The sequence below is a fragment of the Pipra filicauda genome, unplaced genomic scaffold (assembly GCF_003945595.2).
Source record: "Pipra filicauda isolate LSUMZ 115617 unplaced genomic scaffold, ASM394559v2 scaffold306_size1276767_pilon, whole genome shotgun sequence".
NCBI lineage: Eukaryota > Metazoa > Chordata > Aves > Passeriformes > Pipridae > Pipra > Pipra filicauda.
In genome coordinates this window covers 1,148,074-1,218,362 of record NW_024104428.1, presented here as the reverse complement: position 1 = coordinate 1,218,362, position 70,289 = coordinate 1,148,074, and the positions used below count along the sequence as shown (strand labels likewise).

At 47.1% G+C, this 70,289-nt stretch overlaps 2 protein-coding genes across 2 annotated transcripts; both read left to right on the top strand.

The window, feature by feature from the left end:
• The first annotated feature begins 26,895 nt into the window (after positions 1-26,895).
• LOC113986978 lies at positions 26,896-38,373 on the top strand. The gene is made up of 6 exons (XM_027719193.2): positions 26,896-27,021; positions 27,862-28,140; positions 30,113-30,361; positions 33,575-33,712; positions 34,326-34,445; positions 35,803-38,373. Exons 1-6 carry the CDS (start codon positions 26,961-26,963, stop codon positions 35,961-35,963), a joined length of 1,008 nt encoding a protein of 335 aa, XP_027574994.1. The 5' UTR covers positions 26,896-26,960; the 3' UTR covers positions 35,964-38,373.
• Positions 38,374-48,982: 10,609 nt separating this feature from the next.
• On the top strand, positions 48,983-62,239 carry CD2 (CD2 molecule). The gene is made up of 5 exons (XM_027719173.2): positions 48,983-49,087; positions 51,893-52,189; positions 54,514-54,756; positions 58,066-58,185; positions 60,230-62,239. The coding sequence occupies exons 1-5, from the start codon at positions 49,027-49,029 to the stop codon at positions 60,436-60,438; spliced, it is 930 nt and encodes a 309-aa protein (XP_027574974.1). The 5' UTR covers positions 48,983-49,026; the 3' UTR covers positions 60,439-62,239.
• Positions 62,240-70,289: the final 8,050 nt, after the last annotated feature.

Below are 70,289 nucleotides of genomic sequence, written 5' to 3'. Positions count from 1 at the left end.
CACTGCCATGTTCATTACAGGGAGTTCTTCCTGCTAGAGATATTAACATCTTTGTTATTACTGCCAGTTCTCTCCTCCCCCGTACCAAGCGGTCGCCTGAGCTAGAAATTCCTTTTAAGGACAGACTCCCAGTAGTAGTGTTCTCCTCATCAAAGTGGGGAAGATCTCTTCAGAGGTCAGTTCCTTCTGCTTTCTCAGAATCCTGCCTCCCTCATATTCCTTAGAAAGTCATTATTAAAGTTGTCAAAACCCCTCATAAAAATATCACAGAAATTCTAGAAATCAGTTTCATGATTACCTCTTTGTAATCATGAACAACTCTTAACCATAGCGTTCAAATTAAAAAGTTTTATGCAAGAAAAAATGTTTAACATTTGATATAAAATCCAAGTTTGACATAGCCTCTTTTTCAAATGTCATCCTTTTTCTGCTCATCACCTGACAATTGAAAGACCACAATTAAAAAAGTCATCCTACATACTTTTAAAAGCCTTATAAAAACGTTCATAAAGTGCCACCCACAAAAGCACCTAAACAAGAATTTGAGAGAAATACGTAATTAGGATGTTAATTTACTTAATTGCTGCTGAGGACTAAGCCATCAGACGGCAGTGTAATTTAACAATGATACAACCCAGCAACCCCATTCCATAGATGTGGCCCCAAAACAGCATCAGCTGGGCCCACAACACGTAAACAGAGGCACCCAGCACAGTGCTGTGGGGGTTTCAAATAAATAAATCCTAACACCATCTAAAACCAAGTCTAGCAGCAAGTGGGAGATGTAGGTTCTGTGGGAAGCAGTCATCCCAGGCTGTGGCCTTACTGTGAGGGAAAACCCAGCTGGTTTGTACAGAAAAAATGGCACAAACTATAGGTGGGGTTGACTGGGATAAAAAACACTCCCCACTAGAAACAGCAGAAAGAGGGACTGATCCTTGGAATGTCTCTGTGTTCTCCTTGAATGGCCTTGAACACACCATACCATGTAAGTACCTTTCTGTTCCTCACCTCCAAAAGAGGGGTTCAGGACAACCACCAACACCACAATGAACACGCACGAGTTCTTCACTTGAGCATCTGGGCAGTGCTCACTGCTCACAAATGGATTTATCCAGAAGCACAGGGGACAGGCCCCGAGGGTTCTCTCCCCCAGAATTCACACCCCGTACGAGATGTCCAGGGAGCAGCTTTACACCTTCATAGAATTGTAGAATCAGCTGGGTTGGAAGGGACCTCCAAGATCATCAAGTCCAACCCTTAATCCAACACCGCTGTGGTTCCCAGCCCATGGCACTGATGCCACATCCAGTCTCTTCTTAAAAACCTCCAGGGACGGAGAATCCACCGCTTCCCTGGGCAGCCCATTCCAATGCCTGATTACCCTCTCTGTAAAGAAATTCTTTCTAATATCCAACCTAAACCTCCCCTGGCACAGCTTAAGACCATGCCCTCTTGTCTTGCTGATAGTTGCCTGGGAGAAGAGACCAACCCCCAGCTGGCTACCACCTTCTTTCAGGGAGTTGTAGGGAGTGATGAGGTCTCCCCTGAGCCTCCTCCAGGCTGAACAGCCCCAGCTCCCTCAGCCTCTCCTCACAGGACTTGTGCTCCAGTCCCTTCACCAGCCTTGTTGCTCTCCTCTGGACCTGCTCCAGGACCTCAATGTCCTTCCTGAACTGAGGGGACCAAACTGGACACAGCACTCGAGGTGTATGGCTTGAGCCCGGTGTGGATGTGCCGGTGCTGGACGAGGTGGGAGCTCTGGCTGAAGCCCTTGCCACACTCAGGGCAGATGGTGGGACGCTCCACATGAGGGACTCGCCGTGATGCTGCTGCTGCTGCCACCACCCTTCTCTCCCGCCTTTTCACCAGAACAAGTCAGCTCAACCTCCTCTTCCTCCTCATATCCGCCTTGCTGAGCCTCTGGGGAACCATGCTGACTTCCATGGCTGTCCCCAAACCGTTCCTCTCCTCCTCTGGTCCCCACTGCCAGCACATCCTGCAGATATGCGCTTGCAAGGAGATCTCACCGCCTGGAAAAAAAGTTTGACTCAGTGACTCCTGCTGGGAAGTGGCACAGCAGAGAATGGACAAGCTGTTATCCTGGGGAGCCTGGTCTGCACTGTGGAGGAGAAGCAGTAAAGGGAAGACCGGGAGCAAATGGAAACCCAACTTCAGCAAAGGCTCCATGACCTTGCCATGCATCAGAGCAGAGGTGCCATGCACAGCAGAGCCAAGGGCAATGCTACTGGAGTCTCCTTGTCCCCAAGAACTCTTCACACGTTGTCTTCTTAATATTCTCTCTTCCTAAACACACCCTTAACCACAGGCTGGCAAAGGCAAGCAGGCTGCCTGCCCCCAGGGGGAAACAGCAAGTCTCAATGTGAGCTGCACGAAATAAAGTGGCTTAAATAGCACTGAGGCATCTCAAAGAGCATTTCACTTGCTCTGTGTTTATAAACTTGCATAACTTGTTCCTCACCCATGTGTGTCTCCTCCAAGGCCTCATGGTCTTGTTCTTCTTCTTGGTCCATCTCTGCAGTTTACATCAGGTTCATCAATCAGGAACCTTTCTTACAGGAGCAAACAAAAGCAATATTAGTTGAATATTCAGCAGGAGATTGTCATATGTCTTAAAATCTACTGCCCCTGCTGAATATTGGGATCCAGCAGAGTGGTTCCATAAAAGAATGGAGTCAACTAAGCACCAAACATTTATGGACATCCTGTGCACTACTGAGGTATCTGGTGTCAGATATTTTCCTTAAAGGGGATTCAGGGCTGCCCCTTTTCTAATAACTGATACACATTAGGACATGGACCAGATGTGTTGGACTCACAATTGGTTGACAGCAATCACAGATGCAAGTGTAAGCAAAGAGAAAAGCCCAGCCATACTTCTTTAATAACGACAACCAAAAGACTTATTATTCTCCTAAGAGTATTTTAAATACGAAATTACTTTTTAGACACCAGAACCTGATTTTCTTACTTGCTACCTCACCTCTTCTTTCTCCTCTAAGATTTTCAGGCTTGGGCAGAAAGACTCAACAAAAAAGCAATTTGATGTCTTGTCTACTGTGGCTGGATTCTCTCAGTTGCCAGCCTGGCATCCCTGCTGAGCTCCAACAACCACCATGAATGCAACTCTTGGGCAGGGTGCTCTTACAAATGCCATCAGCACCCAAGACAAGAATTTTTCCATCACTATTTACTATTTTGAGGCCAAAACCAGACAAACAGCAAGCAACAGCAGTTAGCAGTTGCTGCAGGAAAAAAAAAAAGCAGAACAGGGAAAATACAACGGTAAGAAAAATCCCACTTTATTTTAAAAAGTACAAATCAAAGATGGCAGGGAAGGGATACCACAGGGATGAATCTATAACCAGAGAGCCACATGCACCCTGGGTAAAGCTGAGATCACATACAGGAATATTTTTAAAGCATTTAAGACATTACTGTCTTCCCCCCCTCTTTATAGATACTCACTACCAGTTTGAATCACTTCAAAGATGCTGTACTCTGCTTGAAGCTGGACAACTACTACTCTGGACAACTACTCAAGCTCCAGATGGCATTGACTGAACTGGACAGATGAGTGCTGGTGCAAATAAACACAGCAAACTGATGGGTGCCTGGTCCTGGACTGCTTCATCCGCCAAAACCAGTTATTTAACACTGGGTAATAAGGGATTGGATTGTGTCAGAATCAAGGAGACAGCTCAGATGAATGGAACAGTTTTGGACCCTGAATGCCAGTGACCACAAAACCACCAGTCCTGAAGTCTTTTATGCTATGTGGCAAAGCCAGACAGAAAGAAAGCGAGCAAGCAAAAGAGACAGACTGCAGTCTTGACCTGAAGAATCATGAAGAAAAAAATAATCAGATAAGCAAAAAAGAAACCTTATAAAAAAAAACCCCAAACAAAACAACCCCCCCAACCCACCCAAAAAAAACCCAAGAAAAAACCCCCCAAACCTTCAAAGTTAATAATCTCAGGCCCTACTTAAAATATTTGCTGAATGCTGGAGTGGACCACCCCTGCAGATGGGTTGTTTCCAAGGCAATAGACAAAGGGAGGCTGCTTTCTGCAGCCCTGCAGCTCTCAGGATTTTGCCACTACCGAGAATTTCTGCTGCAACAGTCTGGCAGAACAACCCAACCAAGCTATTTACATGCTGCAATGTGTACCAGATGGGCCACCCCCGCTCCAGAGCAGGAGGAGTCAGAACCACGTCCACACACACACACCTTTCCCCCAGGCAACTCCCCACAAACAGAAGGGTTTTGCTCTGGAAGCTGTCAACAAACAGGAACTTTGGAGGAGCAAATCCACCCGCATTTCAGAGGTGTTACCAGCACCTGACAAATGCCCAGTGATCACCACCCCGGGAAACATCTAAGCAGGCAGATAAAGTAGAAGGAAGAGTTCCCTTCTGACCCTGCAAAAACTTCCTAGCTTGGGTTGCCACTGACACACTGCTGCTATGCTCAGGTTTGCTATGGCAGCTCAGCAGAAAGCAGATAACCTTTGTACAATCAACAGGGTAGTCTGGAGAAAGATTCCCATGATCACAGTCATGTCTCTGTGAAAGGAGGGGACAAACCTCATCAACTTCCATCAGGGGAACTTCCATCAGGGATTTCATGTGTTACTAGCAAAGGCACAGCCTTGGGTGTATGGGGTTATTGCTTGAATGTGGAAACCGAAACAGGGGCGTGTGGGTTTACTGCAGGCAACATCCACAGCTTTACTAAAACAAGACATGAAGGATACCCAATTTGGACCTCCAACAGGGGCTTTGCAACCACACCACACTGTTCCTGGGGCCTCAGCTTTAGCACTGTGATAGCTTATTTTTGTAGCTGGATCCTACAACGTACGTTCTTTGCCTCGGCTACTCGTTTTCCCTTCCGAACACTCAGCTCTGCTTTCCCCCCATGGCTGGTACTGAGGTGTGGGGTTTATGGGAGCTCCATCCTTTCAGCTTCTCGTGCTCCTGACGTGCTTCCAGCAGCCGAGCGCTCTCCGGGCGCAACAACAGCACCAACTCCAAATTTAGAAGGCAGCGCTCCAACCTTCCTCTCCCCAGCTATTTTTTGGGGGCGGGGATAGGTAACGCTCGCGACAAAGCCAAAAGGTGAAGACTCTTTTAAATCACAGAAAGCTGTTCACCACGCGGCTGCCCGCATTTCTCTGGGGCGCGATGGGAGCCCCCCGTCGCTGTCAGGTTTGTTCCTGAACACAACGCCCGTCTTCCTGCGCGGCTCCGTGCCCGGCTGGGGAGCGGGGGGACGGGATGGGGAGGACACCGGGGAGGGGGAACGCAGGAGGGGGCGAGCGCGAGGCGGCTTCTGGCAACAAGGAATTGGCACGGGGCAGGGGTGCGAAGGTGGCGCGACCGGAGGCAGCGGGTGGGAGCCGGGGCGAGGGAGGGACCCGCTCTGCCGCAGGCGGGAAGGGGCGGGAGGGGGGAAAGCCGCATCATCCATCAGTAAGGGATGCGAGCGCACAGGGACGGCAGCAAAAGGGACACGCCGGCCCTCCCCCTGCTCCGAGCTGCGTCCTGTCCTGTCCTGTCCTGTCCTCCTCCGGCTCCATCCTCGGCAGGGCCGGCACACGAAGGCCCTGCGGTCAGAGGGGGTGTCGGTCCCCGCTCCTACCTGCGGGCGCCGCTCCCGCCCGGCCTCCCGGCTTCCCGATCCGCGGGCAAAGGGCGCTTCCTGGGCGGGGCAGCGAGCTGGGATGCTGCCGGGATACTCCCGGGATACTCCCGGATACCCCTTTTTCCCTCGGCAGCCCTCCCCGTACCCCCCTTGTGGGAGCCCTTCCCGAGGCACCGGGACGGCCGGGAGCAGGGGTGGGCTGTTCGCCTTTGGAGCTGCCCCTCTTCAGGAGCCTTAAGCTTGGAACCTCTCCCAGGGTGTTGCCCAAAGGGCGGGTCCTCGCCCATCCCAGGGGTTCGATGCAGCGCTGTGGGTTTGTGGCCCGCACATGGGTTGTTTCATGTGCTGGAGCGCTTCCCCTTGTGTCCTGCTTTCGGCTGGATGCAGTTCGTTTCTTCTCAGTAGCTGGCACGGTGCTGTCTTTTGGGTTCAGAATGAGACATAGCGTTGATAACGCGCTGATGTTCTTGGCTTTTGATAAGTCGTGGTTTATTGTAATTCAGTGTTTTCTGTGTGTCTGTCTGTCTGTCTGTCTGTCTCATACATTGCCAGAGAGAAGGTGCACAAAAGGAAACTGTGAGGGAGTGTAGGTGGGACAGGTGACCCAAGCTGCCCAAAGGGATATTCCACTGGATATTCCCCAGCATATGAACTGAGGGGAGTTACCCAGGAGGTGGGCTGATCCGGGTTTGGGAAAGAGGTCTGGCGTCGGTCAACAAGTGGTGACATTGTATTGTGCATCACTTGTTTGGATTTTTTTCCTTTCTCTTTTTATTATCGTTATTATTTACCATTATTATTGTATTTTACTTTGTTTTCAACTATTAAACTGTTCTTACCTCAACCTACAAGTTTTACTGTTTTTTCTCCTCCCCATTCCAGCAGTGCGGGGGGTGAGAGAGGGAGGTTAAACGAGGGGCTGTGTGATACTTATTTTCCAGCTGGGCTTAAACCACGACACAGGTGCTGTAAGATCACACTGTCAGGCCCAAATTCAGGACAGAGGGGAAGCAGCTGAAGTGGGGTGCATAGTACTTGTCAGTGGTACAAAGCAGGGCACACAAAAGCCCCCAGCAGCTCCCTCTGAGGGCACCGTGCTATGCAAAGTTGGAGAAGAGACAGGAAGTCGTTGTTCTGGAATTACTTCCTTTATTTGGAGTTTCCCCAGTGGAATGAAACGTACACGTGGTTTTACAACACGGTGCCTGCTCTTCTTAATTTCTCCAGGTGTCTCATACCTGAAGGGAAAAAAGGTAGATAACCGTGTGTTTTCGTGAAATGTGGTGGGAAATGCGAGAGCTTGGCTTCGTGCTTGAATTCTTCCCTCACTGATGTTGGAGGGCTTTTCTTGCCGTGGTGACCTGGATGTTTGCCGTTTTCTTTCCACGGTGATCACCTGGGTTTTCCTGCTACCTTACCAGAGGACCGGGAGTGGGTTTGAAGACGGAGGAAGCCACCCTGTGGCCACAGGCAGGAGGCAGCAGAAAGACTTCACGAGGCCATAAAAAATATGTTGCTTTTCACCTTGGCCACTGTTTCCCAACAGATAAATACACTGTCTTTACGGGTGATGGTTTTTTCAAGCCACCACTTGTTCCTAGGTGATAATACAGAAAATTTCCTGGCCTTTCTAGGAGCTAAAACATCCAAATACATAGTGTGTGCTTAGCAGTGGTACAAGACAGGCTGGACATGAGATGAGTACCCAAATGATGGCAAAGAAATGAGAGGTTTATCCAGGAATCTGAAAACCTTTCTTGCTAAGTGAAAAATACTCAGCCTCCAGATTCCCTTTTCACTCCAAGCTATTGTTAGCAGGGCACAAGTGACCTGAATTAGTCAGAAACCTTAGTCACTGTGTACCCTGAACTGTATGGGAATGGCAGCAAGAAGCAAACGAACAGGGTACAGTGTTGTCACGTGGAGGCTTTGTTTGTTAAGGTTAAAACATCAATTTGCATTAAAGAGTTTTTCTGTTGGAGAAGTGGTGACTGATACAGGCTCATTAGGCTCGCAGTCTGTAATTTCACAGGCTGTGTACAGATGGAGAAATGGTTGCCAACAAAATAAGATGGGAATACTGAAGTAGAATGAAAGGGAAAACACAGCCCCACCAATTTACAAAACAGTACAACTGACAGGCACAGTTGCTGCATTTTTGTCGTGCTCGTACCATACAGCACATTTGCTTAGAATTGTGGAGGGTTGAAGATCACTATGTTCACAGTCAGACTATTAATGTATGCAAAAGAATGAAAGAGAAAACTGGCTGCTTGCTGGATCTCCATCACTGGAGGTTTTTGAAACGTGGCCAGACAAAGCCCTGCCTGACCTGATCTGGTGCTGGTGATAGTTCTGCTTTGAGCAGGAGGTTGGATTCCAGAAATCTTGTTTCCAATCAACATTTCTGTGATTCTTTTGTGACCCACATTTGGGCAATTATGGGTTGCCATACAGGCTGCATCCTGCAGTCAGTTCAATAATTAAAGTTGGTAATTTGGGAGAAATCGTCATAAAAAGATTTGGCTGTCTTGAAAATGCATAAAGCAATAAAGTGCACAAAATGGGTAACGTGACCATATTTCAAGGAAAAGGGAAAGAAGCAGAGTGTCTCCAGGTCAATATAAATGGCAAGCCAGCATTTATTAGATCACTATTAAAATAGAACTGCCTGAATCTAGACTGATGCTATCGAAAAAGCTCTTGCATTTCAAGATACCTGTAACAGTTCATAAACACCATCATGTCAAGCCTTGGCTCCATTTTTTACTGTATCAGAGCAATTTCAGTGTTTGATGACCTTGAACTTCAGCTGGCTAGTGATTTAGGAGTCACCTTTCCTTTTTTTTTCTGTTTTGACATGGATGATATATCAGTTTTAAAAGGCTCTGTGCTTTTAGTGTTAGAAGTATTTTGTCTTTAAAAAGTCCACAATACTTAAATAGTTGAAATGACCAAGCCCCCCCATGTCGAATGAAGAGTTTGTTGGAAAAAATGAAAAAACCTTGGTGAGAATAAAAGTAGATAAGGAGAAGTACTAAACTGTTTTTCCAATTTGCAGTAAGCTCTAGCTGGCCTTCACCTTTACAGGTCTCTGTAAGGAATGCCATTCCTACCCAACAGCCTTTACAGTAATTCATTTACACTGAGCAAAACTGCCATCTGAATAGAAAGGAAGTAAGCTTAAAAAAGACATTTGAAGGATTGTGGCTGCCCAATGAAGATTGTTTCTTAAACTTAGGTATTGATCAACCATTTTCATCTGCACTGAAAGAACTTTTGCTGTGGAGGGACGTATCAATCACTTATAGGCAGAGAGCACCAACACTCTGAAGTGCTGCTAAAAGAGAAATAAACAAGAACATTTTGCTATCTCACTCTTCTTCAAGCCCATTTGACAGGAAACTCTATTCCAAGTATTTCAGCTCCATCAACACATGCAGTTTTCCATAGCCTGCGTAAGATTGCTTGTTAACACTGCAAAAAGTTAAGTGCTTTCCAAGAAGATAATGACAGCCCTTGGTTTAGATGGGAAGTATTAAATCTTCCCCCTCTCCCAGTAGTTTCTGGCATGGGAATTACGGAATCACAGAGTGGTTGAGGTTGGAAGGCACCCCCGGAGATCACTTAGTCAAACCCCCTGCTCAAGCAGGGTCAGCCAGAGCAGGCTGCTGAAGGCCATGTCCAGTTGAGTTCTGAGTATTTGCACATCTCCATTGCATTGCAGGGGGGGAAAAAAAAAGGGCATGAAGCAGCTAACACCAGATTGATTGAAAAATTGGAAAGGAAGCAGTTCCTGTGTCAGTGCTAAAATGTGACTGCCCCAATCTAGGCACGTGCTTGTGGAAAAAACAGGCAAACAAGCAAACTGCCAAAAGCTGGGCTGCATCACCATGTCATGTTCCATTTCTTAATCGTTCAGGGCAACTCTGTTGTGTTCCAAGGAGGTACACATTCTTCAGCCTACAGTATGTGCCAGTAATCTGAGAGGATTCCATCTTAAGGTATTCATATTGTGTCTGGGTAATAACTGCTGCTTTGAGCTTCTTTCACTGAATTGTATCTGCTAGCAGCCTTAAAAATGGATGCAGAAAGAAATGCTTTCTGTCAGGAGACTCAAGGACATCTGTGACTTCCCGGAACTAAAATGGCCACCAGAGCTATGACAAATGCATGATCAGGGCAACCCTTTGTTGCCACAGACTTCTTGCTAGGTTTGGTTCAAGCTTACTGGATAAATTGCAGATTTTCCAAATAAAAAAAAAAAAATGTGTGCATATCCATGGATCTGCTGTTTTGTTTACAGATGATGATACACTCTCCCTTTTTGTAGAAATCAGCCTCAGTGCGTTTGGCCAGTTAGACATGAAATGCAAAATCAAAGTTACATTTTGTGCACCTGGTTCACCACTTTGGCAAGTCACATGTGGTTAAAGAGATTTGCTGTATTTGATGTTTAACCTCCCCTGTAAAGCAGTACAGTAATCCTTGAGGTTTGCATATGAACACACTTGTAGACCATCAGCCTGTAGCTGACGTGTGAAGGTTATTGTGAGGAACCTGTGACGGACCCTTCCCTCACCCAGAAAGAGGAGTTGCTGTCGTTGTGTGATTTTTAAGACTCTCTGAGTAAAACAGAAAGAAAAAAAACACTTCCAGAGATAAAGGAGAGTAACAGCTGGGGGAGGAGAATCAACCAGTGGGTAAACAGAGGCATTCCCAGCACTGAGTAACCGGAAAAAAATAAATTCAAGAGAAGACTAGAACAAAGAACAAGTGAACACACCTGTGTGAGTTTATCAGAGCTGACCCCCAAGCTCCCAAGGCTCCCGGGGCACCTGGCCCACAGACTGGTGTAAGCTTGTCAATGGAGGCTGTGTTTATATCCCCAAAATAGCTTGCCAGTTACAGGAGTGACTTATCTCAGTTGCTGATTGCCCAATTACCCATTTCCTGGATTTATGGCTTTGGCTATGCTCTTATAAAAACCAGATAAGGGCTGAAAGCTGCAGAAACCCTGAAAAGTGACTGGGAAGCTGTGCTGAGAAGTTCCTTCAACAGCTGCTCAGTTTTGTCACATCTTTTGGAGACAGATAGGATTTAAACAGTTTGCTGGTTAAATAGGCTAAATATTTTTGCTTTCCTGCGAAGCCTGTTTCCTCATATGAAGGGAAAGGGAGACTGGAGGAGGATGTGCATGTGCACCTGAGAGAGGGAGCTGGCCCAGTGGGAATCCCTGTGCCTCAGGACCACCGTGGTTGTTGGGGCCGAGACGTGGGGAAGGGTGGGAAAGATCTGGAAGGAAAGGGGGCGATGCAGGGAAGAAGCAGTGCAGAGGGGCTGAGAGCTTGTTGTAGGAAGAGGCTGCTGGGTGAGGGAGTGTGGCTGCAGGGAGCGTGTGGGCGTGTGTGAGGCTTCAAGGAGCAGCAGGGGAGAGGGCACAGCATCTCTTGCATTTTGTGGCAGTAATAGCGTGGCCAGCAGGACCAGGGGCAGTGACTGTCCCCCTGCACTCGGCACTGGTGAGGCCACACCTCAAATCCTGTATCCAAGTCTGTGCCTCTCTCCCCGAGAAAGACATTGAGGTGCTGGAGTGTGTCCACAGAAGGGCAGTGGAGCTGGGGAAGGGTCTGGAGCACAAGTCTGATGAGGAGCAGCTGGGGGTGTTTAACCTGGGGAAAAGGAGGCTGGGGGGGTGTGTGTCCCTCTTGCTCTCTACCTGAAAGGAGGTTGTAGCCAGGTGGGGGTTGGCCTCTTCTCCCAAATAACAAGTGATAGTACAAGAGGAAATGGCCTCAGGTTGCGCCAGGACAGGTTTACATTGGATATTAGGAAACGCTTCTTCACTGAGAGGGTGGCCAGGCACTGGAAGGACTGCCATGAATCACACTGAAGATCCACCTGAAGGTAAAGGCCCTGCCTGTAAGAAAGGCAAGCACGGAGTGATGCTTCCTCTGTGAGACGCTTCCAAGTCAAACTTATTTGTACCCTGACTACTTTGCCCAAAGGTTGTACCCACAGCTTTACAGTCATATAGCTGCAGCAGCAGTACTATCTCTGTTCTAGCCTACACTGTGATTTACTTCACAGTTTTACAGGGTTTTATTCAATAGTGTTTTACTTGCAGATATCTGAACACGATATTCTAGTAAACATCTTACTCTCCTGAGTTTTCTGTGTCTGCAAGAAGTATTACCTACTGATTTTTCAGTATTAAGCTCAGGATACAATCTTAGAGGTCTAGAGGAAGAACTCTACATACATATATAAGGGCAAGTGCCCTTAAAATGCACAAGTTTTGCAGCAAAACACTGTAATTCGTTCCTCACGTCTTTCACTGGGGTGTTTCAGACTGCTTGAAGTATAATGCAGTCTCCCTTGCTTAATTGACGCCTGGCTGTGGGAGGAAAAAAAGGTTTGTTTATGCATCATGGATGAAACTCTTTCAAGAAAAAGGCGAACGTCGTAGATCACGGCCTGCAGTAGTGCTTGGAGTCTGGCATTGATGGAGCCTGCTGTTGTCTGCCAGCGTGTTTGTAATACCCAGATAGATTTCAACATCACACTTGGTGATTTGTGAGTCAGTCCTCTCATTCTCTTCTGTTTGCGTTCAGCAGAGTGAATTAGGAGATCAGTTTCACTTGGGGTGGAGAGTCTGTGTTGGAGCATTGATTAAGTCTTTGGAAAAAAAAAAACCACACAAAAAGATCATACAGGGCAGCAGAAGTTAGGCATATGCATTCATTTTTCCAGCAGTTTTCTGGGAAAGTGGCAAGGTGTTGCTGATGCAGCCCTGTGTATGGGGAACAGCATTGGGAAGACGACCGGAATGGGTGAAGTGAAGCATCTTGTACAACTGTGGGAGAATTGGAAGGAGAAGTATGAATGAGGTGCTTATTACCTGTTTTTGAAAGCTTGTTTTTCACCAGAGAGAACTTGTGACTTGTTTTTTATAGCCTTAACTCCGCTTTGTTAATTTTTATAATTACATAAATGTCTCAGGGTGTGCTAAGAAAGCTGCATTTTGCTCTCAGACAGCTGGGGAATGAGACATTTGTGTACTGAAGGGGTCAGTCTTTCCCCGCTTTTTCCCTCAGGCAGTCTGTTGTTGAATTACCTCATTTTAGGTGATGGCTGATCCAGGAGTTAAACCACATTAACATGGCTATTTGTTTAAATATGTATTTTGCCAGCCCCATCAGGGTAATCGTGTTATGCAAAGTAAAAGGTCGCAGCCTCGGGTCCCATCGCAGCTTCATTTCGATTGGAACTGATCTGCTGACAAGCTCTGAGTGAATCTGTGTACCTGGAATTGCAGGCACGAGCCTTATCTGCCCAAAGGTAATGCCATATGCAAATTATTTGGGCTCCAGCGGTCTGTGGGTGCTGGGAAGAAATGATTAACTGATTATGAGGCTACTGGAGGGCTAGTACTCCGTGAAGGTTCTGCACGGCAAGCCTGTCAGAGGGAGGCTGAAGTCATTCTCCTGAGCCTTCCCTAATTACAATGACTGCCTGAGGATCCAAGCAGGACAAAGCTCAAAACAAAAAGCTGAAATGGAGCAGCACATAAATATGTGCACAGTTACGTGCACACCTGCACACACGCCTTCACAGCATGGGAACAATGAAGGGCACACTGATGTTAACAAGACCAGTGAGTCTGCTGGTGGAGGTCGACATCTTTCCACTTTGAACTCAGGATAAAGCTATAGCTAAAATGCTGACTTGCCTCTATTTATCAAATCTTGCTTCTGCTTTGGGATGTGTAAAGACCCAGCCACTTACTGGCTACCTGATAAACGTGCTGCCACTTTTCCATGTGATGAGGAACATCACCAGTTTAGTGTGGCAGGGACGCAGAGGACCCGTGCCATTCCTGGCATGTCTGCAAGGGGTTGGATGGATGGATGCTTCTGGGCATCTGCAGTGCCTGTGGAGGTCACTTAATGAGTCTGTGTGTAGACTATGGTTCAAGGATTGATACTGGGGAAGGCACAGCCGAGACAGCCTCTGTCCACCTTTGTTACAGCAAAATATGTTAATTATTGGTGTAGCTGCTCTCCTTCAGAGATCTTTTGAACCTGAATGACATTTGCTGCCAATAGCACTGACAGTCATGCAGCTATTTTTCTGGTTTCATTAAATCACCCTGTTGTTTGAGATCTCTGACTTGCTGCAGGACTGCACATAGTTTAGATTTCATGCATTTGCTGGCTTTTTTCAGTGGCAATTTCAGTGCAGTGCTCTGAAAAGTGAACGACAGCCCTTTCCCCCAGGAAAGAAAGCCTGTAACCTTCGGGTTTCAGGTACAGTTGGTGGGCCAACTTGGGCACTTCATGGGCAGCAAGAGCTTTCTGTGGTGCCACCTTTTATCTGGGAGAAATCTTCATCCGTATTCAGTTTTGGGATTTGGACTTGTTTCTTGCTATTTTAATGTTTGCTGAAATCAGGCATTAAGGATGACACACAGAACTGTATTTTGTTGTCAAATAAGGTAGCAATGTGAAAATTAAAGAGGCTCTGGTAAAGTTTGCACACTCTGTGCAAGTGCTTGACTTGTTGATTGTATATGGCAACATATATTTTTAGTTAGGTTAAGATCTTTCAGATGGTTGCCTCTGAGATTTCTCTCTCATTTCTATAGGACTGTAAACAACAGCAAGTAGTTATTTGGGATAGTCACTGTGAGTCAGCTGACATTTGTTTCATTTTAAGGCTCTTGGATGTATGTTCTTCTCTGACCCTGTACTTGCAGAATTGGGGTCCAAGGCGTTGCTTGACAAGCCAGGAGGCAGCCTCTTCTCCTCCCCAGAAGTTATGTCCATTTTGTTTCTTATCCTGGGTGTCAGCTCTGCACTGCGTGCAGTTTTCCTTGTTCTTTGTTGAAGTAGAGGTAGTGATTTGTGGGAAAACGGGAGGCAGCAAAGAACAGGTTCAATCCATAATCTGCTGCTCAAGTTGCAGCCTCGGTGCAGTGCATGTGCTGCAAAGGGAAACTTCACCCTGATTTATGGGCTGCCTGTCAGGCTGGGAAATCAGATTCTGTGAACTCCAGAAATAAGCTTACCCTCTGAGGTGACTATTCAGCTGGCAGAGAGGCTTCTCTAGGGAGTTGAAGTCTTTGGGTTGCTGCATGGTGTTGCACTGTTCTACGTACATTTTGTTTCCTCGGGGAAGGATCTGATGCTGCAGGTAACTGTGCTGCAGCTCTTTTTTGGAGACATCCTCGCACTTCTGATGATGAAGTTATGCACCTTACCAGACACAAACAGGAGCTTTCACAGTGCTGGAGTATTTTTTGCCAAGGGCCAGAGGAGAAGTCGCGAGTCCAGACATGCAAGTCCCTCTCCATCAATTCATCTTCCTTGGCTGATCTGCAGCTACACCTTTGGATTTCTTTTTCCTGTGAGAAATTTTCTGGTGGTGGCAGCCCCCACTGTCGCACCTGTGGCACGGCAAAAAGGAAACTTACCCACAAATTCTTAGCAGATACTGCTCTGATGGTCATTGAAATACAGGATTTTTTTTAAAAATAAAATAGCCATTATATCTAAAATTTCTCTGCTCAGGTTCAGTAAGGAAATGATTAGCATGCAAGAGTAGTTTAAATGTTTCTCGTCACTTAGCTTCAAGCCATATAATTCACTAATGATAATGGGATTTAAAGGTTTCCTGGTGAACAAACCCATGAAGAAGTGTATAGATAATAGCAAAGAAAAGGTCACTTCTGAAGTGTTACCTATTTTTCCTATTGCAGAATTATTTTAGAATTACTCCTGTTTTATAGCAATTATTGTAAATATTAAATATTATTTATTACAGCCTCCATTGTGTGCACTTGTTGTTCTTGATCGTAAGAAAATTGATTTAATTCTTAGTAATTCCCTAGCTGCAGCATGATTTTATGCTAATCTGGGATGGAATATCTGCTTTGGTATGGAAGTGTTCTTAGAGGTTTAGGCTCTGGGTTTATTAGCCTTAGGACCAGGATAACATTTGAGTGTTGGGTTGAAACAAAATTATGTTCCCAAAGTGTTTTAGCATGCTGCACTGGCTGTTGTTAAGTAACTTCTGCTTGAAATTAATTCCACTGGGAAATAAAAGACCTCAGCTAATGGAATTACGTCAGTGCATTTGGAATATGAAAAAGGCAAGCAATTAAAAATAGAATATTAATTAATTAAGCTTGCAGCTTCCTCTTAAAGATTTAATGTTTGAAGGAGCGCTGTAATAAACTCTAGCAAGATAATACTAATAAAACAAATATAATTTGACAGAGTTGGCTTATTATGTATTATTAATTGAGCATGAGTCGAGAGTTGTGTCTTAGTATTTACAGAGAATAAAAATGGCTGGTTCATTAGCTGTCAGCAATGCTTTTTAACAAGTATCAGCTTATGCCATTTGTGGCTTTATTTCATAAAAAAAAAAAGTCTTTTACAGACGTTCAAAGAAATTTCTCACTTAAGCTTTATGAAGCTGCTAAGGAGGAAGGCCAGTACAAAACCATCTGTGGCACTTGGACAAGCTGGGGTTTAGTGATTAGTTAAAGATCATACACTTCAGTAGCTGGATTTGGAAGCGAATCCCAATTTCCAGTCTTCAGTCCCAGCCCCCAGGTGATGTTTTCAAGCCCAGATGTTTTCATTGCCAGAGTTTCAGCCTGATGGCTGCAATCATGTTGAACTGTTTGTTGGTGACTTTTTTTCTGTGTGCTGTGTCCTCAGCTCACAGTGGTATGTCTGTGACAAACGGGAGAGTGTATGACTGTTATTTTTGACCTTGACTATCCCGTTAGAGCAGCCTTTTTGGATCAGCTGGCACCAGGGATGTAGGTCCTCACAGCACAGCAACACTGGGCATGGTCAGAATATTCAAGTTTTTCTGGACACAGAGGCTGGGGCTCCGTGTGGTGGGGAAGGAGGATGCAGGACAGCACAGGTGTGCAACAGCTCTCTCGGCACTGTCTGTACCAAAGAGAATTTCAGATAGGTGCGTATGGCGGGTGTAAATTCTCATTTTAAAGTCCATGTCTTGATCTCTGCAGGGATCAGACACTAGTTTATGTTAGGATGTATATATTACATATCCAATGGTGGCAGCTTCTGCCTCTGTTTTTCACAAAATCATCGAGGTTGGAAGAGACCTCACCAAGATCGTGTGGTCCAACCACCAATCCAGCACCACCATAACCACCCCTAAACCATGTCCCAAGTGCCACATCCGGATGCCCCTTGAACGCTTCCAGGCACAGCGACTCCACCACCTCCCTGGGCAACTTATTCGAATGCCTGACCACTCTTTCAGTGAATTTGTTTTTTTTCTAATATCTAATGTGAACCTCTCGTGGCAAAATTTCATCTGAGTTCGTTTTGAGCTCATGTGATAATCTAAATCAGAACACTTGCATGTTATATTTAAGGTTTGTTACACTTGCAATTATCATCTATGCTTCTGCTACAAGTCTAAAAACAAGATGTTACAGTTAAGACTTTTAAACCCAACCATTTAAGCTCCTAAATGTGCCAAGCTCTTATTGAGCTTCCTTGCTTAGTTATTGGGTGCTAATTTTAGACTGTTTCACATCTTGGGGGTTTTTTTGTCTCTATCCAGTGCTTGAATTTGCCAGCTAGAAAAATTAGATCTTTATTTTGAAATAGGTGTTAACATAGATATTGAGGTCAACCCAGTCCAGCAAGGTTTACTGAAAGCTGCCTTAACCTTCATGAAGTCTGACCCACAGTGGAATAATGTGGAGGTTTTGGGACCTATAAAATACTGATTCGGACTCTCCTCCCAATTCTGAGCATCCTGACCATCAAGATGTTAGAGTTTTTCAGGAATACTATGGCACAGGAGATTGAGAATGATGCATTGTTCTGCCCTCCTGCTTCCCTCAGTCTTAGCAACCCCCTCTGCTTGTGCTTTCAGGGCTGCTGGAGGGCCCACAAAAATAAGTATTTCCTAGTGACTCCTTGTCTTCCCTGCTGCCTTTCCCTCTAGTTCCTGCATTTCACAGCCAGGAGTAGAGGATGGGAATGACTTTGCTCCTTCCACTGCTCCCTTGATATTGTCAGTGCCCAGCAGGGCACTCCAGCTGCCCTGTCCTCCTGATACCCTGGATGTCGAAGCCAGTTTCATGTTTCGTGCTTCAGTGGCTTGAACTTGCCGTCTCCAACTCAAGCCAGAACAACACAGGAACGTGGGATAGAAAATGGGTTCTGATGACCCCACTGCATGGAGTGACTTGGTTTTTGTGCCCCTTAGTGCCCTCCCTCTGTTTCCTGGAGGTAGGAACCGGAGAAATCCTTTTCCTTCTACCTTATCTGGGAAGACAGAACAGAGAGACCAGGAGGGGTTTAGGCTGTTTGAGATGTGTCCTGTCTTTATTTTGAGATGGCTGGGGGACTCAGCTATGTTATGGCAGGCGGTTTCAATGTGGGCAGGATCTTTACTTGCCAGGACAAAACAGTCTTTGCCCAGAAGCAGTTAGCTTCTTAGTAGCAAGCAATTATCATTTGTAGGGGAGTTATTTTCATTCAGACTGCAGTAATTTTGTAACTCAGACATGCCAAATTCCTCTTATGACAAAAGGCCTAGAGTTAGTTTCCAATTCTGACATAGCAGCTGTTGCAAATGTCAGGATCCAGTTTTGTATGGAAACTGTTAAAAATTACTGTTTGAGCTTTTCACAGTGTCAAAGACAATATTCTAGATGTGTCCCTAGGCGTTAGTAGTTACGATGGATGCTGATTCCAAATACACTCTTGCTGTGACTTGTGACTTCCCAGTAGGATTCTCTCTTCCTAAATCAAATCCAAGTACAATACTTCCTCAGCATGACAAGGAAATGGACCTTCTCATGGTGGGGAAATTGTTCAGGGGCTTCATTTGTTACCTGCTGCCTTCTCAAAAGCAAGCTCTGACTGCATGTAGGTTCTCAGTAGATAATTTGTAAACCTGTGTGACAATGCTTCCGAGGTAGTAGGAGATTTCAGGAAGCAAATACATGTGATCTCCTGTACGTCCTTTAAGTAAATCACACATGGAATCATACAGAATATTCTGAGTTGGAAGGCACCCGCAAGGATCATGGGTCCAACTCCTGGCTCTGCACAGGACATCTCCAAGAATCCCACCGTGTTCCTGAGAGCATTGTCCAGGTATGAAGCATCCAGAGAAAAATTCCCACATTTCTTCCCTTCCATTCTCTGAGGGTAACTGTTTTGAAGGATTGAAGTCTAGGAGTTTAGTTTGGCTGGGGGTGGCGGGATAAGGAGATGCACTTGTTTGTTTGGCAAGTCCCGAACACAACACTTGGGTGGTGTAAGCTACTCTGGCAGGTTTCCTTGTCCAGGGTCTGTGTTCTGGCTTCTGAATTCCAACAAGATGGTGAGCCAATAGAGGTTCACTTCCCCCTGTGCCAGGCCATGCTTGTGGTTTACTTACCAGCAAGGGGAAAAGTAGAAGTATAGGAATTTACGTGTATCCTGGGCAGACAGCATCAATGAGTGTGTAAGGCTGCATGGAGTTCCAATAAACTTTTGCTTACCCACCCTGGGCACGTCTTGTAGCGAAGAAAATCTGCGTAAGCACGTGGAATGGAAGAAACACTATTAAAATGAAAACAAGCTCTTGTATAACAAGTAAATATATTCAACCACTCTTACAGTGAATCTCTCTGTATTGGTTTCAGGCTGGTGTTTCAAGTAACTACAGTAAAGGAAGAATATTTCCAATTAACAAGGGATACAAGGAATATCCCTGATTGTGGTCACTGTCTGTAGAATGTAAATTATCCCAATAATGAGCAGGTATTTTTTTTTCTCCCCTCAGGAATGTAAGCATTTAAAGAAATCACAGAACTTCTTGGTGAATCCACATTCTTGAATCTAACAGAGAAAGCTGAAACACTCGGTGGGGGGGGGGGAGGAAGAAAACACAGAAATGGCTTGGACAAATGGTTCATGGTTTTGGTACCACGAGGAATATGTGAACAGTTCTGAGACTGTTCTAGTCTGTCTCAGACTAGACAGGATCCAGGAACGTGACACTGGCAGGTGCTTCATAGCAGCAAATGACGGAGATGGGAGATCTGTATATGAAGATCTGTGGACAGGAATGGTTCCTGCATTTGGGTGCTGAGCACTGCATCATGTGTGAACTGGCTGGTTCAGGCAACAGATGTGTCCCCCTGGACTCCTTTCCTGCTGTGTTTTGTAGTTGTAGGAAGTGATGGGGGCAGTGGGTAAAGTGAAATGAAACTCAGATGTTCTCCTTGAGAGGCACGACTTCAATTTACACTTTTTCTGAGTTTTCAGTAAACATACAAATCTAATAACTGTAGAAACTTAGCTTCAGCTGTGAGCAGACATTTCTGTTTGCTTTCTGCTTTAAAGAAGATCCTTCCTCATGGAGGATGTTTCTCAGCTCAGCTTCCCGTAATTCCTTACAGAGCATCCTGTAGTGAGTCCCTGCCCTCCTGAGAGTCCCAGTCCCCAGGCAAAGGGGCTCAGAAGTTCCTGCGTCAGCCACCGGGCGGCAGAGGCACCGCAGGACCGCGTGTCTGAGAACCCTGCAAAGGTCCCGAGTGTGATGGGAGAGGGCAAAAGTGAGGGGAAGTGGTGGCGAGTTGAATCTCTCTAATTCTACATAATTCACTCCCTTTGGAAACGGGACAAAGTCAAGTGAAAGGTACTTCATTATTGGAAATCTGGAATAATTGGAGCGAAATTGTTGGGAACCCATGGGTTGTCAAGAAAAAGGGCTGTAGATTCGTGTCAAACTCCCTGTCTGGCTGTGACCGCTTTTGGGACTAGAGACCAAAAGTGACCATCAGTGGGCAGTTTTAATTTTGACCACATTTTAAAGCTAATAAGGAAGACCTTTTCCCAGGTCAAATTGATTTTTGGTATGTTTGGGATAATTGGTGACGTGATAGACCTACTGGCAATTAGACAAGCCAGTCTTATAAGAGTAAGGTAAAGAATGAGAACCCAAGGCATCTCCTTAGTCACTGCTAATCATGCAAGGTCAGGCAGATGCTGTAGATGTGTCTCTGTTTCCTTTGCCTCCCCTTGTCTCTGCCACTCCTTCCATTCCCCCTGAGCTGTGAAGGCCAAATAAACTGAGATTAACCCAGTAGGAGTGTTATTTGGCAGAAATATTCAGATTCTGAACACAATCACGGCTGTGAAAGCTAGTCTTTCCAGTCTGTTGCCTTTTTTTTATGACTTCTGTTCCTGGAGAGACCCCCATCTCCAAACTTCTGGTAAATACTGCCAGATTTCAGTCTCCAAGGAGATAAAGATAAATGTGTATGAGGAAGAGCTCTAGAATAAAGAACCAGGGTGAGTATCAGCTGGATCTGTACACTGCTCAGGGTCCAGGGGCTACTTTTAGAACATTGTCAGAAATTTCCTTCATAGGGGCTTGCACTTTCTGAAAATCTTACTCATTTCACTGTTTCAGGGTGTGCAGGAATTTAATCTACTCTGGAAGGGCCTCATTTCTTTGCTGCCTTGGCCCCAGCCAGGGCTACCTTGTTAAAGACAGTCATGACCAAGGACTTTGCAATCTGCCTTTTAAGTTCTAATTGTCTTGCTGAAGCTGTACCTCCAGCTTTGATCCTATAAAACACTATTTTTCATCCTCTTTCAGTTTGTTAACCCCTTAATTCTTTTTTTCAGTGGCACGCTGGTCCCTATACAATGAATTTCAGTCTGCTGATAAGACAGCTCTTATCCTAAATGTCTCCTTGGCTAAGCACTTCTAGTAAGCAATACAAAGTTAAAAGACCTGGGATTGGTTGGTTTGTTTGTTTGTTTAATCAAAGAATGTGTCTGTGCTGCTTTTTAAAGCTCATGAATGCTTTCATTTGCTGCAGGTACCAGGGGTTGCAGTTTCTTGTGTCTGGTAGCAAAGCTTCAGGAAAAGGCACAGACCTGTGTTTCTTGCTGCTTTTTCAAGTCTTTTGACTGTCACATTAGGTTATTCATGTGCTGGAGTGTGACAAGATAGGGGATCCCTGTCATAACCACCTGCAATCTTGTGGTTGTAAAGCTGTTCTGGTGGCTTTTGTCCCCATTCTGTGCCATATTGAAAGACTTTCTTAAATGAGTCTGGCATTAACCTCGTAACCACAGCAGATGTATTGCTCAAACATTGTTAAGTGAATCCTGCAGGGAATTTTAATTTATGAAATCTCTTTGCCTTTGTAAACAATCCTTATATGATTAGTTTGAAGATGGCAACGTTCGTGCAAATTCCAAAGTTCGTCTTCCGAGTTGGGATTTAGCGAAGTCTGTTTTCCCCTCACCAAAATGAAGCAAGGAGAAACAGGAGAATATGAGCAAGAGAGTCATTCATTAGAGATGACAGCAAAAAAGCACAGTTGTCCTGCACCAATCTGTGGCAGGTTGTATCCTCACCGGCCTTTGTTGTCCATTCACAGAAACAGATTTTCCTCCAACTCCAGCCAAACTGGCCAAAGCTCATAGGCTGTGGTGCTGTGCTTGCTGTCCCTCAGTTAAGCTTTGTTCACGTAGCAGAGTAATTGAATCCATGTGTCTGAATAGCTCTGCAAGGGCTTTTGGGTTTGGTTTTTTTTTCAAGCAAATGCAAAGCATTTCCCCCTGCACACAGTGATGCTAAATATAAATTGGGTAGTTTCTAGCAGTTATTCCATATATGGGCTCTTCTTTTTCACTTGTCATCATGGACCAAACTAGGAGAGCCATGTCAGAGAAACTGTATGTGGCTGGTGTGCTTGGCCTGGACAGCTGGGATCCTTGTGTTCTCGTTCCTCTCACCTTGCAGTGGGGTGGTTGATGACTGCCAAGATGGGATGACAACGTAGCACAGCACCTACTCCACATCTCTGCTCTTTTTGGGGACCTGTCTGGATCTCTCCCCCACAGCTGCTGAGCAGTGGTGGAGTTGGGAGTGAATTCATGACTTTCCCCCTGAAATTCCTGGTGCTGGGGGCAGAGGGAGAAGCCCCCATAGATACAGCAGGAGGAAGAAGAGAAATCCTGAGGGTGACAGCAACTTGCAGACGAGCAGAAATCTGAATCAACTGCTGTAATCCTGGCTGGTCTTGTTTAGCATCTGAGAAAGAGCTGGGAGAGGGGAGCTTGTGCATGAACTATGGGATCTGTGACAAGCACCTGGGTTTTAACTTGTCAGAAATGGGAGATGAAGAAGACCTCTGTCCAGCTTGTTGTTTCTGTATTCTTAAGGCATGGGACTGCTCTGCTGTGCATTACAGGGCTGTCTCAGAGCATGAGGCAGGGGGGCACCAAGTGCATGACATCAAGGTGCTTCTGCAAGCTTTTCTGCTTAGGTTACTTTGAGCAGAGATCTTCTGCAGATTGGATCCTCTGTTTGCTTCTGGGTCCTGTGCAGAGTCTCATCATCTTCTCTGTCCCTTCAGGATCCTTCCTGCCACGCACTGTTACTTGTGCTGTACCTTTTAGTCAGAACAGCAGCATCTGATTCTCTGGGTCCGAGGTAACCTCAGCATCAAACAGCAAAAGCAAAGGCTGTGGCAGGAAGTGTGAGACCAGGACCAGTGGTGTGTGACTCACCAGAGGTGCCTGAGGCGCAGCAGACCTGCTTCAGGGAGGTCTCCCAGGTTTGTCTTTGTGCATCACAGTGGGTATCTGTACAGGTTTTCCTTTTTTACAGCCCAGTTGCTAAGCCCCCAACACAACCAAGTCCTCATCTGTGTTTGCAGGACCTTGGAGATTCCTTCCACCTCTTGGCAAGAGAAAGCTGAAAATACCCATGGATACTCTGAAGAAGAGAGTGTGTCTCCATTGGCCTCTCTCACCAGAGATCTGACAGTCCCCATGGGGGCATTCCAGGAGCTCCAGAAATCCTGGCCCTCACTCTTGCATGTGTTGGACTGTATCTTCCCCGGAGGTACCACAGTCTGGAGAAAACCATGTGTACCTTGACCATAATCAGGCCCAGAGCCTTTCTGTAGTGGTTCCTGATGTCAGCATGTTTCTGCAATGTCCTTTTTTTAATTTGTGGGCTACTTTAAATGTCCCTGTCACAGGGAGACATCCTGTCACCTGTACTTGAGGCTCTGACATTAGCATTTGCTGTCGTTTTGGTTGCTTTTGCTACTTCTTTGATCGAGCAAGAGTTCAGAGTTCAAGCATAGCTCTCTGGAGAGTTTAATTTGACAAAGAAAGAATTCATATGAATATGAGTCTTCATCAGTTTCTGGGGTCCTGCTGCCCCACACAGAGGCATCTCTCAGGTGTGCCCCCGATTCCTGCTTTGTGGCTGCACAGTTAAACTCTCCTGAGAGCCACTCAAAGCCTGTTTCAAAGAAAATGTCTCATGCATGAATAGCTGTAGGTGTGGACTGGACAGGTTGCAAACCTCTCCCTCCTCCCAGTGCTGTCCAGTCCTGGTTGTACCTGCTCTGGCAGCCTGTGGTGTAACCATGCTGCTCCACCACAAGGGATGGATGGACAGAAGGATGACTGCAGCTGTGCATTACTGGAGCTGCAGACTTATTTTCTGTTTCTGCTGAGTTTCTGGCATTTAGCTCTGTCAGCTCCCTCCAAATGAAACTGGGCCCGTGTGTTTCCCCGGTGAGCGCTGGCATACATTAATGACAGCAAAAATAGGTGCACTGCTTACCAGCCTATGGAAAGGAAGATGTGCAGAGTGGATATGTACAGATTTCTTCATAATATTCCACGGGTTATTTCCTTCTTTACTTGCTAACTCAGGTTTTCCAATCTCCCATGCTCCATCAATGCCTCATGTCACGTAAGGAGTGAATCTCCATTCTCCTTTCATGATGCCTTCAGGCTGAAAGGGCAAAATGGCCCCGTGAGCTTGCACCTCACCAAGTCAAAAAGGTTTTAGTTCATCTTCCAGCTACAAATTCTTGTGGGTTTTTTGATCTGTTTTCTCTTTTTCTCCCTTTTTCTACTTATGTTTTCTGTTAAGCCTCGCAAGGTGTTTTTTGTCCGCAGCAATCCAATCACACAAATCTCTGTGTCGTTATATAAAAAGGGGAAGTGAATTCTCTGGCAAGCCAAGGCTCTTGTGAGCATTTATTAGCCAGTGCCAGAAATTAGTGCCTAATCTCATCTAAAAACTTCATTATATGTGAAACTTGAGAGAGTTGCTCTTAAAAGAGGCTGCTGATTGATGACAACACAGATTGTGTGTGTGCTGTCATCTTTATCCTGGCTGTGATTCCTTTTTGGTTTTTTTTTTTTCTTTTAGCTAGTGAGGATGTGAGGGACAGAAGAAGCCTAATGGGACTTCATATACTGGGTGATGTATGGGGCACTTGAACACAGAAATATTGAACTCATAAATGTACTCATTTGCCCTGGACTCACTGAGAGGGAGACTAAATACAGGACACCGCAATGTCACAGTCATGCAGAGTCACTTCTGTAACAACACAGTGACAGCAAAAGGGCCGTATTTTCCTTGTATTTTACTGCAAATCTGTAAATGAGCTCTCTGAGGCTGCTCTCATTGGCTGGAGGAGAAGGTGAACTTTTGCTGGATTAGTCTGTGTGCAGACCCCTTTTGCATCTTGTTTTTTTTTTTTTCCCCTGACATTCTGAACATTTTGGGGTGCTATTTTGGAGCAATGCTGCACATGCTGTCTGTTCTGTCTCGTGTCTCCAGCACAGCACTGCAACCCTAAGCTCTACCAGCCTGCCCCTCAAGCATGAAGGTGAACAGAGGTTGAATGTGCACATCCGAGGCAGATGGCAAGCCCCAGTCTTGCAGGGGTATTTGAGAGAGATTTTCTTCATGTTACTTCAGCAGCACAGAAGGAAATGAAAGTGTTTCTTACTGTAAATACTTTTTTCTCTCCCCCTTCCTCTGCACTGCTGTGAGTATCTGAAGACTCACTTCACTGCTTTTCTCAGAGAAGTCTATTTCTGTCTCAGATCAATTTAGGCCTGTCCTATGCACATATGATAGAGACAGGATGTTGCTGTGATAGTCTTGAACAAACTTGCAAGTCTGGGACACTGGGAGCAAGAGGTAAGATGTGATTGTCATGGATAAGAAGTCAGAGGGGCCGAACCAGTGGCTGGAATGCGACATTTATCGAGCATAGCCAAATTGTTGGAAAAACAGGGCAGATCACAAGATAATGGGTTTACCCATTTCTCAGATATGAGTGTGTACATGTGATTCCACCATGTGGAGCTCCCTTAATGGGCGGTGTCCTTGTCTGTGCCCAGAGAAACAGCACAAAAGTATAGGGTTCCCAGTTGCATCCTCAGCTGATGTTTTAGTTACTCCTCAGCACATCTGCTGAGTGCATCTAAACAAAATCCAGGTGTTGGCTCCAATGCTATACCAGTTTCCTTTCTCCAGTGAGCGAGACATTTTGTGCTGTGTTGTTTGTGTAGCACACCTTGGCACTTGGTGCAACACACCAGTGTGCTTTAAGCCACCTCAAAGGATGCAAACAGAGTATCTGGCCCTACCAGTCCCTGTAGATAACTGGTTTACAGGGGTTCTTCAGGACTGGCTTTTCAATCTCGTCTCTGGTATCTGCACTCCCAACAGAGCTGTGGTGTCTTTCAGGCTGCATTCAGTTTAGTTTTGCAATGCAATTTAACTTCCCATAACCTTTATTCTTTGCCTGGGGTGGCTGCATGGAGCTCTTTCCTGTGTGTCAGGTACCATTTGGTCACCAGAAGAGCCCAGCAAAGTTCAGGCTGGCAACATATTCTTTGGGAACAGAGGGTAAGCCTTGTCCCACACCTCCTCTCTGCTGGTGAGACCCTCCATGAGTGAGTCTTGCTAGTATTTCAGAAAACCAGCTGGTCTGCATGTGCAGTGCTTTATCTGACTGCACTGATTTCTCTTCCCTGGATGGGGATGCTGTACTTCGATAAACCAGAAAAGGATGAGAGAAAAGGTTTTTTTTCACCTTTACCAGGTCTTGGCGTTAGCATCTTCCTAAGTGGGGTGAGCTGACCAGGAGATATTTTCGTCTCTCCTCTCCACTCAGCCCTATTCTCACACACGCAGTTATCTCCAGTCTGCGGGACTTTGCAGAGCACACTGTGGCTTGTGTTGGTTCAGCCCGAGCTCAGTCACCCAAAACCTTGCAGGTCTATTTTGAACCATCATTCAATCTGTCCACCATGGAGTTTCTTTTCTTTTTTTTTTTTTTTTCCCCCCACTCTTGCTTCTGACATCATTTCCTGAACACTATATTCACTGAGCTCTGTAGCCAGATCGTCCTCTCAGCATATGATGCAAGGCGCTCTTTAAAATGGATTTCGGCTCTCCTTTGACTCTGCAGTGCTTGCTGGTGATAATAACTGTTACTCATGGTAAGTGGGATTTCTCTTTGTGGAGTTGGCACGGATTTGTCTAGACAAGCAGATGCCTTAATTTTGCTCCAAGATCTTTTAAGGACTCCACCAGGTTTGGGGAGACATCAAACAGTGTAACCGCTAATGCATGAACGGGGCAGTCAGACCAAAGTAAGACAGATTATTTTTTTGGTAAACGAATGATAACGAACAGAATTGTACTTTCCGGGTGTACTGCATCCGTGAGAGCATTTCAGCGGAGAGTGTAAAGTCCTTGTACAACACAGGGCTGGCTGGAGAGCAATGTGGTCCTGCTCCTAATTCTTGGTGTGACCTTGGGTTAGTCCCTGAGCTGCTCTTGCCCTGCCATCTTTTGAATTTTAAGTTGCAGACAGCAACTTAATAATGTGTCAGGGGACTGTGAGACTTGTTCCAGCTAAAGCTGTGACCTTACTCTTCGGGGAGAAGCAGCTGTGCAGGCAGCTGTTGTTTCTGCTACCCTCTGTACAGGATCCATGGCATTGATGCCTTGAGGATCTTTCTTTGCACAGTCTCTCATCTCTGATGGGGGGTGGTAGATAGTCATGTTAAATCTGGGGAGAGAAAGGATCAGCTGTTCAGCCTTTTGTTTCCCTTTTTGTGCACACCATTCCTGTGTTATTCAGGTGGGGGGAAGCTGACCCTTACAGAAGGCTTCCCACTCCTCTGATTTTCAATCACTGGTGATCCAACCTGTCACTAGGGTTGGGTCTGTGCCTCTTACGTCTCACCTGGGCATTTGCCTTTTTGGGAGGCAGCTGAGAGGGGATGGATGGACATGGCAAGCTTGCTGCCCACGCTCTGTGCCTCTCCTTTCAGGCTCTGCCACCCAGATCAGTGTGCTCAGCGGCGGCTCAGCAGTCTTTTCTGTGGGAAACCAAAGCCTGCAGACCCTCTCCAGAATGAGCAAGGGGGACGGGGTGTGCTCGACAACTGTCTTAAATGATGCTTTGTTGGCCAAGTGCGGCAATTCTGCCAGTAGGTGCCTGAACTGGCTGAATGGCTCCCTAGAGCTGAAGAGTGTGGAGAAAGAGGACGAAGGAAAATACGAATTTGTTTTTCCCAACGCCACCAGTTATTTTGCACTGGAAGTATTTGGTAAGTGGCCTTCTTAGCAACAAATAGCTTTTGAACTTGTGAGCCTGGTTGGAAGCTTGGTGCCCTGAAATTCCTCCTAAGGAATTGCTTGAGCCTGCAGGAGCTATAGATGCCTCCGGAAGAAGCTTTTTTTAAAGCTTCTGGCACACTCAGAGAGCAGTAATAGTCAGTGTAAACTAAGACGTGCTCTTTGCATCCTCTTTGTCTCTCCTGTCTGTTGATCCTTCCTTGAAGTAGCCAGTCAGTTGAGTTCTGGGCTATTTTCCATGATGTAAGAGGCAGCAGTGTGAAGTGTTTGTAAAGTTGAGCTTATGCTACGTAGACATGTAGCTGGAGATTTCAGTCTGTTTCCAGAGCGCTATTCCTGATGGCTCCCACAAAAGCTCCCACTGACCAACAGCATTTTGCTGCCTGTGGACACGCTTCCCTAAGGAGTTAACCCTGCCTGACTTGGCTCTGAAAGTGGGACTGGACTTCTGTGCAGGTCTGGGTTGAGGTGTGCTGGGGTTTCCCCCTGCTTCATGCAGCTGAGGAAAAATGCTAAAGGCATCTATGAGTGATTCTTAGCTACCCCTGAGCAGCTTGGAGGTCAGCATCTTCTGGGTCTGTCCAGAGCCCTCACCCATGCCAGCCTCCCCACTGTTCTCCTTGTGGCCTCAGAATTCCTGCTCCCTTTTGTGCCTGCTCATCCACTTGCAGGTTGTGAAGACAGAAAAAAAGTCACTTCTGTACAGGATCCAGCTCATTGCTTGGGGTAATAAGGAGAAGGCTTAAATGGGTTTGTCCCCCTGCTGAATGATGGTCCAGGCAGCCAGCGACCATGGCTCCGGTCCTCATCTCCACCGGTTCTTTTGCAGGGCTTTCACTTACACAAGCTTCCAAGACAAATTGAAGCGTATGAAACTGTAATGAAAATGTCTGAGCAAACTGATCTCAGTGAAGACAAATGAACGCTCCCCCCTTTTGGGTGCAAACAGGCAGAACCGCGGTGGAGAGCAGGTCAAAGATGTGACTTCTTGGCATGAAGATCAGGAGCTTAGACTGGAAGTAGGCAAAGACTACAGAAGTCCTGGGTTTAACCTCCATTTCAGTGGATTTGCTTTTGGGGCTTTTGTTTCCTCCTTGTGTTCTGTTGGCACACCTAAGGCAGGGAAACAATTTCACAGCAAAGGTGTTCCTGGAGGCATGAGTTTTAACTGAAGATGATGTCCCAGTTGAAGAAAGTGATTTCTGAGCTTATTTGCACAGATGGATGTTCTCTAATTTTACTCCTGCTGTCAAAAAACCACACCACTTCTCTGTCTAATTTGTATTTGCAAAGTGACAAATGTAGGAAACAGGTTTGCTCCTTGTAGTAGACTGAAAGAGAGAAATTCAGGGAAATGTAGTAAGAGCAATGGTGCATTGCTTCATTTTAAGAAGTCATAGTCTGGGTATCCTTTCTCACCGCAGTTATCTGGTGTTGGTTCCCATGTTGGGCATGATTTGCACTAGTTCCTCTCTACAATGGAAGAAGAGGCAGAGTGATAGCAAAAGTACAAACCTCTGGTGGAGGAAAGGGCTGAGTGTGCTCTGAAGCTATGGTTATCTGCTGATTTCAGAGAAAGCCTCTGGCTGGCAAATTCTCTGGATAGTTCCACAATTCTCTCAGATCAGGGGCTTTTATTTTTGGAGGTTTTTTCAGTGTCAGTAAGGAAAATGAAGAGATGCCAGATTTTTGTCGCATCCCCAAAATAGGGACCAAAGAGTCCCTAGCAGGGTTAGGGAGAGGGCACTGTTAAGCATTTCAGGGTTGAGTGCAGGCACTGAAGGGTCTGGTTACCTACTTTTGTGCTTCCTGGCTACAGTAAATGCAGTGGCACTGAGACTGCTGGTAAGAGAAGCTCCTGTTCAGCTCGTGTTCGCTGCTGAGTCCGCGCCTCACCTCTCTCTTTCCTCCCCGCTCACATTGTCCCATGCTGTGTGTGACCAGAGCCGACCATTGGGATCCAGTGCTTCCCTAATGGGACTGCAGAGTTGTCCTGCAACGCGACCAGCACCGAGAGCATGACCTTCCGGTGGCAGCTGAGCGGCAAAGAGCTGAGCGCCCCCGGGGCTTGTGTTACGGACGGTGGGAGGAAGGTCCGCCTGGACAAAACCGTGCCCGGGGAATTTGTGTGCGTGGTGTCCCACGGGAGCAGCGTCACGAGGACCAGGCCTGTTGCACTGTCTTGTAGCTACGGTGAGTAACCAGAAAATCTGCCTCTTGGTCTCTTCCAGCAGCAAACTGAGGAGTTGTCAGTGTCCTCAAAATGCTGAACTCTTCTGTCCCCTGGCAGCTGCCTTCCAGACTTAGCACATCCTGCCTTCAGAAAGCGACCTCTTGACTTCCTTCTCCCTCCTGTGTCTTGGACTGACACAGCCTAAAATCACTGATGGGATGAAAGTTTTTTCAGGAGGTCCTTTTACCCAGCTCTGCAGCAAGGATGAATCTCTCTCTGTCTGTTTTCCTGCTTCCCAGTGATAGAGACCTTGCACCCTTCTGTGCACTGATTCTCAGTGCCAGTTTAGAAACACATGCTGCTTTCTACTCCGACATTCATCCATGACCCTGATGGCCTTCCAGTTTCTATGCATCCTTATAAAAACACCTCTGCTAGTTCAGCCCTGTTGCTCCTGGACTCAGCTAAGGTGTTTTGCCTATCTAGGTCAGAAACACAACGATTTGTGAGTCTGTGCAAATGTTTCTCCATCAGCCCCACACCATCAGAAGTGGGTAAAGACACAAGTCATTTTTACTTATGGAATGTCCCTGCTCAGATATGTAGCACTGCGAGAAGGCTGGGACTTTATCCATTTGCAAACTATTCATAAATGCTCGAGTGGGGCCATAGTTTAATGAGACAGAAAATCTGGATCCTTGGGTATAATTTCATTTGCACCTGCAGTAGAGAAGGTTATTCTGCTCTGTGGCAGCAAAGATGGTTATCAAGAGTTACATCAGAGCTACATGCATAATTTAACCACAAGGTTTTTGACTAATTTAGCCGTAATTAATTTAATTACCTGCTGCTAGAGAAATTGCACTCTCTAATAGCACCCAGCATTTTAGAAATTGTCAGAGACACTCCAGCATTGCAGCAGATACTGTCTTTTCTTCTGTGGTTGGCACACAGTTGGTGTGAAAGCAAACTTACTGGCCCAAACCCCATATCCAGCATGCTGGCATCCAGCAGAAACGCCATGGGCTGTTTGTGCCTGGTCACACTGGCACCGCTGGCCAGTCTGTGCAGGTTTGGCGTTTGTGGTTGTGGAGCAGCGATCCCGGTTTTGTCCGGTGAAATTGGCCGGAGGCCGCTCGGCGCAGCCGGACCTGAGTTGGCCGCGGCACTGGGGAACAAGGATGTGAATGCCCGTGAGCTGTTCAGTCAAGCCCTGTGACAAACCATGTGAGTGCTGACAGTCGCCATCGTTGGTTCTGGGTGGCTGCCCAGCCCCCTGGGTGCGATATCAGTTCCCCATTTCCTCTTGAAGAGCCCCCAGGGGAACTCAGTGGTGGCTCTGTTGGGATGGACGTGCTCATGAACGTGTATTTGGAAGGCTCTGAGAGAAAGAAAGCAGCAGTGATTCTACTTTAGTCACCAAATGCAACCACATTTGTAAAACGTGAACTAAAGCAATTCTAAATGCTAGTAAAAAGAATGGAGAAATGAGTTCACGTAAATTAATTAATGACTAAGTAATTATTTTTGTGGGTTATTATTTCCTCCAGGCCAAGGGCTGAATTTAGCTTTTCCACTGTAGGTGGAAGATCTATGTAAAAACACTTATTTGGGCAACCTGTTGACTGATGATTGATTTTGAATAATTGTTACTATAAAACAGTTTGGCAGAAATGCTGTGAACTTTCCAGGCATTAAAGGGCTCTGAACACTCGAGATCTAAAGAAGAGGGTTCAGAACTTAACAAGTCAACATATATAAAAGACATTTATTGATTCATTACTTGTTTATTGCTTATTTTTAACACAATATTTTATCTCAAAAAGACCTTTTCAACGAATGGCAAATTTTTAGGAAAAAAAATTCAGGAAAAAATCCAACTAATATTCATACTTTTGATAATGTTCTCTAAGCTTTTATCAAAAAGGAAATAAAATTATTATGGAAATTATTTCTGATTTGCTTAAAGATTTCTCTTGAGTATGTTTTTTTTTTAACTTGGCAAAAGAGACTGGAAAAAGGACTTTGAAAATACCATGAGTACATGTGGTTTCACACACAGGAGCACACACTGTTGTTTTTACTGTCCTGGTGAGTTGTGTTGACTATGACAGCATGTAGTATGACTTGGAACATTTGAAATCCTTCCCAGCCTCTGGAGATATGGAGCAATTTGTGCTTTGGAGGGCTTGAAAATAAGCTCCAAATGATCCTGTTGGTTGCTGCAGTGCTGTGCTGTGCAGGCATGTGTGCAGCTGAAAACAAGTTAAATGATTCAGAAAAGGATGGCATAGGCTTACCTAAGGAGTTTTAAGGAATTTATATTGCAGCAATAGTGGAATTGCATGGGGTTTTTTCATATGAGAAGGAGAGTTTTCCTCCTGGCTGCCCCCGGTTGGAGCAAATTGTCTCGGTGAAGGAGCAAGTCTGGATGAGTTTCTCTTTCCTGCAACTGTGTGATGCCCCCTACCAGCTCCCCTGCTCAGCAGCAGCGAACGTGCAGGTCTGACCCGTCAAAGCAACCCTGAGCAATCGACGCTGAGCTGGGTAATAATTACCACTGACTTGTGCGTGGCCTTCTGCTCAGCCATCTGCAGCCTTCGCCTCCTGCTGGCGGCTTTGCATCATCTCGGCTGGGCAGCGGAACAGAGAGAAATCCTTCTCCGAGCAGCAGTGGAGTCGGTTTCCTACAGCCCTGGCTCTGGTGGCTGCAGCCTTTGGTGCCTGAGGAGTGCAGGCTCTGCTCAGACCTGCTCTGAGGTTGGAGCAGTCCTTTCATGGCTGTCCTGAGCGGATTCTCTGGGCCTAATACAAGCTCTGAGGGTAGACTGCATCTTTTCCTTCGGCAGGAGATGACTCCCCAGGTTTCCCTCCTCTTCTCAGCTGCTTGTTTCCATAACACTTGTTGAAATGTACTGTCTTTTAAACCACCACCTTCCCTCTTAACCTTGATTAAAACTTAGAAATTATCTCAGATGTTGCTGATCAGAGCAGGCAGAAATAAGGCACACAGCGTAGTCACACGGGCCTGTTCTCCTAATGAAAAGTTCCACACCATACTTAAACACTGTGATGTAACTCATGCTCTGCCACAGTTCACTGTACCAGCTTCCCTGATCCAACCCAGAGCAACAGTGCTGCCCACATGCTTTAGTCCAACTGCAGGGTTTCTCCCCCTGGAAGAAAGAAACTTGTCCACTCTGGTGCCTAACAATGCCATGTCCTTCTTGCAGGAGACCTGCTGCAGTACCCATGGTTCATTTACATCCTGGCAGGGTGTGCAGTGGGTGTGCTTATCCTGCTGGTGGTTGTGCCCTCAGTCATATGTTGCTGCGTGAAGAGGAAACACAAGTTCATCCCTGTACCCTCAGGTGAGTGGAGATTGCTGTGACCCCCTGGGATGAGTCTCAGAGAGGACTGTGTTTATGCAGGCTGGGGTTGACACAGCCTCAGAATAAACTGCTCTCTGCTGGGTGGCTGCTTGTCCTCCAGCCCGTCCTCCCTCGACCTGGAGGAGCAGTAATCTGCTTGCTGATAGGCAACTGTTATGGCCAGGGAGATCTTGAATCAAACCTTCCTTTCCCTTTATTCACCTCACACTTGCCGCCATGTGCTCCTGGCCAGACAAAACCCACAGCAAAACCTTTTCTATGGGCAAGAAAACTGAGCCTCATTCCGGTCTGATCCTGGAATGACCCGAAGGTTTCTGATGGCAGTCCTCTGTCAGCACCAGTCCCTGAGTGCAATCTGCCCATGCCCTGTGAGGCCACCTCAAGCTGTGAAGCTGCCAGCATGGCCAAGCTGGTCTGTGACAGGTTGGCAATGTCCCTCTGTCCTTGGCATCTGTCTGCTCTGGGAAGGGAGCCAGTGCTGCATGAGGAGGAGGCACAAAGGTGTTGGTGGTCTGGCATTGCAAGGGACATGCTGAGGCTGGAGGGCTGTGGGGGGCCTCTTTCCTTCAAGTCTGCAGTTTTGGCTTTACAGAGGAGGAGAAGGATGACGGACTAACCATGTCAGTGGTGTCCAGTGAAGGTGTGAAGAGCCCCCCCAATGGAGACCACGTCGAGGCTCAAGCTGCCCAAGCTGACCGCCCTCCAAAGCCTGGTGCGTCCAGCGACTTTTCTGAAGTGGGGCAGATACCCTGTTTAGGAGGATGAAGGACACAGTGTATGTTTGTGGGTGGTGGGGGTGGAGGTGACTGTAGAGAGGAGTCTGGGGCGCAAGGAAGGTGCTGCATCTTGCCCAGATGACAGAAGCCGCAGCAAGTCATTTATCAGCACCTTACTCTCGCTCAGCTCCTGCACAGGGGTAACTCTCACCCCCACTCAGCTCTGAGATGTACCAGCAGCCATCCCATAAGCACCCCATAGAGGGGACTGCCAGTAGCTATCTATTCCAGGATCACCTGTGCTAAAACACATATCTCAAAAACAGCAACCCCTCGAAACTTAGCAGTTTTCCTGCAATTTTATCGCCCCTCTCCCCTTCTCATCAGTAACATTTTATAAAAATCAGCATTGTTTTTGTAAGCACTCATCTTCAAGACAGCATGAACCAAAAATGCTGAGCTATAAACACAGCTAAATCCCATCAGAGCCAGAGGCTTGTGTATTTCCTTAAACTGAGACTAAAGTGGGAATATTTTTAATTCTTCAAAGAAACCGAGCATAAACCCCCTACAGCTTTAGCACAATATGGTCAAGAGAGCGCAGCGATAAAAACCCTTCAGAAATCTCCTGTTCTGGAAGTGCTTGATATTAATACTCCCACTTTTTGCATTATGTTTCCCACGATTTTGTTTCACAAACAAAAATGCAACACCTTCCCTACTAATGCACCGTCATGAGCTGAAGTAGGTTTAGCAGAGACATCGTGAACTGGAGCAATATTACATAGGTCATAGCCTGGTCTCAGCACTGCTGTCTCCACTTCTGATGTCCTTCACTGTACCGTGCACAGCCTCCAGCAGCTCAGCTGTGCTTTATGTCTAACCTTGGATGCTGCTTTACTCTGCTTTCAAAATATTAAAAGCTACTCATGAACACAGAGCAAGAAAGAAAGAAAAAAAAAAGCCTTTCAGGTCACTGTTTAATATTAATATACTTCAAGTGTAGATCTTTTAATAAAAAATTAACACATTGTCAGTTTGACTAAAAAAGTAGCCCATATTTAAATTTTTTACAATGAAGTAAAAAGTGGAGGTGCATGTGGAAAGTAGGTGAGAATATATTAAATGTGTGCTGTTAGCCACCTTTAATTATTCAGATGTAAGTGAATAGATTTGGCTTTTTTGGTACTAAGGGTTTGGTACTAGAAGTACTAAAGTACTTCAGTACTAAGAGGCCAGAGGTCTTCAGTGCCCAAGAGTCTGGAGACACGATGGACAGCTCAATAAATGAACAGTTCCAGGACAGCGAGCCATGGCGTGGGCAATAATATAAACCATTTCTCCTTTTTCCAGATGCTGCCCAGACTGGTCAAGGCGTTGAGCCCCAGCCACTGGCAGAAGAAAACTTAGCAGTGCAGATAGAAGCTGAGGAACTGCCAGACCCTGAGGTCATAGTTGATGCGGAAAGCCAGGAAGATGCCTCGGACTGTTTCCCGGATCCAACTGATGACTGACCTGACATGCTTGCTGTTCCACCCTGAAGCCTGTGACACTTGTCCTTTGCATCCCATAGTCTCATTTGTGTGTAAGAATCGGTCTGGCAAATTTTAGCAGGGAAAAGACATGAGGTGTCAGACCTTCTAACCTCATTTAAAAAGAAAAAAAGAAAATATAAGGAAAAGCACACCCGTGGCTTCAAGGCCGCACTGCCACGAGCTGACAGGTTCACTAACAAACAAAACTGGGCAGCTCCTTGATGCTTTGCCTGATAACAGTGCTGCAGCTAAACTGTGGAGCCCCAGGTGACAGCTTGAAACAAGCTGGGCAGTTCCTCCTGCTCCCTGCCCACCCAATGTCTTTGCCATGTCTTTGCCAGCCAAGGACAGGCATGACAGGGGGATTGTGGTGGCCTGCCAGTCCCAGACATAAACTAAGGACCTGCCAGAAATTTCCTGAGAAAGAAAAAAAAAATCTCCTCTTAGGAGATTTCAAGGCATTTTTTCACAGGCCCTGCAGAAGAAACTCAGTGGAGGTTTCAGCCAGGGATCTGTGTGCAGGGTGTTTATCTGAGCTCCACACCCTCCGTGATCTGGCCCTCACTGCTTGCTGCCTGGGACCAGGACAGTGGTGGGGGCTGTAGGGTGATAACTGGCTTTGCTCCCCTTTTGGTGCCCTTTCACCAGGGTCCTGCTTGGATTACCTGTGAGCTAAACCAGCACCGTCACCAGCTGGCCTCCTGAAGCAGGAGGGTGCCTGGGGCCTGGGTGTACAACTTTGGCAGAAACATTGATTATAGTGCTGAGATTGTTTATCAGTGCAAGCATTAGTGCCTTCAGTGTAATGGTTTAGCTACTGCAAGCTGAAGCTGGCCATCTGCCTGTGCATGTAGGCTTGTTTGGTGCTGTGCTGTTTGCACAGACAGCAGCAATTTATAGCATCTCTTAGGCAAGTCTTGCTGCTACGCATGTCCTGTTCTGCTCAGGGGAGGTTTGCACGTGGAGCAGCTGGGGTAGACCTGCAGGGAAGAAGGATGAGGTGAGGAGAGGGCAAGGGCTCTGTCCCTGGCAGCAGGTAGCTGAGTCCCTGGCACAGCTGCCCTGGGGCTGCAGGTAGCGCTGCAGGAGCAAGGTATTTACCACATAAGACAACTTTGACAGTCAGAAGCGAGGCATGTTGATGTTAAACTAGCCCAATGAGCTAGAAATGCATGGTAGAGTAACATATTTTGCATATGGCACATGTTGGGATCAAAAGGGATGGGGAGGTGTATGTTGCATCCCTCTCTTCCCTTGTCATTTCGCCCCTGTTTTATACCACGCTGACGTTGTGCTGTGAATCCCTCGGAAACGGATTTAAGATGTGCCTTGTAAATACCATCCAACGAGGTCTGTGAGTACCCCAGCAAAATGCAGGGTAAACTGAACGCTTCTTTTCCAGGTGAGGGAGCTGGTGGGATGGCTGCACACTTCCCTGGGAGTCCTTTATCTCTGTGTTCGTGTCAAGGCTCTGCATCAGTGACACCCAACCATGGGTGGTTGTTCTTGTTGTTTCCTTGTCCTGTGATTCTCTTTAGAAGATTTTTGGATCTTGTGAGCTGTGTTGGTGGTGACTCAGCCTGTCTCTGTTTTTTAAGGCTGCCACAGGAATCGGATTTTCCACGGTAGGAGTGAGATGATAATTCTTTTCCTTATGGTGCTGCACTGTCTCCTTTCAGTACAAACATTCCTCAAAGGCTATGAGTTGAGTGACAAACATGTGAGGCTGAGTGCTTGGGGTGGCAGCTGCCCGCAGGCAGCACAGGAGCAGCTGGGTGGAGACTGTCAGTGGGTCAGTGTCACCAAAATGGGGGGGCAGAGGCAGCTTTGCTTTACTTCTGCACATTCTGGCAGGGGCAGGCAGGGGACAGTCGACTCCAGCATATGCTTCAAAGGCTGAAGGGTGCTCTGAGGTGCAGTGGGGAAGGTGGCAGTGTTTAGGTGCTGAGGGGGAGAGAGCTGAGCCAGCCTTGTCCTGCCGGGCTGGTGCATCCCGGGTCCAATTCACTCCAGTGCCGCCTTCCTGCTGTGAGCCCTGGGAGGGCTGGGGGTGCCTGGGGGCTGTTAACACCACCACTAGAGTAACCCCAGTCTGGGAAGGATTTTTCCCATTGAGATGGGAGTCTGAGATGTGAGAGGTCTTTATGAGGCAGATGGGACACGGCTGGTTTTCTGTCCTTTCCCACTGAAGCTGCCATTCAGCAATGGGGCAAAAGTTTTGTAACTTTGGGGTCAGAAGTGTTGCAGCCTGTGCTCTTCCTTTAACTGTATGTGTTTGTGCCTAGCTATTGTTCCTTTCTGGTGGTTCCCCTCCCTTTCCTTGCCATGGTTTTGTTCCCCCCCAAAAAAAAAATAAATGTGTTTTCTAACTTGTTTTGGAAATGTTAAAGTTTTGTTATTTAATAATTGTTTCATTCTGGTTTTCACTGCAAGTACAGGCTGATTTTCAAGTTTTTGCACAGCCAAACAAAGGAGAGTTGGTAACAAGTTACTGCTGACTAGAGCTGACTTGGGCAGTCTAGGGAACAGAGTCAGCCCAGAAGAAGCTGTAGGACAATGGCATATAACTAGTCCCTGCTGGAGTGTGGGTGTTAATGTGCAAGTACATTTGTGTGCATCATTAGCTCACCAAGCCCTGCTCTGGTGTCTTGCCTGAACTGTGAGGTGCAGGGAAGGGAAATGAGGGTTTGCCTATCTTTATCCATCTATAATTTTTTTGAGACATCTAAGCCACCTTAGGTGTGAGAGAGGATGCCAAACTGCATAGCACCTTCTGCAAGGAGGAGGTGGTTCATGCTCACCTTTAGAGAAGTGGTCCCCGATGGTGGGTAAAACCAATGTCACAGAATCGCAGAATCATTGGTGATATCAAATCCCTTGACTGTGCCATTACAGGGTTATCCCTGGAACAGTGGTGTGACTGGACATGGGTGATCCTGTCCTGCAGCCTATGAACCCAGCACTCTGAGAAGCCACACGCATGAATTTGCAATTGTTTTCCAGCCTGACTATGGCACTGCATCACCCAGGCAATAGCTGGGACACTTTCCAGGCTGGGGCTGTCTGACAGTCATGGTTAAAAAAACCTTCTATATTTGAGGCATGTACATGGTAAGTTTGTGTCACTTTTTATGAATTATTGCAGCTCATTTCAAAACAAGCAAACAAGAAGTTTGTGTGTAACTCAGCTATAGAAGGCAGTGTCACAGATAGATATCTTTAAAACCATTTCCTTAACATGACCCAACAAATTCTGGTGGTGCTGTAAGATCTAAAGTGCAGGTATTACTAACACCAGGTGGGCAGAGGTGAGATGCCCCACAGATTTCCATAGGTAAACAGAAGAGGGCAAGAAAGGCAGCATCACCAATATCTGTCTGAGGTGGAAGCAGACTTGGTGGTGTGTCACCGCAGAAGCTTGGATTAGCATTTGGATATTGCTTGTGCCTTCTGCCAGGCTGCTCCGTGCCTGGGTGCAATCAAGCCCTGCCTGTACTTCACCACCCTGAGCATACAAAATGCTCTCCTCTGGTTCTGTGGTGTAAAGCAGGCTGGGAAGCAGCAACATGATCACCAAGTGTGGACCCTGCGACCTTAGACAACCCCCGACCGCGTCCCGCATTGGTTTTGTTCACAATAAACGCTGCAGCTCCTTTCTGCAAGATTACATGACTCATCTCTCATCAGGCAGGGGATGTGGCTGGAGGCAGCAGGGGAGTCTTTACTGAGAACCTATAAGGCCCTTAGACAAAGCCCTTCTGAATATTTGTGTTTTTCCAGCAAGCAAGTCACAAAATCTTAGAATGGTTTGGGTTGGAAGGGACCTTAAAGATCATTTAATTCCAACTGCCCTGCAGTGGGCAGGGACATCTTTCACTAGACCCAGTTTCTCAGAGCCCTGTCCAACCTGGCCTACTTCCAGGGATGGGGCATCCACAACTTCTCTGGGCAACCTGTTCCAGAGCCTCACCATCCTTACAGTAAAGAATTTCTTCCTGATATCTAATCTAAACCTATTCTTTTTTCAGTTTGAAGCCATTACCCCTTGTGCTATCACTACGTGTCCTTGCTGGCAGGGGCTGTAGTATAAAGTGTGTATTTTATAGTTAATATAAATATAGTTAACATTGGAAATTCTATGCAGGATTTTTAAAACTCACCTGAACTGATGACTGCTAGTGGTAGTTTTAGTATTGTCTAACGCTGTGGAAACTAGATGTGTTACAGACCAAGAATTACTTGGAGGCACAATTTTCAGCAAATCTTTTGGAATTGCAAATGTGGTACATTAGAGAGAATTATTGTCTTCTCCCATATCGTATGCAAATGGAATAAAGAAATGCAGCTAAGTGTCTATCCTCTAGCCAGCATTGCTGTCTTGGCTTTGGTTTATAAAAGTTCCTCTTTGAGGGCAAAACACATTTTTCCAAAACTAAGGAGTGAAGCTGTTTTAAAAGCTTTCTTTGATAACAAAAGTCACGTAGCAAGATACCTTCAGACAAACAAAGAAATGAAAGAAAAAGTTGTTGTGATGCTGTTTTTGTCTGTGTGAAGAGAACTGCGGCAGTGACATCAACCGCATGACTTGGAGTGAAGAACACGAAAGCTTTCAGTCACAGAGCAATAGGCCTCAGCTTTCTCCTCTGAAACAACAGATAAACCTATAGTGAGGGAATTTGGGACAGCAGGGGTGGGATTCAGAGATGTGTGTGAGTGAGGAGTCAACTGCTTGGCAGTCAGCCTCAATTCACCTTGAGCAGACCACGGGGGGCGGGGGGGGGGGGGGGGAGTGGAGGCTTTGCCAAGGTGGCACATGGAGCCTGGAGCAGGAGCTACCTGCTGGGTGGGACAGCCTCTGCTGCTTCTGTGTCTGTCATGTCAGGATGAACTGTGACAGCAGGACAGAGAGAGAGGGAGGATAACGATGAGATAGGGTGACTGCTGTGGAGGATCCAAGGGGAAGAAAGGGTGCAGGCTTAGTGACTGAGGGTACAGAAGTGGTGGGGAGTAATGGCAGAAGTAGATGCTGATCCTTCCCTTGATTAGGTGGGGAGGCTGAAGGGTCTGTCTTCCATCATCCTGCAGTATAAAATGTTGTCCTCCAGAAAGCTGTAGCCGCTGTTCTTCCTCCTCACATATACTCTCCCTGACATTTTGCATGAATCCTGTTCCCTAGGCAGATGCACTTCCTTGCTGATGGTAGATCCCAGCTCCCCTGAGCCCCTCAGGCAATGCTCTGCCTGGGGCATTAGGGACTTCTTAGTCCTCCCTGTCTTTCTCATGATGAGCAATTTGCAGGGAATGCGCTGCTCTAGTTTTGATAAGCCCGTGAAGGGGAGAAAACACAAATCTTCTGATAGCAGCAAACAGGAAATAACCTTTTCTTCTCCCCCATCTCCTCTCATTCTAGCCAACACTTGTCAGGATTTTTCTTCTGATGTGACTTTCTGATATGGGCTTTGCCAGACGAGATGGGAGAAGGGTGATGGGAAGGTGGGACCCCAGCCAGCTTTTTAGATGCCCTGAATAGAGGTGAGAACAGGCCAGTTCCCTTTCTTTCCGGTGCACAAGCTGGATCAGGATTTCTCTTGCTGCCAGAGGAGGCCACTGTGAAAGCTGTGCAACTTCAGCTTCTGTTTGTACATATTGCTGCCCAGCTGTTGAGGGCTTGAGGCTCTTTTTCTTCAGATGATTTAGTTTCTGATAAAGAGTTTTGTTTTCTTGCCTTTGTTGAGAGCTTAAAGCTTTGCTATTTGGCCAATACAAAGACCTGTTTATAGCTTTCTCTGGAGAACCAGATGTAGATGGAGAGGTTCCTCTTTGCTGGAGAGAAGATCAGTAGGAGTCAACAGCTTCTGTGAATTTTATCTCACCTATCTTAAAAAAACCCAATGGTTAAACAGTCTCAGCATAAGAGGGAGGTAGATACCTGTGTTTATGCCAAATTAATGGTGCTGCAGAGGTTAAAGGAACATCCAAGATAACACAGGTAACCATGGCAGCTGTAGTTCCAGCCCAGTGCATCTTACCCGTGTGGGCACAAGGCATGCACAGTAACTTTCCATTGGGGCTGCATTGTAAACTTGCAGCTCTACAAAGCGCCCACTGAAGTTCAGCAAATCCTTTCTGAGCTCCTGAAAGTGGTGTATGTAGGCAACATGAGAGACAGGTAGTCAACAAAAAGGCCACTCTTCCATGATGGAAAAGAAGCAGCTGAAAAGAATGGTGACAACATCCTGAGCCTGACCACTGCGACTCTGCTTGCAACAAAAGGTGCTCTGAAGGGAAGGTGCTTTTAAAATGGTGCTTTGTAGACAGGTAGTTGGGAGCCAGGACTCACCTGGTTCCAGTTATTGGCTTTCTTTGGACTGGTGGGATGACCTTAGCAAGCCACATCAACCTCCTCTGCCTCATTTCCCCACCTGTAATCCCGGGGTGATCACCTAGGCCTGCTCTGTAAAATGGGCTCAATCCTGGCTGATCCACAGCAGCACCTTGTACCTGTGTGTGGGCATGGCTGGGAGCTGGGAATGCCCAAGAGGTGCCAGGGTCCATACGGGCTGCAGCGAGCACTGTGCTCCAGCTGCCACAGGATGTCTGACTGCCCAGGACAGGAGGAAGGAGGTTTACAAAAGATATTCCAGTGGATGCTGCCTCTGGTTAACCTTGCTAACTTGCGGGGTTTCCTTCTGACTGCCAGGAGTGCAACAGAAGGAGCTGGCTTGCAAGTATTGCCCTGGTAGAAACACCGTGGAAAGCCGCAGCCTCCTTCCAATGGCCCGGTGCCCACGTGTGCTGCACAGAACATCCAGTGCCTGCCTCACCGAGGTCTTAAAAACCAGCAATTCTCGGAAGCGCAGTGACACAGCACCTTAGCCATTACTACTCCTGGCTGACAACGGCAGCTGTGGGGTGGAAATGTTTAGAAACCCGGGCCTGTCCCTTCCCCTGCTGTGGGAAAGGCCTGCTCTCTGCCAACACCCCGCTGCAGCCGCCCCACGCTTCCTGTGCAGAAGCAGGTGTGGTGTGTTGGCAGCAGAGCCGAGCCCGGCTGGGATGGGGATGAGCCCATCCTGCCACCCTACTGTCCCTGCACGGCGAGGCTGGCTAGCTGGCAGGACTAGGCGGGGTGGTGCATCGAAACGGCTGTGTGTAGGAACAGACAAACATCAGAGAGGCCAAAACCAGGTTCACAGAGCGCAGGAAACTTGTGGGACCAGAGGAGGAGCAGGGGAAACTGAGCTGCTAAGTCGGGATCCGCACTGAGCAGGAAAAGTGTGTGCTGTGCTGGATCTTGTGGCTCCAGACGTACGTGGTGCAAAGAGCATCTGTACAAGTGATGTGAAAGACACCAGAACGCTCTTTTTCTCACTTCAGTGAGCAGCAGCAAGACTGTGGTGACAGGTCACTGGGATGTTTCTGAGAAGTTTACTTCTTAATTTCCTGGTGATAAGGGCCAAACCTCCCTATATGTATGTATGAGACCACACAGTGAGCCTTCATTTGCTATCATAGGTTCACTGTCTTCTAAATAAACTACAGGCACAGCTGATAGCAATTTTGGGATCCACAGTGATGCTTCAGAGAGGCTTATCCAGGTCTTCTAGGAGAAAGGACATTTTATGCCTGCATACATGAATCCCAGGGACTGTATTAGTAGGACAAATGCCAACAATGTCTTGCATTTGAAGTGAAGATCCTTTTTGTGTGGGAACTGCATAAAGGCTACTCAGGGCCACTCCTGGGAATAAATGCCTTTAGTACTGAAATGTATTATCCAGTGGTTTGTGCTCAGTCTCCTGGATCACTTCTAATCCTCCCACCTACCCATTTTGGAGTGTCCCTCACCCCTCTCTGAATTTATAATACTATGATAGAATAAAACATTGTACAAAATATCGATTATACATAAACTTTTTAAGCTGATGATTTCTGGAGAGTGTCAGATCTTGAGCAAAAGATTACTTAGATGGTAGTAAGAAGTTGTCTTTCCCGAATATATTTCTAAGAGCAGCTGTTCTTCTAATATTTTTCTTCAGTAGCTGCACTCTCCACTCTCTTGTGGTGAAGAAGCATATTGTAGTTAATACAGGTCTTCGTGTATTTACCACTGCTAAGACTGGAAGAGGCTTTTCTGTTCATTTATCTGGCTTCTTGTATAAAACAGATTGATTGCATCATGCCAGAAAACGTGCTTGGACTGCTTTGCAGCAGTAGTTATGTCACTGAAATTACTGGAACAAGGTGCTGAAAGTTAGATCCTAAATCTAGGATCATTACAGATGATGGAAATCATCAGCAAGACTGAAAGGCACCATCCGCAGGAACAACTGATGGAATGCTGACATCTGCTCTAGCCTCAGTCGTTGTTGTGAACCACAGATTGCCAGACTGCTTGGTCTGTGGGGGTTACATTCCTTCAGACCAGAATTAAAGTGGGTGTCTTTTGTGAGGTTTGGCTGTTGACACATGCTTACAGGTGGAAAAAAAGAAAATGACTCTGAGAGAGAACACCTGGGGCTAATGCTTTAACGGCATGAGGCTGTATAAGGGAAGGTTTAGGTTATATATTTGGAAAAAAAGCCCTCCCAGAGGGTGGTTGGGTGTTGGAACAGGCTTTCTGGGGAAGTGGCCATGGCATTGAGCCTGTCAGAGTTCTAGAAGTGTTTGGACAATGGTCTCAGGCACATGGTGTGATTCTTGGGGTGGTTCTGTGCAGGTCCCGGAGTTGCACTCAATGTTCCTTGTGGGTCCCTTCCAACGCAGGGTATTCTATGGTTCTACGTGGGATTATGGACATCACAAGGGAGCCATTTCTCTTCAAATAACCACCTGAAGACTATTCTGCATGACTCGTGGTTTGAAAGCTTCCATTTACATTTCTTTAGAGAAGGATAAAACCGTTTGTGCAGGCAACTGTTTCAATGTCGGTATTGCGTGTCACTATTTCGGGGATATTTCCATTGCACACAGGCAAATCAGTGCTATCAGTTTCCACGTAACAGGCTCTGAGTCAGCATCCCTGCCAAAACCTTGGCCAGAGCTCTATTTTGAGTTCATGATATTCATATTTGCACCACTTCATTCAAGCTGGAGTTTTTCCTTTCTTGGCCCTGCACAAGGCAGAAGTGAAGAGGAGGGAGTATGTGTCCTTCATCAGCCAAATGGCTGAAACTGTCTGTGGAAGCCAGCAGTTCCTTGGCATGTCATAGTGCAGGGGCAACTCCCCTTGCCAGGACTGACTTTACTTCTTCCCCACTCCAGCCAGTGCCTGCAATTCCCCCTGTACTGGAAAAAGCTACCATTGTGAAACCCTCAGCTACCAGTCAGGGTAACCCAGCCAGGGCTCAGCTGTTAGTCTTGCAGGCTGGGGTGCAAAGCCAGGAGAGCTCCCAAGAGTAAGGTTACCCTAACCCAAAGCTTCCCCTCCATATATGTCCCGTCCGGCATTCCAATGAGGATCACATTCGCTCTTCTCCTCACACACTGTGCCTCACCAAAGGCCTGTCCTCGTGAGAAATTTAGGAGTATGAATTTACAACATTCCTGTCACTTTTCATGGTGAAGGTCCTGGGTGGTCATGGTGAGTGCAAGGTGTCTAACTCCTGTGCAAATGCCATTTATTACGACCTAAGCTTCATACCACAGGAGATGCTGCAAACTCTCAGAACATGCCAAGTGTATTTGTAGTCTTCCTTTTCTAGTAGATCAAATAACAATCTTTTTTTCTTTTTCTTTTTTTTTTTAAATAAGCCTCAGGCATGAATGTTTATTGGCTCATCACTAAGTTGAAGACTTAAGAGTTGGGAACAACTGCATGTTGTCTCTTGAGATGTTGCCTTCAGATGTGTGGGAGTCTGTCACTTTTACGTGGAAATGTAAGTATGATAACTTACATTCCCTGTGAGGAAACTGTGTAGTGTATTACAAAGAACAGAAGAGTAAAAGAGAGAGAGCAAGCCGCAGAAGCAACTGTATATGACTACAATGCTTTGTGGCTTTTGCAGTGGAAACAATACCACAGAGCTCACAGTGCCTGCAAAGTACCACCCCATTGTCAAGGCTGTGCTTGGCCCTCTGCTCTCCTGTGTGTCAGAAGGTGGAGGTCTCTAGCAAAGCAGTGGGGTAAACAGGGGTCAAGCATCCTCAGCTGACAGGTCTAACTGAAGGCAGGTCCAGCACCAGTGCACTGGGACACATCTACTTTTGTATCAGTGCCCTGGTTTTGCAGCTGGCACTTGTTTAGCCCAGTGGTGTTACTTCCTGTGTGAGGGGTGGGAGAGAGGGCGTCTGCAGCGAGCAGAAGAGTGTGAGAGCACAGTTATCTACAGGCCTGGCAGACCTCACCTCCTGGCAGACCTCACCTCCTGGCAGACCTCGCCTCATCCTGCCCAGCACAGCCTGGGGCAGTGTCTGGGCTGTGGCCACACACAGATTCAGGCCACAGCTCTCTCCATGCCTGTCCCTCTGCCTTGGGGGGGATCACCAGCTGCTCTGCCAGTGGTCTCTGCTGTAGATGTTTTTTTCAGGATGTGCATCTTGTGCCACGTTACTGAAAGTCCACACTGGCTTCCAGAGCTCCTTTGTGGCAGTAGCCCAAAGCTGCTGTGCTTTCCAGAGATACCCGCAGACACCTTCTTCTTAATGCCTTCCCTTGGGGGGAAACAGAGACATCAGTGCGTGGACTTACAGTGTTTCCTTCCCAGTAACGTCCAGAAAATCCCTTTCTTCTTCTAAAATTGGAATTAAAGCCCGGTCAGGACTGCAGCATGGCACTGTCTTGCTCCTCAAGGGAGGGAGGGTAAAGCTGGCAGGATATTGCCATTTCCCCACTTCTCATCTGGCAGGAAGACCGAGATTAGAGACATGGGCTGCTTTCTCCTTGTCCAGCTGGGTCTGATGGTGCAGGAGGTTTCTGATGCTTGGTGGGATGGACCATGCACATGCCAGGATCTCCCAGGGAATCCTTGCTGCAGATGAGAGGTGTGCCCTTGTGCACATTTTTGAACAGACCCTTCAGGTTTCCCGCTCCAATCTACTTGTTGCTGTAATAGAAACAAGGATGTTTGGTGTGCTGTAACTGGTCTGCTGGAGCACAGGGGCTTTCAGTCTGACTCATTTCAGCTGTCATTTTGCAAGAGCATGAGTGGGCCTGACAAACTGACTCACTGGAAGTCATGGCCTTCATTGTTAATACAGGGAATCCTTTTACACCTTGTCCTACTGCCATGGAGCTTTACCTCACTTTTCTCTTCACGCACACACGTATCTTTCCATTTGTGTTTGATTTGTACCAGTCCCAGTTTCTGCCTGCATCTCCACAGCAGGCAGCTTGTTGTGAGCAGGATGGCACTGAGCAGGCTGTGTGTGCTCAGAGCAGAAGGACAGACCCTGCCCCAGCATGTTCACAATACGAGCGTGTGACAAACTGACAACACGCAGGGGGGACACGGGAAGCCGGTGGTGGCTTTGAGGGATGTTTCCCTGAGGAGAAAAGGAGCTGAGCAAAGTGTGGCAGTGGTTTCAGCATGGTGGGGGCCTCCCTCCACTCTGCTTGATGGACACAGCAAAAAAAAAAAAAAGAAAGAAGAAAACAAAAAAAAGGCAGGAGAGATTGGTGTTGCTGCCTTTTGCTCAAAGTCATTTAAGCACTTGGGCTGGAAGCAGATGTGTCCAAGAGATTGACACAACCTTCTTGGCTGGGGAGATACCTGGGCATGGCAGCCCCTGCCCTCAGCTTGCTTTTTGCCGCAGAGGATGGAGGTCAGGCACAGAAATGTCATCTCATTCCTGTTGTTTCCTCTCTCCTCTTGTGTGTACCTCTGTTGTGCGTTCTTTGTGAGGAAATAATAACAGAAAGAAGGAAGAAAAGCTTGGTTTAGAGGCAGCAATACTGTGACTTTAGTGCACTTTACCTTAGATAAATTTTTCTCCTTTTTTGCAAAAAGAGGTGTTTTTTACCTCATTAGTAGCGGTTAAAAAATGATGAAGCTGAAGAAGAGGAGGTGTCTCACAAGACCTTCCTTTAACTTCAAGGAAGAAGAATGGCATGAATGAACAAGAAAGATTTATCTAATATTGTACCACAGCTGTTCTTCTGTCTTCTTTCTTGGTCTACACCTGTGATAAAAAGCTGGAAGATTTCAGTGGCCACTGTAGCCAGAGGAATTGTGCTGAGGAGGGTAAGATTCAAAATCCTCACCACTCCATCTGTTTCATATTGGAATCAGGAATAAAGATTTTATTATCTTCTCATGTGTTTTTGCACTTAGCTCCCCTGCCTCCTCACAGCTTCTTTCCTCGTGCTCCTTCCCACACCAGCCAGCTTCAGGGATGGTTCATGGCTACATCCAAGGCTGTGTTCTCATCCCCTTCCATGCTCATCCGTCTCTCACAGCTTGCCCAGATGCTGGCCCTGACTGCAGGATGCCTTTGTGGCACTGGCAAGCCCCTCATGGATCAGGTGTCGATGTGAAGCTGATTCCTGACGGTTTCCAAGAGAAGTGTGTCTCCTTTGCAAACGTTGTCCGACAGCCAGCAGGCACCTGGTCCTCACGGGGGGTCCTGGGCTTGCTGTCCACTTGCTGCTAAGACTGCAGGGGAGAAGAAGGATTTCCATCGTTACTCCACCCAAAACTTGCATCCATCTCTTAAGGATGGTGGCACGTGGATGCTGGAGCTGAACTCTTTGGGTGAGCGCTGAAGAGGACAAGGGCTCAGCTGACCCTCCAGCTGGGTGGGCAAGCCTCAGGGGTGTTCCTGCCTTGAATGTACATTTTCTTTGTTGCTACACATCGTCCCCATTCTGATAAAACCCTCCTTTGAGTGGTATTTCTGCCCCCTTTTTTTTTTTTTTTTTTTATGTGTGTGTGTGTGTGTGTGCTAGAAACAAGAAGTGCCGGGGTGAGAGCTGGAGGAGGGGAGGAGGGCACAAGGGCTGTACTGACACGTCCCATGACTGCTCACAGCAGACAATCCTTTCACCTGCCAGGAGCTGTCATTAGACAAGGAGACAGTGGATTTTTTTTTTTTGACCCTGAAAATGAACTTTGGGAGGATTTTCCTAGTCAAGTGCTTGCTGCTTTTATTTTCCAGTGTAAAATGTGAGTTTTTCTTACCCTTTTTTTTCTCTTTTGGGCTAACGTTAAAATTGCATTTTAAGCCATTTACAACTTGGTGAGCTGTTACTGATAAGACACTAGTTCCACTTTTCCAGTGAGTGAAGACATCTGAGTTATTGCTATTATTATTTGATTTAATTTTCAGCCGGGGGGAGGGCAGGACCTGAGTTTCATATTCCAGTTATAATAATAAGCTGTAAAGAGTTTTGGTTTTAAGTTAATGAGCCTTAATTTGACACATGTATAATGAGAAATGTCAGCATGCAGTTTTCCTTCTGCCCTCAAGGTAGCTTGTACTACATTAGAGATCCTCTGTTCGCTGTGCATTATCGCATGTAATTTCCTTTTCTTATCGAAGATGCGCAAATCTTTTGAAAGCGTAATTTATATTCTTCCATAAATATTAACAGAGTGATGTATTTCAGTGTCTTCAGTGGAGTTGAGGTCTAAAATGTGAAAACAGCAAGCAAATAAATGTATCTTTTATATATTTTGCACATTATTGTTCTCATTATTTTTTAAAATATTAATCTAAAAACTTAATTAGGGTGTTAACTCATAGATTAGAGAAGGTTATAAGAGATGGAGACAACACAAGCATGCATAACTTTTTTTTTCTCTGTTTCATTCCAATGCAGATTGTATGTATGGCTGTTTAATGCTTTGCTTTTCCTTCAGAACAAAATTAATAGATAAATAAGGATTTTTTTTTTTAATGTACATGATCTATGAAACGTTCCCCAGCAGAAATGATGACTATTCCCTTGAATGGAAAACTTGTTTCAAAGACTTACTTCCTTCTCTAAAGCTACTATGGGAACTTCTAACTCTTTCTTGTGATTGTGAGTGAGCTCTGGGCTCTCAGTTCAGATCTTTCTGCTCCTTGGAGCACATTTCAGTTGGCATTTTTTTAACAGAAATGTTTCACTAGCTAAACAGATTTTTAGTATATGTGTGGGATACTCAGCTTTCCACTAGCAAAACTATAGGGATCAGATAGTTGTGTCTCGGTGGTCTGTTCACAGAGGTGCCATTGAATTATCTTTGAAAACCCAGATTACTTTTTTCCTTTACTTTCAGAGAGAAAATATAAGTAGTTTCTGTTGTGCAAAGAAACCCTGTTACTAGCTCTAAATAGTTGTTCATGACTGAGCAGAAACAAATGTCAGAATTCAAATATTTGGGTATAATCTGTAGTGTTGCCTATGTGGGTCATAGCTGTTTCCAAGGCTGTTTAGTTGATAGCTTGATTTCAGGATATTTCATTAGATATGTCAAATACTTTGTAAGAAAGGCAATGCAGAAAGAACAGCCTCTCTTTAGACTGAATTTAGGTGAATGTGCCCAGAAGCACTACAGCATTAATGTTCTTGTTGCAGAGGCACAGCATTTTAGTTCTTTGATTATATCTAATATTGTTAGTTTAATGAAATAGCCACTGGATTTCAGTTTCCCCTCTGTGGGTCAGTTTGTCATTATCCTAGATACCAGGAATAAAGCACTGTAATAAAAAATACGCAAAAGCATAGTTTTTCTCTCTGTGGGGAAAAAGTGCTTAAAGTATATAAAATTAGAGCAGAATCAGCTCTTCCTGCTGATTGGTTTCATCCCGTAAATTGAGGGGGAATGAGCATCAGAAAATGAGAAATGAAATAATCCGTGGCCTTGAGCGCACGGTCTGTTGCCGGTGAGCTTATCCCACCTGACACTTGCACGCAGGTTTCTACCTCCTCCTGCAGATTTTCCACCTGCCTCGGGGGTGGGGACAGTACTTGAAATGACCTCCCAACAAATTTTGCACTCTGAAAGTGTGGGGTGGGTCCTGCAAGGGCCGTGTGTGAAGCAGCCTGGAGGGGAGCGGGCAGGACGCCTGGGCATGGCCCGAAGGGCCTGTCGTCCCCTCTGGTGTAGACTTTTAGCATCCTTGGCTTTCCTGAATATCCCCTTTGGCAGCCCCATGCTCAAGTGTTTCCCAGTCCTTTGGGAAGCTCCTACTCTGAGCTGCTCTGGAGAAGGCAGCTGTCAACAAAGGAGACCTGTAAAGAGAAAAGGGTTTTTTTCACCTTTGCTTATCTCGTAATGTTTCCAGCACCCCGTCAGTTCACAGGATGTGAGTGGCTGCTTGTTTCTGCCTGCCTTACTTGCCCCACCAGGGTCGAGTGCTAGGAAAATCAAGTGGATACATTCCAGTGGGGAAGGGTGCCTGGGATGGTTGAGGAGGGGGCACTGCAGTGGGTCTGCCTTCCGTTCAGTGCCTTACACTCACTACTGCTTGACACAGGCCACTGTTGTTATAATTATTGTTATCACTGCTGTTGCTGAACAGATCCTACGTCCAGGGACACTGCTGGTCTGTGTTCTTGCTGCCTGCAGCAATGTTTGCAGTGGTGGGTGCTCTAGGTACCAGCATGTGCCATGTGCAAAACACACCAAAGCGACCTTATTTTCAGGAAGGGTTAAGTTCAGGGTTAAATACATAGGCAGCCATGAATCTTGGCATCCAGAGTCACTCCAAGTCAGCCAGCCAGGGTATAAAAAGTCAGCTTTTGAAAGCTGGACTCCTAGCTTTCTTGCCTCTCAGAATCAAACTGGATGCTGACATTTATCTAGCGAACAACCAAGAGGTGCTTTGGAGCAGGGGAAGAAGATGGCAACGGTAATGCAAAGAGGCTCAGGCAACCTGGGGAGGAGCAAATGACAACCTTTTGGGTGACTGCTGTGGCTGCTGAGCATGGCAGCGAGGGCTGTTGGAGACCACTGATGGGCTGGTTGTGCTTCCCTTCACAGGCTCTGTCATCAACCGGCTTTACAAGGCAGTGAATGAGACGGCTCTTCTCAACATCACTGCTCCTGGGAGCATATACCATGCCATATGGAAGAGAGATGGACAGAGGCTGGTTCAGCTCAAAGATAATGATGTTAAGTACTTTGTGAACAAGGACCAGTGCAGGTGTAAGATACTCCAAAATGGGACTCTGCAAATACGTCAGGTGGTGAAAGGGGACAGTGGAAATTACACAGTGACTGTTTATGAGCGGGATGGAAAATGGAAGGCAGAAGAAAAGACAAGCTTCTTTGTTCAGGGTGAGTTTTTGCTCTTCCTATACCATTCCCAGCATAGCTGAATAAGATTTGGTCCTTTTTTTTTTTCTTCTCTCCTGCAGCCTTTCCTACTCATTGCCCTCCTTTCTGATATGGGGGCAGGGGGACTTCTGTAAGACATACCTTCTTCCTCCCGCCACTGACAGCTGTCTGCCTCTCTTCTCCCTTCTCCTGCTCTTATAGACAGCCTGAGACCCCTGCCTTCTTTCTGGCTCCCCTGCTTGTCAGCCACCAGATTTCTGCAAGTGCCCAAGAAAGCAGCTGTGAGCAGATTTGTGTGGGGAGCAGGGTGGGTGTGGTCGGCCCTACTGCAGCACCACCAGTGGTGCTGGGACCCTGGCCTGGGGTAGCACCCTGTGAGGGGGGCTGGGCTCCCGGCAGCATCCTGCTTCCAGAAACCTCACGTAGGCTGCTGGGTTCCCACAAGAGGTTTCTGGAAGCAGGATGCTGTTCAAAGCACAATTAAGCACACACCTGGGGATTTCAGCTGCATAGGCTCAAAGCACGAAGGCAGCCTTTGCTGAATCTTGTCCTTAGGGATCAGAGCAGTAGCAGCCCAAAGTTTTTCAGATGAGCAGGGAAGATGGGGGATGGTTATTCTGCTCCTTTATGGCTGCTACCACCTCTCCAGGCCTCTAAGCTGTAGGACAGCAGGTATTTTTTCCCCCAAAAGAAGATAGTTTTGCTCTGTCCTTCTTCAGCCAGCATGTGCACCTTTGCCAGCCTCTCAAGTTCCTGGGCACCAGCTGGCACTACAGAAATGATGCCCTGATGAGGCAGCAAGGACATCTGGAATGGTTTTAGCAGGGTTTCTGTGCAATGGGAAGCCCTGTGTCTAAGGGGCTGCTGAGCAGTGAGGGTGTCTCATTACTTTGAGAACTGTTATTGCAAACAGATTCAGAAAGTCATCAGGGCCTGATGCTGTTTGCTCATGTTTTAAGCCACTGAACTGTCATTGGGGTGTCCTTGTTTCAGGTTAAGGTTAATGTTCCAACCCACTTGTGTGCTGCATCATTTCCTCTACTATGCAGCAGTACTGTGCAGAGAGGTTGCCTTACCTCTGACACGCATTTTTGGAAGTAAAGTCCTGTAGTAACTCTTGGGCGCTGGAGTAATTTGTCAGTGAGGTTTACCCCCTTGTTACTAGGGCTGGGCAAACAGTTGTTAAAAAAAAAACAAAACAGTTTCAATGATATCCTAACACAACTCCATCACCAGCACCTGGACTCTAGTGTTTCACGCTGAATAACTGGTTACAGTTTGCAGAAGAGGAGTGGACTTAACAGGGAAAGCGTGGCTGCAGATGTCATGTGTGAACCCAAACTGCATGTGCCATGAACGGCCCTCACTGGCTTTAAAATTTATGATCTCCATAACTTACACTGCCTGTAACTAAAGGTGACCCTGGCAGGTTTTTATTTACTTGGTCTAACAGGTGGACTCTGAGATTAGCTCAGTTGATGAGAGCACAGTGCTAACAATGCCAAGGTTGTGGGTGTGATCCCTGTAGGGGCAATTCACTTATGAGTTGGACTTGATGATCCTTGTGGGTCTCTTCTGACTCAGAATATTCTGTGAAATATTTTTTTTTCCATCTGCTGTCCCTGCCAGTTTTCCCTAGTCGAGAAAAATCCCACAGGTTTTTCTGGCTCTTTCAATGCCACCAGTGATAGAGAAACTGGAACCAAAATGTAACTGGCTGTTTGCAGGGCATAAGAAAAGACAGAAATCAGTTTTCTCTGTCACAACCTCACTGAGAGCTGAGGTGTCTGTTTTGTGTTTTCCATTTTGGTTTGATGGGCTTTCATGCTGTGGCTATTGAGCTGGCTGAGTGCTGTTGGTAGTACACAGAGCATCATAAGCAGTTGTTTTTCCTGCTTTAGAGAGAATCTCTCCCGATGGGCACAGGCAGAGCAGGGCCAACTTCATTTTCACCAAGACACGGGGGCTGGAGTTGGAGGGGGCTGTGGCTCTGAGCACCTGCCATCCACTGCCTCCCTGGAATCCCAGCTTCCTCCCTTCACCTGCCTGGCTGGCTGTGAGCCAGGCTGAGACTGAAAGCAGCCCAGCCACAGTGGTGCAGCTCTGCTTTGCTGGGCCAAATATGTAGGCTACTGCACTGCACTTTCTTTATTATGGTCATGCTACTTCTGCAGTAGAGGCCTAATTTGCTCTTCATTCTTCTGTTAGCAGGTTCATTCTCATTATCTGGTTATTTGGGGTTAATTCTCTGTTCTGCTTAATAATGGAGGTTTTCAAAAGGAGAAACCATCTCAGATGTGCCTGTCCCTTCCCTTCTTTTTCAGAGCCTGTCCCTCAGCCAATCCTCAGCACTGAATGCCTGAATAAAACTGTATCTGTCAAGTGTGAAGTGGACCACAAGGCTAAAGGTGAAGAATTTACTATAGAACTGACTCAACCTAATGGCAGAAAAATCCAAAAGAATGCAGCCATGTTGGAATTGCAGACACGGCATTCTGGGACATTCAGATGTGCTGTTAAGAACCAAGTCAGTGAAAAAATGGTTGAAAAAGCAATTAAGTGCTCAGGTAAGAGCTTTCTTTTGTCAGAATCTGCTAGGGAGGACCCACACAGCCTGATGCAGTTGCACAGACACATAGGACTGGTCCAGGTGCCAGGAGCACTGATGGTCCTGGGTACTCGGTACTGGGAGCCTAATGTTGGCACAGTTACTGGGAGCTGATGCTGCTGTGGCAGCCGGGATGTGAGTGAGGTCTGGGGGTTGCAGGAAGAGTGGGACAGGTTTTTCTGGAATCAAGAGCCTTGTGGGTGGTAATGAGGTCTCCAGGACGCACTGCAGTGCTGCTCCCACTCAAGGTGAAGTCTTCTGAGGGAAACTTCAGCCTCCCAGACAGATCAGGCTGTCTCAGGGTGAACGAATCAGAGAGAGATCCTTGGTTATCCCATCATTTTCTCCCTCCCCTCCATCACTGCTGACTCTTCTGCCAAAAGCTGCCAGAAGTACCCTAACAGACTTTTTGGTGTCAGCTTCCTGATAGACTTGAGTGGTGTTGACCACCACTAGTGGTAGACCGATGAAGTAAAGAAGAAAGCAGGGAAGTGGGCCTGAAAGTGTGTTAATGACATACAGCAGTCTGCAAAAGGCAGAAAGCACTTTCCTCTTAGTTTTTATCCTCCTTTATTCCTTTAAAACTAATGGTGCTTCCCAAAGGTTGACTTCAGTCAAGTGGTTCAGAGCCAAAGAGTTGTCTTCAGTAATATAGTATAAAACTACACAAACTACCACAACATAAATTAACAGTTTATTTTTGGAAAATATGGCCTGGGATCTTCTCGTGTGTATATGGAGCCACAACATTGATTTCAGAGGATTTGCTTTTGATTTACATCCTCATAACTGAGAAATCACCTGTGTGTTTTCTCCTCTGCGTAATCATATCTATGAAGGTGGCGGTTGCCTGCCACATGTGGATGTGGAAGGGCGTTCTCACAAGGGGAAAAATAAGCTGCTTGAACTCTCCAGCTTGGCCTAGAAATCAGGAGAGAAGTTATGGAGAATGTAGCTAAGCTTTGGGGTTGCATGGCTCAGGTGAGGATGGCTCAAGTGTACCCTGGTTTCTCTCACTCAGGTGAAGTGTGATCTTTCTATGGTTTTTCTTACTCAGTTGAAGTATCATCTTTCTAAATCACAGGTGCAGCAAAAGGACTGAAGGGATTGCATTTTAAATGGTCAGGGTCATGCTGAAAAATTATTAAATAGGCAAAAGAAGTCATTGTGTGATTCATCTCCTCCCCCCAGTAAAAGTTCTGAAAGTTAAGGCAGAAACAAAGGACAGATTATACTGGTATGACACCGGATGTGGTGTTCCGTTCAAAGTTCAGAATTCCAGTGCATAACTGGGGAAAAGTCCTTGAATTTGCTGGGCTTGGGTTCATCCCACCCAATCTCAAGGGCTTTGCTTGAAGCATTCCCTGGCTCCAGGTTCCCGCTGGAGCTAGTGGAGGGGGGTGGGGGGCAGGCTTGAGAGAGCTGGCTCAGTATTTCCAATATCCATCTATTTCTGCCACAGTGAATCTAGGGAAAGTCCAAATCTGAAGGTCAGCCCATGGTGTGAGGAGGGAGGGAACAAGCCCTAAGGTATATAGGTTTTACTGCTGAGGTTGACTGAAGGGCACAGAGCTGAGGGACAGGGTGGTCTCTGCTCCCTGGTGATGCCCTTGCCTCCTGAGAAACCCTCCTGATGTCTAATATAGCTGAACAAGGTGGGTTTTTTGCTGCTGCATGAGCTGCCTGACCTGATGGACTGCACAGTGCTAGCATTGGGAAGGGATGAGAGGTATGAGTGTGTGCTGCTGGATTAGGGCTGTTTACAGCAGGGCAAACTATCCCAAACACCTTGTCTTAATGAGGAAATGCTGGCAGAAGCTGGCTATGCCAGGGAACAAGCCAGGCAAGAACAGGCCCACCTGTACTGCTGGTATAGGCAGATGTTAGCCATCAGCTAGATAACATAGATTTCACTCCTTCTCACCCTTGAAAAATGCTCTTCTTTCACAAGGTGAGTTGGGTGGGAGAGTTTGTTTTTTCTCACATTATTAACAGGGAAATGAAAGGTTTGCCACACTGATCTTTAAGGTACAAATATGGCATTTCTCAGACACCAAAAAAACTCTAAACCCAGTTAGCACTACCCTCCCTCCTCAAACTAAAAACCCCTCAAACCTTTCTGTGTGGTGGCAGGAGTCTGCCAGATCCATAGTGGATTAAAAATCCCTCACCTTGCAGTCGAACCTCTTTCCAACCCTGCTATCCTCTTTGAACACTCGGCCCTGCAATTAAAGCCAATCACCCTGAATTTTGACTTCTAGCAAGCAAGGCATGCTTCAGGTGGGTTTCAGCTCAGCTAACTTTTCATACAAGTGTATGAAAAGTGTATGAAAAGTGTATGAAAATATGTGAATCTGCCTGGGCTCCTCTTACAGTCAGCTGGGAGAAACAGGCACAGAAAGGGCAAAATACACCTCGGTGTCTTTTGCAGCTAAAACAGGTGAGAATAACCACATCCCTGAGGGTACTCATCCTTTTTTTTTCTCCACTGGGGCAGCCCAGGCTGATGGTGATCTTTATAGTGCAGACATCTCAGATTTGTGTCCTTGCTCTTTGCTCTCCATGTGCACGCCCACTGAATGATAAGGGTGGTACCAGTGGTGGTGCCCCCTTTGGAGCTTTGTGCCCTAATAAGCCAAGGAAGGTGCACTTCTGCTGGGTTCAGCTCCATGGCACCTGTGCTCCAGTGTTACCACTGAATGCCAGGAGGACAGCCCGAGCAGGAGGTGGTGAAGGAAGGCCAGCATCCAGCAAACCTTCTGTGGTGAAGGAACGGGAAGACTCATATAAATTTTTGCATACAGGCAAACCAAACTCTCGTTTTGAGGCTGTGATGTATTTGGTTATGTTCTTTTCCTTTTTACTGTTTTTTTTTTTTTTTTTAATTTGTGTACAGCCAAAAATTGAAGAGGAAGTACCAAAATACTGTGAAAGCAAGCTAGTCTCAGTGTTTCCAGCTCAGTAGAAAGTACTTAAGAAGTTTATTTTTGTTAGATGTTGAGTACTGCCTGGATGCTCATTGTCCGTAAATGGGTCCATTGCTAGCAAGAACCAGGCATTTGTGGTAATTAAAATAAGATGAGCTGGCACACATGAATGCTCTGGTTTCAATTTTCTGCAGAACTCGAATCCATTATGGAGCAATCAAAATTCTCCAGAAAAGGCATACTCTGCCTTTACAGTCAATGGAAGAAAATACAGAATTCTAAGTAGATGTTGTGCAAGTTATTTCCTTCTATCTAACATCCTCTTTCATCCTCTTAACTAGGCAAGCTGGACCTTTATCTCATCTTAAGCATAGCGGGCGGTGCACTCGTTTTTGTCATCTTTGTGATTTGGCTTATTTATTGTATCAGGAGGAGGAAAGCAAAAAGGCGTGAAGGTGATGGTAAGTGTTTAAGGGGCTTTATGTTGCTACCCAGACACCTAAAATCTTAGAGCTTCCCGCTGAACTTTCCTGTGGTCAGGAGTGTGCTCTCTGCCTTGTCATGAGCAATAACCTGATTTTAGCATATGGTGAATCTGAGCAGATCAGCTGGCATTGCCAGTCTCACTTTCTGATAAATGCCTTGAACAAAGGACTTCTTGTTCTCAAGCCCTTTTGTTTATTTGTGGGGGAAGAATTGCTCCTCTAAAACTTGGCCAAGGTCACCAGTCAGGAGCATCCATGGGGCTAAAATATACACTTAGATAGTCTGTCAGCAGATTTTTTTTTCATTCAATTTATGTGTTATAAAATTCAGATCCTTAACAACATTAGTAACATGCAGAAGTAGTCTAGATAGTGAGCAGGGGCAAGACGGGCTCAGCTTTTCTATGTGTTTCCTCAGGCATCTCACAGCAGTTTGTCCCCTCTGCAAACAATGTCCTTGGAGGCCTGTCAACACTGGAGGTCCAACTTGGGGCACTTTTAAAGTGTTGAAGTTTTCAGAGTGTGCAGAGGTCTCATCTGTTGTCCAAAATTCATGCTTCTTTCAGATCACAGGAAATACTCTGCCAGAGTCCTCTCTGAGAGTGGGCTCTCAGACTTGACAGACAGGTTGCTTTGAATTACACACAGCCTGGGCATTACTGCTGGTTTGGGTGGGCAGAGGACACTGGGCTCCTGCTCAGGAAGAGTCATCTGGCCTACCTGGAGGCTACAGCAGGAGGGAGGTTGCCCTGGCAGAGGCTGTTTAAAGCCTTTTTTCTGAGTTCTTCCCTCACACACTGTGTGAGGCTTCCTGTGTGGTCTCAAAAAAAAGCTAGTCTCTGTGTCAGTCAGTTCTTGAGTTATAAAATGGGGGTAGAAGCTGCTCTGTACACCACAGCAGCCTTTGTCAAGATAAAGAGGGCAATGCCTGAAGGAAACCTCAGCTGTACCTCAAAGATGCCAATGGTCAGGCTGACAACAAGGGTGAGCATGATCAGTCCCATGGCTGAGGTAAGAGCAACCTCACCACACCTGAGCACAGGCAACTTTCCATGGCTCTCCTGCTTTCCCTAAAGCTATGACTGTGAAGAACAGGCAAGTGCTTTCCTATTTTCTGAGAGAGCTCACAACATTGCAAGCACGGGATGTTGCCTCAGAAGTTTTGCTATACCTTGTGAGTGCAATGCTGGTGTGAGCTGAGCCATCTGAGTGTTATTTTACATTATAGCTGTTCCCATTTGAGTGGTATAGATTACTTCTTCAGTTGTGCAGTGACACCATATCCTCAATTCTTGGGTCTGGATTCAGCAAGAATTAAGAAAACGAGTCTGGGAAAATGAGAACTAATGTAAGAGGGTGACTAGCCTCTTTGAAACACATCTAGAAAAATGAGAACTATTGTAAGAGGGTGACCAGCCTCTTTGAAACAGTTTGGTGTGTGCTTAAGGCCAACTCAGCGTCCCAAGAGGTAAATCCCTCAGTCCCTAAATTAAGCCGAGTGACATTTCAGAATGATCAGTCAGTGATCAGAAGTCAGCTGGCATGAATTTACTTCTTCTGTATGTGAGAAAATTGATGCTGGGAAAAGGGATCTCTGGCTTCCAGGTGTCTGGAAATCCCAGCATGGATAATGGCAGGGCAGAGTGCTTTGATGTAGCTTCCTGGTGTTACATCTCACTTTCCCTTCAGTAGCCTCCAAAAGAGGACAGAGCAGCTCAGGCTATCGATGACCACTGGGGCCTCCCTGACAAAGCTGATTCCCGCAATGGACAGGGCAGAGCTGCCCCAAATGCTCCAGGTACCTTGATCTCAGCCAGGCAGATTAAAAAAAAGCTTCCACGTTGTCCCGGGATGTGCAGGGAGAGGTGGTTTTCCTTGTTCACTGGGGTAGCAGGAAAACCTTTGAGAGCAGCAGGTTAGGATCGACACTTGGCCTTTTCCTGCTTGGCGCCAAGGACATTTCCCTGGCTGTTTGACTTCTTAGCGTGTGCCTGAGCGCGGGGTCCTTCTGTCGTTGCAGATGAGCAGCGGATGATGCAGACCCTGCCGGCGGAGTGTGACAGGGCGACGCGGGAGCTGCCCCCGACGCCCTACGCTCCCACCCCGAAGCAGGTGCGGGTGCAGCAGCGGCCGCTGCCGCAGCCCCAGGGGCAGCAGCAGCCACAGCCCCCGCGGCCCCGGCCCCGCACTCAGCCCCGGACTCCGAACCACCCGAAAGAAAGACCTTAAACGCGCATCCCGGGAGGAGGGATGGTCGTCTCTCTGCTCCGCCGTTCACCGGGGAAAGGAAGTTTCCAAAAGTCGGGAGCGCCTCCCGCCCAGCCTTGCGTAATGCTCAGCTATGAAACAACAGCTTTTGTTGCAGAAAATTAGAGAGAGAGAGAGAGAGCATCAAATGGAGATGAAGAGACCCGGTGGAGGAGATTCAAGGTGATGGGCATTCATCCCTGTGGCCATTTTTCTTCATGTGTCTCCATGTTAGGGTATGGAGCATTGAGCCTTGAAGCCTGTGTCTTTCTGTGGTTCACTTGGTTTTACCGCACTTTGTTGTCTTCGTGCCTTTTGGATGATTGATACCAAGAAGAAGCGAAAGCTCTCCTTGATAAAAATGGACCCATGGATCTTACAGGGTTTTGTCATGTATATTCCTCCTGCCACTCATTAGGACAGCTCTCTGGCTTCAGCATCAAATACAAATATATGACCTCCTGGACCAAAAAATAGTTGTCTGTAATTAAATGCTTGCCTGAAGTTGAAAGAATCAGTGTCATCCAATGCAGAGAAGAAAACACTGAAAGGACATATGAGAGCCTTGAAGCACCTGCGTGGGAAAAACACAAGTGGGAAAGGAATAAACTTTTCCCTTTCTCCACTGTGTTTAGAACAAGAAACCATGGGCTTAAACTGCAGCAAGGGAGAGTTAGGTCAGGATATTTTTTTTTCTAGGTGAAATACTGAAATAGTGTTTCCTCTGGGAGAGGATCTCCAGCACTGGGGGTTTCAAAGGGTGGATGAGACAACTGTCTGTGAAGCATCCTCGTCCTGCTGAGGGCCAGGAGAACATGCTACAATGCCCTTCCAATGACTGTTTCAGCTCAGTTTTCTGTGACTTGTTGGCAAATAAAACAAACCTTTATTCTCAGCATGCCTGTTTAGCTATCCAGACAACTTTTTTTTTTTTCTCCTAGAAGAGTTCTGGTACCTGTTGGCTCATGAAACAAGCATTATGAACTGCCAAGCAGTTCACTGGTGGCATTGTCTGAATTCTCATGGCTTTCTGTCACAGGTCCTCCTGCTCAGAGTGAAGAGACCGTTTTTCTTCATTTTGCTGAGAAACACCTCACATACAACAAGGTGATGACAGAGAGCTGCTGAGAGACCTCCCTCTCAAAGGGAGAGGTTGAACTATGGTAGCTGTATCACCCTCTGTGTGCTGGACACTGCTCACTCCTCTGGTCCTTGGGGATGATCATAAACCTTCTCTACAGCTGAGGGGCCAAGAGAGGACAGGCCTTTTTCAGAGCAAGGATTGAATGGGTACACTGGCCCATCTGGTGTAAGAGGCAGCGCAGGTGAAGGAGGAGAGAGCTGTGAGAGACACAGAGTATGAGACATCCAGCTAGTTTGTTGGTGTCAGGCAGAAGAACACATAATACTTCTTGCAGGCTTGACTATCCTACACATTCCAGTGGAGATAAACCAGACATCCTTTGTTTCTGCTCAGAAATCTGACTGGTATACTCTTCTGGTATAAGGGAAGGGAAGTAACTTGTCAGGAGAAGGAGGTCTCTGCCTCTTCCAGAACTCAGTCACTTCTCTTGAACTCTGACACTGGACACAGCCCTGGGAGTGTTACTTGCTCTTGCCTTAGCTTCCTGCAGCTTGTTTTAGGGCTTTCACTTGTTAAAGCTGCACTTGGTAAACATTTCACGGTTTATTTTGTAACATACCATACTCTATATCCCTGCAGCGAATGAATAAAGAAAGACTGGGTGGAGAGGATCTTAGTCCACACCTGTGCTGGTTGGTACTTTAGTATCTGTTATCTCACTTTGACACAAAGGAGGCAACAAAACCGTTCTGGTCCCTGAGCCACAGAATCCTGGTTGCAGGAGGTTTCACATCATCCCTGGGAGGTACTGGCTGCCACCTGAGTGTGGGGCCCTCCTCTGCCTGGGGCTGGTGGGGTGACACTTGGCACAGCTCCTTGTGGGGGAGCACCAGTGTGTGTGTGTGTGAGGTGATGTCAGGGTGACTCTGGCCCGGCACAAAGCTGTGCTTGATTTTCCAGCAAGGAACTGCAGCACAAAGCTAAGTCATGTCCAGGGTGGGAATGGGAGGCAAGAAGCTTTTCCACTGTAAGTCACAAACTGGGTCTAAACCTGCCTTCAAGACTGTGCTTGAGACAACCCTATGAACTGTGGAAACCTCTATTGTCTCAGCTTAAGACATGGGAGGGCTGAGCACACCCAAGAGCTGCCCTTGGCTCACCTCCCTGGGGAGCAGGGCTGCCAGTGGGCACTCTGAGTACAGGGCAGGACAGAGGCCACAGCAGTGGGCATGAGTGAAGTGTAGAGGGGTGTGTCTTAATGCTGCCCTCCACCCCGTTGCTGTAACCAGCCTCAGCCAACTCATTGAGGGCTCTTCTGGGTTATGGGACTTTTTTTCAGCTGAATGTTTCCATCTTACATGCCAAGAGGCTCAAAGCTAAACAAAGAAGAGCTGAATTTATACCAAAAAACAGTCCTTGTCAGGCAAGAAAGTGCTACAAGCACAGAGTATGCCTGTGCAATGGAAAACTCACCAGGGCAATACTTATTTTTGATGGGTGCCTTTTTCTTTGATAGCCACCATTGTTTTTGTGATGCCTCATATTTGTTCCTGACCTGCTGCAGCGGGTGATACTTGTACAGTGTGAATTCCACTTGGTGCATCCTTGATAAGTCAGCAATTTTTCTGAAATGTGTGTCATGGAGCATTCAAATCTCAGGTTTTATGCTGTAGAGGATGTTTCAGTTCTGGAAAATCAGCTGACATCGGGACCTAAGAAATAACAGGAAGTGCTTGGCTCTGGTGGTGCTTGCTGTAGCATTTCTTGGTTCTTCTTTCGTAGATGCATCCACAAGTGAGTCACAGGAGGTGAGGAGTTTTTTCCCATTCTCTTAAGGGGGATGAGATAAGATGACTGACATGCTGGGCTTGTCCTTATCCATGTGCTGCCTCATCCTCCCTGTTCAGAGAGATGCAGTTCATGCTGCCTGGGTATTAGCAGGGGGCAGTTTTGGTTGGTGGTGTGCTGCAGAGCCAGCGCTGAAGGAATGGGAGGGAAGTGCAGCCCCGTGCCCAAAGCAGGTCTGTAGTCGTGCTGTGGTTCTGCAGTGCTCACCAGATGGGCAGGCTGAGCAGGCACGCACACAAAAATGGTTGGTTCTGTAGAAGATACAAATCTTCTACCCCAGTGTTAGTCCATGTGGTATCAGCAGCACTTGCTGCCCAAACTTGGCCTTTCTAGTAAAGCAGACAAGACCTGCTTGTGTGTCAGTTGGGTATTAGCCTGTCCAGGCTGAACGAAAATAAAACTCTGAACCAGTCAAAGGAAGAGAAGGAAACCGTGGCTAGTACAAATGTCTTTTTTGGGATGTTTGCTGAAATGATGCTATGGGGAAAAGACACTGACTTGCAGTCCTGGAATGTGTCTTTCCATGCAGAGCTCTCATCTGAACTGGGATTTACCCTTTGGGCAGGGGCATGCATTGCATGCCTTGCTGGGCCTCCTGCTTCCCCCTCCCTTTTTAATCTGAGGACCAGCTGCCTTGTTCTCACCTCTTGTTACCCTTCCTCAGGCAGCACTGTTGCAGCAATACTGTCTGTTCTAGCTTTCCTTTCCTACAAAACACCCACTCTGAGCAGTTTATTTTTCCTCTTCAAACGACACCTCAGGACTCCACCTATGCACATGTCAGCCTAAGGGAGGAGAGGGGACTTCCAAGGTGCCCTCATGGCTTCAAAGCATGATCATGATCATGCCTCGTGATTGTGCCTACCCCAAGAAGCCCTACTTCAGGTTGCTTTGCTGTTGGCAGCCTTTGCCAGTGCTGTCAGGAGTGATCCCTGGCTCTGACAGAGGTACTACACCTCTTTGCTGCCTTCTGGCATGGGGAGTGCACAGCTGATGCCAACTCCCCCTTCTTTGAGTCTCTCTGGGCATGTGGTGAGTGCCATCGGCCCAGAGCCCACAGTGCTGGCAGGCCCTGCTCTCCCTCCCTGGCCACTGCATCACCAGAGTGATCTGCCAGTTGACACCTGCAGAGGGAAGGAGAAAGCAAAGACTAGGGCAGACAAATGACTGAGGGGAGGTTTATCCTGCCCACCTGGTGTCAGCAGCACTGAGGAGCCGCTGCCTGACCCGCCTTTGGTGTGGGTGACATTGTTCGACAGTTTCTGCCTTCGGTGTATCCGAAATGTAGTTTTGAGATAACAGGAAGAGATAACCCCACAACAGAGATGCTCATTGGTTGCATTTCCCACACGCTTTCTATGCCCACACAATAACAGCAGGCAAGTGTTTCGGGCTGCTGCCTGGCCTCCCACACAAATACCTGCTTTCCTTCCCAGCCCTTTCCCGTGGCGTGGGGCAGGCGAGCGAGCACGGTGCAAAGCAGAGGGGTGTGAGTAGACATGTGCTTGGCATGGCCACTGCAAACCCCTGCAGGGAAACAGCTCTGAAACAAACCTGCCTGCAGGCATCCCAAAACAGTATTCCTGTGCTTGGCACTCCCTGGCTGAACACCAGTGAAATGGGGACAGGTGGTAAGGCTGGTGCATTAGGATGACTGGCCCTTGAAGAGCCACAGGATGAAACGTCCAGGACTGCTGCTGTTAGCAACTGGAGTTAGAAAACCCCTTCTTCTTCTGTTAAAGGCAAAATGAGCTTTCCTGTGAAGAGTGGGAATGAAATAAGGGAGTTCTTGTTTGCCAACAAGTTCCTATGGGAGGGTGCCCTGGTCTCCAGCTTTTCTTTCATGAAACATGCATGCACCTCAAGTGCTTCCATGATGGGCTCTTCCCAAAGCCTGCTTCAGCCCACTCCCCATTTGGCTGGGTGCCCCAGAGACCCCTTGTGTTTATTGGCAGGTTTTCTGGAGGATCCTGCTGGGAAGAAACTCACTAAGCTCCTGCCCTAGAAAGAAACTCTGTGCCAGGGGACTGGGGGCCTGCCCTGCTCTGCCCCTGCTCTGTTCTGACTCCTGATCCCTTATCTCACAATGACAGTGTGTCTTGCCTGTCCCTTGGTGGCTCGCCCTGCCCTGTCAAGTGGGAGAGCAAGGGATGGTCTGTAGGCCTGTGATGCTCCCGTGATGCTCCTGTTAATATTCCTGCTGGGAGTGGGATGCTGATTTCTCCACTTGTATGAGAAGGGAGTACTTGTAGGTTTATGCTGGCACTGCTGTTTTCTTCCATCTCTGCTTTCCTGGAGGTTTTACAGCTGTTAAAGGCACCACCTGAGGGAGCTGTGTCTCCGAGAATGGCTGTGCACGAATGGCAAGGGTGACTGCAAGGCCGGTGTGCTGCAGATACACCAGTCACCGTAGCAGCCAAACCTTCCGTTTCAGTTGGCTTCGGTGATTTCAGTAGCCAGGGCCATCGTGAGTGAATGGCAGAATGAGGACGTGGATCCTACTCTAAAAGGGAAGAGCCTGTACCTCAAACCCAAAGCTCAGCCAGCAAAACCTCTGAAACCCTTTTGCTGAGCTCATGGTTTCTATAGACTCTGTTTTTCTTTTAGCCATTTGTAAAAAGGCAGGCTTAGCCTAAAGCTAGCCACTGCAAAAGAGGAACTGGGTAACGTGGAGTTTTTTAAAAAAGTGCTGTTGGGAAGGAAACTTGTCTGCACAGCAAGTGAACCTGTAGGAGCCTTTAGGCCTTGCAGTGGAAATTAAATACTGACTATTGGAGGAGTTACTAGGATCCAAGGTTTTCCAAAGGGAAGTCTGCTTAATAAGGGAAAAGGGGTGGAAATAAATGGTGCCCCCACCCTCTTCCTTTATCAGACATCTCATCTTGCCTAGAAATTTAGGCCACATACGGGCTGCCTAGTCTGATGCTGCTGAGAACAGCAAATATGTCCCTGACTGTTGCTGCCAAGCTACACTCTCTTATCAGGTTAGTTCTTGTCCATCCCACCCCTCTTCTGTGGCATCCCTGTACCACAGGTACAGCTTATCTGGTATATTCTAGGGAAAAGAGGCTGGATATATTACGTGTCTGAATATCAAATGTTACCTGCAGTAGACATCTCTGTTGATATTGGCAGCATCACATCAGGAAAACTGGATTTCCCTTACACTGGAAAACCACTAAATTGCATCTCTGAAGAGCCACAGGCGCCAGGGTTAGAGGGTATGTCAACATGTGAGGAGAGGCAACTGTAAAAGAAGCAGCTGTGAATCTCCTTTGTCTCAAAGCATCTGTGCCAGAGAAGAACATCTGTTGACAGCACCTTAGGCAAATGCAGGCATGATATCTTATCTGGAGATGAAAAAGTGCACCACTACTGGCGGGCACCAAAGCAGCTGTCTCAACTGACTCAACATATGTACACACATGTTAAGCAGCGAGAACTGCTGGCCCTCTCCTTCTCCTGGAGTTTTAAAGGGCATGAGCTGCTGAAGGAAATAGTATAGAAGAATGGTTTACAGGCCTAGATTGACCAGAAGGGAAGCAAAAGCTCTGCTTCTCCAAGGTATAAAAGGAAGATGCTTCATCCTTTTGGGAAAAAAACCCCTCCTGTAGGAAGGTGGGATGAAAGAAATGACATAGGTGATACTTCACTGTGGGACAGGTGAGGCTTAGCCCAGCTCTGCAGACTGCACTGCAGGCACTGACCCTCCGTGGGCCGAGCCTGGGGATGGGCACAGCTGTGTGAGCCTGGAGCACTTGGCTCACCTCCAGTGTGGGACGGCTGTTCCGCGCCTTGTCCCAGCTCCAAGTGTCCCGTGGGCGCGTGAAGAGCGAGCGGACGGTCTCATGGGGCAGTCGTGCCTTGGAAGCAGGAACTTGTCTGCAGATGGTGTGGCAGCCAGCCAGGAACCCGGGCTGTGGATCTCTGCCATGGGTCTCTCGCCAGCTTCAGCAGGATGGACACCAAGCCACCACCACTTTAGGGTCAGCCTTTTGGTCAGGTACAGCCCAGAGCGGGCCAGGACGGATGCCTGCCTAAAACATGCTGCTGAAGGCATTCCCTGAGGTGAGTTGTGTGCATGAAGCATGGGAATTTTTACAGCCAGAGCTGCCCTTTTACAGTGGTCTTGGGCTAAAGTCTCTACCTTGGGTGGTGAACACTGTGGCTCGAGGAGGGGACACAAAGCCAGACTCATGCTCAAGGGGCAGCTAGACCTTTGCTGCTCAGGGAGCTGATGGCTTCTTGGACTCCCTGGAGAAGAGGAATTTGTGGGCTGGCCATACAACGAAGACAACAGTTTAGGGATGCAGAATACAGCACCTATTAGTCAGCTTTTGGTGCACACCTTTAGGCAGGGAAGGCAGTTTACATCACAGAACTATCTAGCAGCTCCTGTGCAATGCCCTGTCTGGGAAGATTTGACCCAAATGCTTCCTTCAGCTGGGCTATTGACTGTCTCCAGGGTCAAGGAGAGGAGGCAGCAGGTGTCCTGCCTGCAGCAGCCTGCTTGGTGCTGGTGTGAGCACGGGGTGACAAAAACATGTTGGTGCTGTCATCTAGTGGGACCACATGAGCACAGCTCAGCCACGGCTCTGTGCCCTTCCTCCCATGCCTTTTACTCCTTCCTTGCACTAATTTACATCCCGACTAATAGGCCTGGGAGTATTTTGGGGCCATAAAGCTTTTCCCTAGAATAGGCAGTGGAAAAGCTGTTATTGTTACAGGCTTTATATATAGTTTATGTCAGGCTTGTTTATCACAGGCCAGGCTTAAAGGGAGCTCATTCAAACTCATGAACTCAGATGGCCCTCATGAACTTTCCCCCAGTAGAGTGCATTTTGTGACTGTAGAAGAGATCAGCCCTATGCACAGATAGAATAATGGTTAACTGCCCATCTAATTTAGACCTTGTTTTGCCCCCAAGGAGAGTGGTCATTACTAGAGACTTCTCTTAAACTCCTGATTTCTGTTATTTGTGTTTGAAACACAACACGAGTTGCTATTTTCTGTCTGTGATCTTCCCTACAATCAGAATCAGGTTTTTGTTCCTCTTGCAGCTGCTCAGATGTGTCCTGCCACTTCCACAACATGTGTCAAACCTCCCTGTCTGCTGCCTCGAATTTTCCCAGAGAGTGCATTGAGAAAACGTGTTTTCTGAAAGTCAAAACCCAGTGTCAGAGACTCAGCATTCGGGATGTGTTTGGGGCTGAGTGGCAATGGAAGGGCAGAGGTGAGAGTAGGGCCTTGCAGCTCGTCTTAGGTCTTTCCCAGCTTCTAATGGTTTTGTCCTGTATGTGCTTCCTTGTTCCTCACGCAGCAGGGGTGCTGGAACATCTGAAACTGCTAATTCTGGTGGAGGAACTGGAACGGGGACGCCAGACAGGCAGGAGGCAACAAGGAACCGAAAGCACTCTCCCAAATGAGCAGCACTGGCTTGCTTTTGTTTTTAAGGATGCAAGGATTTCCTAACCCTATTTTAAATAGAACCATAGAACAACCCACGTGCTGTTAGTCTCTTCTTGCCCCTCTCCTAGTCTTTTTGGGGAAGCACATTAACCTGCAGGTTGCATCTGCATAAATACATTTAAGTGTTCAGTTTCTAAAGGACTCATAACTTTATTTCTCTTATTCTGTTCTGCTGTGTAAATCACTCCTTGCCCCCTGGTTCCAGCCCATGGTGTCCACTGTGGTGGCTACAGAAGCTCAGTGGTGCAAGCTGATGGTGAGTAGAGGAAGGTCCTGGTAAGATTCTGTTTCCACACATGGGGATGATATGGGGGTTAGGAAAAAGAGGGGAAAAAAAAAAGCGCCCCAAACACATTTAGAATCATAGAATCACTTAGGTTTGGAAAGACCTCTAAGATCATCGAGTCCAACCACAAACCCACCACTAAACCATGTCCCTAAGTGCCACATTTACATATCTTTTAAATACCTTCAGGGATGGTGACGCTACCACTTCCCTGGGCTGCCTATTCCAAAGCCTGACCATCCTTTCGGTGAAGAAATTTTGTCTAATATCCAATCTAAACCTCCCCTGGCACAACTTGAGGCCATTTCCTCTCATCCTGTCACCTGTTACCCGGGGAGAAGAGGCTGACCCCCACCTGGCTACAACCTCCTTTCAGGGAGTTGTAGAGAGTGATGAGGTCACCCCTGAGCCTCCTTTTCTTCAGGCTGAGCCTCCCCAGCTCCCTCAGCCGCTCCCCATCAGACCTGTGCTCCAGACCCTTCCCCCGCTCCGCTGCCCTTCCCTGGACACGCTCCAGCACCTCAGTGTCTTTCCTGGAGTGCGGGGCCCAAAACTGAACACAGGATTCGAGGTGCGGCCTCACCAGTGCCGAGTGTTTGCCCGCGGAAGGCTGTTGTCAGCGAGAGCACCCCGTTTCAGCGCTCCAGCCCCCCGGGAGGTGCCCGATGCCCGGGGCGGGGCTGCCCCGGTGCCCCGAGCCGTGCCGGCTGCGGGCGGAGCGGTCCCGAGGAGAAGCTCCCGCAAAGCCAGAAGAGGGCACCTGGAAACAACTGTTCTGTGCACGGCCGTGCCTGTTTCTGCTGTGGGGCTCTCGCCTCTCCTTTTTTTTTTTTTTTTTTTTTTTTTTTTTTTTTTTCCCCCGCCTCCTCTAACCACGTTTTTCTTGCATGAACCCTGGAAGCCGGTTTCATTTTCCTGGGAATTCGTAGCTTCCTGCCATGGAAGGAGAGCACAAAGCCCCGCTTGGTGTGCGGGCAGCAGTCGAGGGCGCCTCTCCCGCCTACATCCCGCCGCCGTCCCCCTCCCCTCCTGCCCCAAATTCTCTCCCCCGCTCCGCGCACATGCCCATGCGCGCCCCCAGCAATGTGCTCATGTATAAAACACACGGGCACATGCAAATGTTTTGTCACCACGCAGCCATTCAGG

Excerpts from the sequence above, each read along its gene's own strand:
- LOC113986978 (XM_027719193.2), top strand. The coding sequence starts at position 26,961 with ATGGATTTCGGCTCTCCTTTGACTCTGCAGTGCTTGCTGGTGATAATA. Across the intron at positions 28,141-30,112 it reads TTTTGCACTGGAAGTATTTG|AGCCGACCATTGGGATCCAG; the intron begins GTAAGTGGCCTT and ends GTGTGTGACCAG. Across the intron at positions 30,362-33,574 it reads TGCACTGTCTTGTAGCTACG|GAGACCTGCTGCAGTACCCA; the intron begins GTGAGTAACCAG and ends TCCTTCTTGCAG.
- CD2 (XM_027719173.2), top strand. The coding sequence starts at position 49,027 with ATGAACTTTGGGAGGATTTTCCTAGTCAAGTGCTTGCTGCTTTTATTT. Across the intron at positions 54,757-58,065 it reads AAAAGCAATTAAGTGCTCAG|GCAAGCTGGACCTTTATCTC; the intron begins GTAAGAGCTTTC and ends CCTCTTAACTAG. Across the intron at positions 58,186-60,229 it reads AAAAAGGCGTGAAGGTGATG|ATGAGCAGCGGATGATGCAG; the intron begins GTAAGTGTTTAA and ends CTGTCGTTGCAG.